We start from the raw sequence: 56,519 nt of genomic DNA, 5'->3' as shown, positions 1-56,519 counted from the left end.
AATCCCTGCGGACACGATACTCGGACTTTTCGAGGTTTACTACTTAAGAGCGATTTGGTACACTTGCCAAAGTCTCAACAACAACTTGAAGAGAGTCTTATAAAAAGAAACAAATAAAATGAAAACAACTCTTATAATTAGGAACAAAAGTAGTATATGAAGAATACTTTATTGGAAGACTCAAAAGCTCACAAATATAATCTCTACACTTCAAAAGAAATTAGTAAGAAATTAGTCTAGGGCTACGGTTGGAGAATGGAGATATCCTTGATGCACACCAAAAAATAAATTAAGTTAGAATATTATGTCAAATTTGGAAGACTTAAATATGAAATTGGTCATTATAAGTTGACTTTTTTTTTCAAGTCTTATTTATTTAAACTTATGTTTTTTAATTTGTAGTCTCTATCATCGGTCAAAGTTACAAAACTTGTTAGCAATGACTCATTGTGCACCATGTGACCAACAAAAATCATCACCAATGCCCCTGTCATTGTAAAAAAAAAAACATTCTATCGACGCAACCTAAACAATAGTAGTGTCATGTTTATAGTGACATTGTATGGACTAAAAATGAAAATAGAAAACTTACATGAATTAAAAAAGATACTTACAGAAATTAAAAGTGAAAAAAAAACTTATAGAGATCAAAATAAAAAAAAAAGAACTCACACAAACAAAAAATGAAAAAATGGACTAAAAGAAAAAAAAGTGACATATTTGTAGACAAAAATAAATATTTAAGTCTTAAATATCACGTATGATTTGGAATATAAAAAAATGAATTAATTAAAATATTTATTCATGACAAAGTTCATAATTGATTAAAAATATAATGATATTGGACCAGGTTGGAACTACCTAAAGAATAACCTAGAACTTGTCCTCAAAATACATTCGATATATTTTCTTACACCTAAATCCATAAAAAGATCCTTGAATTGAACACCTAAATCGGTGAATTGACATCTTATAATTACATTAAAGAGATATAAAAAAGTGACTTAACTTGCGTTTTTCACACAAGTCTTAAAAGGAACAATTCAACTAACAATATATAAAAATAATTAACTCATTTTGAATGTATTTTTAGTTATTAGGATTAATCTCATGTAAATTCTATTAAATAGAAAATGAGATGTTTATAAGTTTTAGTATTTAACAAAAAAAGTTAAAAAACGTGTTTTAAAAAATATAGTGTTGCTTAGTTTTATTTTTTTCTTTTAAAAAGTTTTAGGATTATCCTTATAAATTGTTATTGCTAACACCAAACAAGTTGTTTGTCTAAGTAAAACTGACCTGGAATCTTTTAAGCAAGTTAATGGATTCAATTTTTCTTGATAAAAAAAATATATGCTTAAAAGAAAAGATCCTAATAACATAAAAACGTTGATGAAAACTGTATTTTTTCAAAACATAAATGGTATTGTGAATGATAGGATAACATTAATAATGATTATAATTGAGATGAAGATGCAAAGATGAATTATCTGCTATACTTAGAATTAACATTTCCCTCGTACATGTAATCCAAATGTGAAACTCTTCAATGAAGACAAGTGGACTCAAAATGAAGCACATTACTCATAGTCTAATGATCAATATGTGGCATCTAATTGAATTAGCAAGTTAAAATATTTGTTTGATTGCTCAAACATTGCAACACATTAGTAGTAGTATAATAGAAGACAGGTACGTGGTATAATAGTACAGAATGAGGCATCAAGGCAGAGGCTACGACACCTCTCTCTCTGACATATGAAAATACAAATATTGTTGTTAACATCAAAATACAAAGACAAAGGTGCATGCATGCTAATTATAACCATATATTTCATTCTTCACACAAATTTTTCTCGTGCATATTTAACATCGAAAAGTCAGACGCTTTGACCAAGGTGAAGGTGGGAACCGCAATGAAAGGATAAAAATTGACCGATCAAAAGTCAAAATGCAACAAACTTTTATTAGTCTTTTTTGTTTGTTGTAGGTTTGGATGATTTCAAGGACTGGCTTGTCTCCAACCTGAGTTGGAATAATGGTATTTCAATGAACATATATACAGGCATTACTAGTAGTCTAATAGTACAAATAAAATATTGTTGTTGACATCAATATACAAAGACATTATATATGTGACATATAGTAGGTGGTAATGTCGTATGCTTATTATAATCATACATTGCATTCTTAGCACTAAAATAAATTTTTCTTGTGCATTTAACATCGAAAAGTATGACGGTTTGACCCAGGGGAAGGTGTGAACGTACGGCAATGAAAGGACAAAAAGTAATCTCAAAAGTCAAAATGCATTAATGCAAAACATTACTATCAGTCTTTTTTTTGTTTTGTTGTAGTTGCCAGTTGGCTTGGATGATTTCAAGAACTGCCTTGTATCCAACCTGAGATGCAATAATGCTACAATAACAATGAACAAACCAATATCTGGCTTCTAAAACAACAGCAAATTAACAAATGTCTAAATCAAATGCAAATTTTACAAGGCAAGGAATTAATCAGAAATTAAGCAACCAAGCATAATTATTCACGTTAATAATTCCATAACATAAGGTACTATGATCTCTATATAAACCTCCAGATTCATTCATTTCAATGCATAACAATTCACATTTCTCTCTTTAACACAATATACCAACTAAGCCTTTTCTTACAAAACTGATCATTGCTGATAATTAAGAAATGGCTTTCACTGGCCAAAAGCAACACATGTTAGCCCTATTCCTTTTCCTTGCAGTTGGGATTTCCCAAGTGATGCCCCGCAAGCTGCATCAAACAGCCTTGCGAGAAAGACATGAAAATTGGATGGCAGAATATGGAAAAATGTATAAGGATGCTGCAGAGAAGGAAAAACGTTTCCAGATATTCAAGGACAATGTGGAGTTCATTGAATCATTCAATGCTGCTGGCAACAAACCTTACAAGCTTGGCGTTAATCACCTTGCTGATCTCACACTTGAGGAATTCAAGGATTCACGTAATGGATTGAAGAGGACCTACGAGTTTAGCACAACAACATTTAAGTTAAATGGATTTAAGTATGAAAACGTGACCGATATTCCTGAAGCTATAGACTGGAGGGTAAAAGGAGCTGTGACTCCAATCAAAGACCAAGGTGATCAATGTGGTAAGACAAATAACACCATATAAGTACTTCATTATGCTCCATCTTCTTCATTATTTCCTTCATCTCGTTTTACTTTTTGTTTGGATAACACAAAAAAATCAATTATAGCCTCAAAAATCATGGTCATGAAAAAATAGAAATCATTATTTACTAGCTCTACCAAGAAAGCATAATTAATTATTTCTCACTATGTATGAAATTTAAGCACACTATTAATTGTCACTTTTCAAATATATGAAATTATTACTAGGATCATATAGTTATATATTGTTTTAAAAAAATCCAAATTTTTAATGCCTAAAACCACATTTAAGCTTTACTGTTATTATTTTGCATGTGCCTCAATTTGAAAAGATATATGGGTTAATCAGTTAGTTTTGTTTGAAAAATTATAGGGAGTTGCTGGGCATTTTCAACTATAGCTGCAACTGAGGGTATCCACCAAATAAGTACAGGAAACCTAGTGTCCCTTTCAGAGCAAGAGTTAGTGGATTGTGATAGTGTGGATGATGGATGTGAAGGAGGTTTCATGGAAGATGGGTTTGAATTCATTATTAAAAACGGTGGAATCACTAGTGAGACTAACTACCCGTACAAGGGAGTTGATGGAACTTGTAACACAACCATAGCAGCCTCCCCAGTGGCTCAGATTAAGGGGTATGAGATAGTTCCTTCCTATAGTGAGGAAGCACTCAAGAAAGCTGTGGCCAACCAACCTGTGTCAGTTTCCATTCATGCAACTAATGCGACATTCATGTTTTACTCCAGTGGAATTTACAATGGAGAATGTGGAACTGATCTAGACCATGGTGTTACTGCAGTGGGTTATGGCACAGAAAATGGAACTGACTATTGGATAGTGAAGAATTCATGGGGCACACAATGGGGTGAGAAAGGATACATAAGGATGCATCGAGGTATAGCTGCTAAGCACGGTATATGTGGAATTGCATTGGATTCATCTTATCCAACAGCTTAAAGAGTTCAATTATGCAAATCGTGTTTCATGTTTTCTTTATAGCTTGTAAACGTGCAACAAAGTGAGTTAGAGTACATGTGTTGCTACTACTACTCACACAATAATACCTACTTAACACTCGTTGCTCTCTATATCTTTTTTTGTCAGTTTAAATACCTTTTTGTCCTTATAAGATGACATTACTAATGTAATTATAGGATGATAATCGAATATTTCTTATTTGAATGAGATATTTTCTGACATTTCCTCGTACATGTAATCCAAATGTGACTCTTTAATGAAGGACAAAAGTACATTCAAAATACAGCACATTACTAATAGTCTAATGAGACAATATGTGGCATCTAATTGAATTAGCAAGTTAAAATATTTGTTTGATTGCTCAAATCACTGCTACAAAAAACTGTTGAAGATATACTTTTGTAACTGCATAATATTTTATTTTTCAATTTTTAAAATAGGATTTAGTAAATAAGTTGATTTCCTATATTTTAAGAGTAAGTCAGTTTTAATGGATTAGCCTAGTCAATAAGTGGTTTCTCTTATCTTTAAGGAGCAAGTTAGTTTTAATATTCTGTTTTGTTAATATCTTGTTATCTAATTAGTTTGTCTTTTGCTATTTATTGTATCGCTGCTGAGAACAATTCGAATTAGAATAGAATAATTCTATTTCCTCTGCATACGTATTGTCTCTCTTCTCTCCTCTATTTTTTATAATTTCCTCCACAAAACCAACAATTGGTATCGAGAGCCTTATTCTTACGAGACCTCTACCATGGAAGGTGAAGCAAGTTTTTCCCACATAACTCTTCCAATCTTTGATGGAGAGAATTATGATCTCTGGGAAGTGAAAATGCAATCCTACATGGAGTCTTTGGATTTATGGGATGCTGTGGAAGAGGATTATGAAATATATCCGCTGCCTGAAAATCCCACCACGGCCCAAATTAAAAATCACAAGGAAAGAAAGATGAAGAAGGCAAAGGCGAGGTCATGTTTGTTCACTGGTGTTTCACAAATGATATTCATCAGAATCATGACTCTTAAATCACCCAAAGCAATTTGGGATTATCTGAAAGAGGAATACGCTGGAGATGATAGAATACGAAGCATGCAAGTGCTAAATTTAAGGAGGGAATTTGAGCTTCAAAGGATGAAAGAGTCAGAGACAATCAAAGAATACTCAAACAAATTGTTAGGTATTGCTAACAAGATAAAGTTGTTAGGAAGTGATTTTACTGATTCGAGAATTGTAGAGAAAATTTTGGTAACGGTGCCGGAGAGGTATGAAGCATCTATAACTTCATTAGAGAACACAAAGGATCTGTCGAAAATCACATTGGCAGAAGTACTACATGCCCTGCAAGCTCAAGAGCAGCGAAGGTTGATGAGGCAAGATCGTGTTGTCGAAGGTGCTTTGCCCGCCAAACATCATGAAGTTGATGAAAGCAAAAAGGATTTTTTCAAGAAGATTCAACCAGCAAGCAGCGAAAACAGTGCAAACAACCAAGGTAAGGATAAAAAGAAAAATTATCCACCTTGTCAGCATTGTGGCAAAAAAGGTCATGCACCTTTCAGATGTTGGAGGAGATCAGATGCAAAATGTAACAAGTGCAACTAGATAGGACATGAAGCGGTGATCTGCACCAACAAAAATCACCATGATGACGGAGCTCGGATTGCTAATCAAGAAGAAGAGGATCAACTGTTTGTGGCCACATGCTTCTTGAGTAGTGAATCAAGTGAAAGTTGGTTGATTGATAGTGGTTGTACGAACCACATGACATATGATAAGACTTTATTCAAGGATTTGAAGCCAACTAATGTCTCAAAGGTCAGAATTGGGAATGGTGGCTATATTCCTGTAAAAGGAAAATGAACTGTTGCAATTTCAACGTGTTCAGGTATCAAATTAATATCAGATGTTCTTTATGTACCTAACATTGACCAAAACTTGCTAAGTGTAGGTCAGTTGATTAAAAAGGGATTTAAAGTGTCCTTTGAACATCAACATTGCTTTATCTATGACAATTTTGGCCGGGAAGTTCTAAGGGTTAAAATGAAAGGTAAAAGCTTCTCATTTGATCCAGCAGAGGAGGAGCATACAACCTATTTCACTCAAGTCACACCCATGGAATTCAAGCACAAGAGACTTGATCATTGTCATCTTGAAAGAATGCTAAACATGAAAAAAAGGAAATATGCAAAAGAAAATTTGAAGAAGTTTCAAATGGAGGAATGCAAATCTGTTAGCACACCAATGAATCAAAAGGTGAAGTTCAACAAGGAGGAAGATGTTGATAACATTGATGAAGGATATTATGGGAGCTTGATTGAATGTCTAATGTACACTTCAACAAGGTCAAACATTCTATTTTCTAAAAAGAACAAAACTGGAATTTTTGTTGACAATCAAGTAGCCATTGCTATTGCAAACAATCCCGTGTGTCATGGGAAGATTAAACATTTCAACATCCAGGTTTATTATTTGATAAAGATGCAACAAAGTAGAGAAGTGAACTTAATTTACTGCAAGTCTAAAGATCAATTGGCTGACATGCTTACAAAATCACTACCTATCAACAAACTTGAACTCAAAGAATTGGAGTTTGCAGTTCCAAAAGCAAGGAGGAGTGTTGAAGATATACTTTTGTAACTGCATAATATTTTATTTTTCAATTTTTAAAATAGGATTTAGTAAATAAGTTGATTTCCTATATTTTAGGAGTAAGTCAGTTTTAATGGATTAGCCTAGTCAATAAGTGGTTTCTCTTATCTTTAAGGAGCAAGTTAGTTTTAATATTCTGTTTTGCTAATATCTTGTTATCTAATTAGTTTATCTTTTGCTATTTATTGTATCGCTGTTGAGAACAATTCAAATTAGAATAGAATAATTTTATTTCCTCTGCATACGTATTGTCTCTCTTCTCTCCTCTATTTTTTATAATTTTCTCCACAAAACCAACAAAAACGCGTTCAACGTCGGTGTTTATCGGAGTTCAACGACGGTGCAAGGCCGTCTTTGAATGAGACGTCGTCGTAGGCCTCCGGCAAGTCTACGATGATCTCCTTCCACCGTTTTAGAAACACACGATTCCTGCGACGGGGATGACTGGAGGCCCGTAGTTGTAGGTTTGCCTTCGAAGACGTTGCCGGCATGAGGAACGACGTTGAAAGGTAAGCTTTTAAGGTCGGGTATGGCGGCACCGACGTAGCGTGTAACAACCAATGCTTGAAAGGTAAGGTCTTCTACGTCGTTGCTGCTGAAAGCAATGACGTCGAAAGGAACCTTGTTTCCGGGGAGGAACGTCGTTGAATCCATGGCCTCGACGTCGTGTCTAGGAGAGGAATGTCGTGGAATGCTGGCTACTACGCCGTTTCGCCGGGAGACCGCCGTTGACTGCATGGGAAGCTACGTTGTTGCTGGGTGTGGGAATTAGGGCTGAGCACGGGTCGATTTGGATCCAAAATAGCTCATCCGACCAAAAACGATCACATCATTCTTCGGCCCAAGTCCGACCGTTGAAGCCTTCGGTTATGTCGGGTCGGTGACATCGGGTAGAACTTCCATGAGTCATGACAGAAGCTCCTCCACTTCTTAGTAAGAAATAAAAGAGAACATAAATCTGATGCCATGAAAGAGAAATGTCGAAACAAAGAAGAAAAGGAATGATGAGAACGTACAAGGAGAGAAAAAGCCTTTGTTTGGGTTTCGAAAAGCTTTATGAATTAAAAATATTATTTGAAATTGGAAAGCTAAAAATTGCAACTTTCAATGTACTTGAGTACACCTATTCCTGTGCTATTTGCTTTTCATCGAAAGCGTAGCGTAGTCTTTTAACTTTATGAATTAATTGTTATATAATAATAAAATAATAAGCAAATGAAAAAACATGAAGATTGTTACTCATCAAAACATACGTCGGGTCAGTTCGACCCGTGCTCAGCACTAATTTCAAATTTCTAACACACCCCTATTGTGAAAAGGCACTAATTTCATATAATGAAGGAGTTTTGTATAAGCAAAAATGCATTCAATTTCTGGGCCTAAGCAATTAGATTTACTTATTTATAGAGTATGGATGGCAGATGGCTTCTTCATTGTTAGCTTTGACTAAAATTTATTGTTTCCAACTGTGTCTAAATCTTCAAGGGGTTCAAAGTATAATTCACATGCTTTTCTTTTGCTACCAATGCATATAAATGCTCTAACCACACATTTTCATTAAAACATATGAAGGGACGGTGTGGCCTATGTATTAAGGTAAATTTCATTTCTTGACATCAGCATTGTAAATTGTAAATATAATTATAACGAAAATATATTCAAAATTTTCTCCTTCTAAATTTAATCATAACAAAATTAATATTAATATTAAATTTATATTTTAGTTATAGTTTGTAGTTGTTATGTATTTTACACGTTTAATAATATTAAATTTCATTTCAAGAAAAAGTATAACACTAAAATTTTCTGCAGTAGTGCAGATCTGTCAATCTATGTTTTATAGCCTGAAATAAGCTCATGTTGTGACACCCTCTACCCCTCACATATATACTAATAAGAAATAAAAAAAATTCAAATATTAATTAAAAGTATTTTTAAAACATTTTTTTTAAACAAGTCTTTCAAAGGGGAAAGAGGCTCACATTCACTTTCTTCTACATCATATTCAAACTTGTCCAAATAAATAATAAAGTATTCTCGACTCAAACAAAGTCGTCTAAGCTTCATACAATTAATATAGAACCTATATCCTAATGTCACATCCTATCAGAGCGTTGTGTTCCCGTGTCCTCTAGCATGAGGTTCTTCATAGTCATCCACCTATTCATCTGCTCCCCCGAACACAAGTTCAAGATCATCACAGGATCCAAACACAACAACACACAGGGAGTGAGTTATCACATTCCTAGCTAATAGAGAAACAAGACAATTAAATATACATATTATATAAATGAGATACCACTTGCTTAAACATAGCTCACGTAACTTCACCACTTCGTCATTCAAAATTCACTTTTCAATCATCAATCACATTACACAAGAATCTCACACTTCAATCACGTTACTATGGAAATGTCTTCAGAATTACACCTCCCTTGTGTTTCACCAAAGAAGATGCAGGTTAGACTCGGTCTCAATGTCTCTATTTGTTTAACACTATACATCATGCACTTGTTTCTGTTACTTAGAACTTGTTCATTATTCTGTTGGTTGCAGACTTTGTAGCAGACGCAATGGACTTGACCTTGTCTAGAATGTGAAGCTTATAGCCAAGATCCTGGCTTTAATAAAAGTTTATTATATCATAAGAGAAATTGTATTATGTCAGGTAAAATTTACATAGATGCAGACTTTTATAGCTAAACTCGAATCTACTATGATCGTGGGATATGCATGAGCCAGCAAGTCGTTACTACTCTTGCTAAACAAGATATACTTAAACTTGAAATTTTCAAAATCTAATAAAAGTTACTACTCTTGCTAAACAAGATAATCCTGTCCTAAAATGCGCCCGCCATGGTTACCAAATCACACAAAGTGAAAACTTCGTACTCTTTTCTTAACTGTCACTCCCCATCCTCTTTCTAAATCCCCTATTAATTGACCACTTCCTTCGTACTCTCTCCACATCCTCTAACACACACTCTTTCCCAAACCCAATTCAACAGCACCCACCACCTGCTCATATCTACTTAAACTGCATAAATTAAGCAACCACATTCATATAGATGAAAAATGCTACACATATCTTGGATGAAAAATGCATAAATTATTGAATGCTAATATACACCAATTAAGATAGATATTAGTATTCATGAAATACTGGCAAGCAAACACCATTAAAAAGAAGATTCCATAAGTAAGCATATATGGCCAATAAACAAAGCATACATTTACGTAAATGTCCTAGAATTTTTCTCAAGGTGAATATTCTGTGGAAAAAATCATATCATTGTGACACCCTCTACCCCTCACATATATATTAATAAAGGAATGAAAATTCAAATATTAATTAAAAGTATTTTTAAATACAAGCTTTTCAAATGGGTAAAAGGCTCACATTCACTTTCTTCTACATCATATTCAAACTTGTCCAAATAAATAATAAAGTCATCTCGACTCAAAGAAAGTCATATAAGTCTCATACAATTAATATAGAACCTATATCCTAATGTCACATCCTATCAGAGCGTGGTGTTCCCGTGTCCTCTAGCATGAGGTTCTTCATAGTCATCCACCTATTCATCTGCTCCCCCGAACACAAAGTTCAAGATCATCACAGGATCCAAACACAAACAGCAAACCGGGAGTGAGTTATCACATTGCTAACTACTAGAGAGAAACAACACAACATATAGTAGCCAAATACAATTTACTTAGCATATCTCACATTATTTCATCACTTTGTCATTCATCAATCACACCTTTCAATCATCAATCATTATACACAGGAATCACACACTCCGATCAAGACATAATAACACATCAATTTAATAATAAACAATTAGCAAGCGTATGCGACAGTTATGCTAAGACTCAAGCCTATATGCAATGTGGTACCATGTCAGTGAAAAACCACCCTAGGGCGCTTAGGAGTACATAGCAAGACACACCACACAATGGGTTTGTCAGGTCACTCTCACTAAGTAAGATCATAGAGAGACCAGTCAGGGTCACGATGTTTTGCGAGAATGCTCCAACCATATGGGATCAGCATAGGCTTAAAGGAGCACTCAAACCCGATGACCCCCAAGGCCTACACTCCGAAGAGTCCGTCAGGGCCTCTCCCTCCTGATTCAGGTCCAACCCCTAAAATCATATTAGCACACAGACACTGCTAGTGAATTATACAATACCCACGACCTCACACTCGTGTCTTAAACACGTACAACATATTGCGCTACAATTTAACACTGGTTCCTAAATAGGAACCTACACTTTCTCTTTAACACTGGTTCCTAAATAGAAAACCTACACTTTCTCTTTAACACTGCGCATTTACACTTTTCTCAAGATAACACTGGTCGGGTTATTGTACAATTCATAACTTACAACACAAGTAATTTCACATCAAGTGTTAACTACATACTTATCCACAACTAAAACTCATTCACAATTTCACATCTCATAGTGTCACAATCCACCATCACATGTTTTCACGTATCTCACAAATTAACACATGTTCAACTTTACACTTATACTCAATCTCAATAACAATATTATAATCTCAAAGCACATGTTATTCCACAATTCATCACATACTCACAATTTGAATCATCATTTCATATCCTCAATATAGCAATTTATACAAAAGACTATCACAACATGAGAACTAAAACCCCTCAAATAATATTACACACTTATATCAAAATCATAGGTCAAAATATATAAATATCAAGAGCACAATTTATCAAACAATTTTCATTAGGACGTCAATATTTTATTTATAATCATAAAGGAAAATTTGTAATTTAATAAACATCTCAAAATAAAACCCCAATTTAATCCTCTAAGGATCCCTACACATGTTCTCAGTAACCCCCAATTGTGAATAACTCATCCCTTACCTTTAAGCGGGCTCACGTGTCTTCAGCCAGCGATAGCAACATCTCTAGCGGTTCCCGGAAATTCTTTCAATTATTCATCCAACTGCTCCGATAGAATTCCCAAACGTCAGAGAGACGGAGAAGAGATTGAAACCTCCACTTGTACTGTCTTCATACGATTCCTTTTTCTCCCACCACGAATATTATCTCGCAAATCCCAACGGTGGAAGCGTGCGGAATTGAATTTCGAACAACATATCCAAATTTCAAAATAATCCAACGGTTAACAAAACCGGGATCGTAGTTTTACCAAGACAGCTCTGGGTTTCTGCGGGAAAGAAAAAGGCTACAATGCGAAGGGTGTTTCTCTCAGTTAGGACATGATATCGAAATTACCAACGGTGAGAATGCTCGGAATTGTGTTGCGAACATGATACTCAAATTTCACGACGATCCAACGGTGAACAGGTTCGAGATCGTCATTTTTCTGAGACTGGTTTGTTGGGCTGCGGGAAAAAGAAAGGGTTTTGAGAGGAGAAGGGGAAAAACGAAAATGAGGCCAAAAGGAGGCAGCTGACTTAACATAACTATTTATACCTAGGGTACTCAGCCTATTATTTGCTCTATATTTATTTATTTTTTACTAAAAAGCTTTTTAAATTTATTTACGAAAAGTTGGGATGTTACAATCATCATTAACCTCAATCTAGTATTGAAACTCCTCCGCATACCAACATGCAATATTCTCAACTAAAACTGCATCAGAGACATGATAAGGCACCCACCTTGTTCCCAATGACAGGAGAATTGTCAGCAAACCATGTATCCTGCCTCTCAGATTGGTAGTGAGCAAAACATGAATTTATGAACAATCCATTTTGAGGTGATCTTGAAAAGCCTTTAATAGCATTCAGCATTTGATTCCTAAATCCTGCATTAGATACAGGGAAATGACTTGTTACAGTAATTTACTGAAGACATATTTGTACTTCTTGTGCTCCTATAGACTTGATAATTCTTGAAATCACCACATTTTCTTTTGCTTTATAATTCTTGAATTAGCAAGTTAAAATATTTGTTTGATTGCTCAAATATTGGAACACATTAGTAGTAGTATATATAGTAATACAGCATGAGGCATCAAGGCAGAGGCAACAAATTATATCATTTGTGATTTGTTTAACTATTTTTTTATTTTTTATTTTTATTATTTTTACCTAATCTAATATATTATTATACTAATATTTTTAAAAAAAAATATATATAACAATTTAATATGTTAAAAAAATTTAATCTACCTTTCATTTATTAAAAGATATATTTAGAAAATATTTATCTAAATTTTTATTGGATTATTGTTGGGATGTTACATGAAGCAGGGTGTTTTATATAGTGTGTGGTATATTTTTTTGTGTGTTTTATTATAACAATAATGAGAATTGGACTAAATGGTTTGGACTTGGTATGTAGTTTTTGTATTGAATACCTTCTGTTTGTTTGAATTTTGGGTTAAAATTATATTTTTTTATAGGGACAATTTGTTTTTATATACATTAAGAAATAAAAAAATCTGGTGGATGCAGTTACCCCCACACTAGATAAGGTGCATATGCTAGTGGGCTCAGGTGTGACACAAGTAGTCTAGACTATATCATTATCCATCTGTATTACTATTGGTCCCTATCATAATTATTCTAAGTTCCTACCCATGTGTTCAAACACTCCATCTGTATTACAAAAACTTTAAAATTCTTGGAAAAAAATCATTTTACCCATGTGTTCAAACACTCCATCCTTCCTCCTTCCTCCCTTCCTCTTACCTGAGTCCTTCTCCTCACCTCTTGTTAAATATGCAATGGAAATGCGATTCTGTTATGATCTTTGTTAAGATACACAATTGAATCCCATTTACATTTTATATTTTGGAAACAAAATATAAATACTCAATGGAACACATGATTTCATTTTATACCTTTTTTTATAAAAAAAAGCACACAAGGGAATCATAGTTTTCGCACTCCCTATTATGCAACAGAAACGTAATTTCATAGTGTATTTCAAGGATAGATAATTTTGAAACCACTTGGTTACCCTGTTTACAGAACACAAATTGATAGTCACATGTGTCAATAGAGAGAATATGTTCAATCTTTCCTTAGGACACATGCATAATTTATGGAATAAGCATATCTTAGTTATACATATAAGATTCACTATAAGGGAGTTGATGGGACTAGTAACACAACCATAGCAGCTTCCTGAGTGGCTCAAATTAAGCGGTATGAGAAAGTTCCTTCCAATAGTGAGGAGGCACTCCAGAAAGCTGTGGCTAAGCAACGTGTGTCAGTTTCCATTGATGCAAATAATGGACATTTCATGTTTTATGCGGGTGGGATTTACACAGGTGAATGTGGAACTGACCTAGACCATGGTGTTACTGCAATTGGTTATGGCACAACTAATGAAACTGACTATGGGATAGTGAAGAATTCATGGGGCACAGGTTGGGGTGAGAAAGGATACATAAGGATGCAGCGAGGTATAACTGCTAAGCAATGCAAGCATGGTTTGTGCAGAATTGCCTTGGATTCATCTTATCCAATGACTTAAATAGTTCAATTATGCAAATTGTGTTTCATGTTTGCTCTATAGTTTGAAAGTTTGTTAAATTGTTATCACTCCTCACACAATAACAATATCCACCTAACACTCTCCACTCTATTTTTTATTTATTTATTTATTATTTTACTTATCCTCTAATCACTTTATCAATCAATTCAATCCTATTAATAATTTTTTTTGTGTTATCTTCTCTTATCTTTTATAAGTGTTTATATTTATAGATAAAAATATTTGCAATGCAGTGTGATTCAATTTTGGTGATTGAACGTATTGATAAATATATTACTAGTTGGTATCGTCATTCCAACTTTTATTATCAGAATAAAGAAATGAAAATATTTAATAAATAATATAAGTATTATATATTATTATATGTAACTAATAAACATTATAATACAAATAAATTAAGTAATTGCGATTTGATTTGATTTCATAAATACTGACTGTGAATTGTACCGAACTGCTCAGTTGAACAGCACATGATACATCGTCTTCAACGATTGATAATGAAAGACATTAAGTTAGTATCAACAAGATTTAGCATAATTGATAGATAGTTGAGTTCTTAATAATATTGTTAAGGGTTTAATTTTTGACCATATATACCTCCGTCCCTAAAATTATAAGACTTTTTTACTTAATTCACAACCTTCAAGAAAGTTAGTCAATTTAGTTAGTAACATTAAATTCTTTATAGATTTATAATATTTTTTTAAAATTACCCTTCAAATTCTTTATACCAATTCTTTATAGATTTATAATATTATTGTATGATAGTCTATTTTTTTTCTATCCTTACAAGAGAGAGAGAGAGAGAGAGAGAGAGAGAGAGAGAATTCATTTAATACATAAAGCATTTAGTATAAAATAATCAAGGGTCTTTTAGACAAAAAATAATTAACATAAAAGACAACTTCAAAAGAGTCTTACAAAAAGAAAACAAGTCTTATATTTAGGGACAAAATTAGTATATGAAGAATACTTTATTGGAAGACTCAAAGCTCACTTCAATTATCTCTACATTTGAAAAGAAATTAGTCTCGGACTATGGTTGGAGAAGGGAGATATCCTCAGCTCACACCAAAAAAGAAATTAAGTTAGAATATTATGTCAAATTTGGGAAGCTTAAGTATGAAATTGGTCATTATAAGTTTATCCTTTTTTATTTTTTGTCTTTGCATAATTTTTATTTTTCAAGTCTTAGTTCCTTTAAATTTATGTTTTTTTATTTGTAGTCTCTATCAAGAGTCATAGTTACAAAATTTGTTAACAATGACATCATTGTGCACCATGTGAGCAAAAAATGTCATCATCAATGCCCTATCATAAAAAAAAGTCATTCTATCGATGCAACGTCAACAGTAATAGTAGTGTCACGCTTATAGTGATATTATAGAGACTAAAAATAATAAAAAAATTATAGGGACTAAAATAAGAAACTTGTGGAAACTAAAAGTGGAAAAAAAAACTTACAGAGATCAAAATTAAAAAAAAAAGAATCACACAACTGAAAAATGAAAAAAATGGAGTAAAAGAAAAAAAAAGAAAAGTGACATATTTATAGACAAAAATAAATATTTAAGCCTTAAATATCATGTATGATTTAATATAAAAGGAATATAAAATAAAAAATGAATTAATTAAAAAAAAAATTTATGACAAAATTCATAATTGATTAAAAATATAACGATATTAGACCAGGTTGGGACAACCTAAAGAATAACCTAGAACTTGTCCTCAAAATTCATTTGATATATTTTCTTACACCTAAACCCATAAAAAACCCTTGAATTGAACACCTTAATCGGTGAACTGACATCTTATAATTACATTAAAGAAATATAAAAAAGTGACTTACCTTATATTTTGCACACGTCTTAAAAGCAATAATTCAACTAACAATAAATAAAAACAATTAACTCATTTTCAATGTATTTTTAGTTATTAGGATTAATCTCATGTAAACTCTATTAAATAGAGAATGAGATGTTTATAAGTTTTAGTATTTAACAAATAAAGGTGAAAAAAGTGTTTTAAGAAATATACTGTTGCTTAGTTTTATTTTTTTATTTTAAAAAGTTTTAGGATTATCCTTATAAATTATTATTTCTAACACCAAACAAGTTGTTTATCTAAATAAATTTGATCTGAAATCTTTTAAGCAAGATAACGGGTTTAAATTTTCTTGATAAAAAAATATACTTGAAAGAAAAGATCCTAATAACATAACATTGATGACAACTGTGTTTTTTCAAAATATATTTGGTATTATAAATGATAGAATGACATTAATAATGATTATAATCGACATGAAGATGCAACGATAAAGTATCTGTTATACTTAACACTAACATTTCCCTCGTACATGTAATCCAAATGTGAGACTCTTTGATATTATGAAGGACAAAAGTAGACTCAAAATACAACACATTACTAATAGTCTAATGATACAATATGTTGCATCTAATTGAATTAGCAAGTTAAAATATTTGTTTGATTGCTCAAATATTGCAACACATTAATTAGTAGTAGTATAATAGAAGACAGATAGTATAATAGTACAGGATGAGGCATCAAGGCAGAGGCAACGACACCTCTCTCTCAGATAAATACTTATACTAAATTAAGTGCCAAATTTTATAATATCAGCTAGCTGTGCATCTTTTCTTCTTCTTTTGTTTTGTTTCTCTTTTCTTATTATCAATTAAGTCTTCTAAAAATTAGTCAAATGTCAATATTTAACCTTCAAATAAATATATTTGGAACAAAATTCCCACGCTTGGTTAGCCCCTCTTTTGATTTCTAAGACAGAAGCAAGAGATATATATATTCTACACAGCAAACTTACATAGTTGGGGTCGTCCGATAGAAAACAAAACTTCATTCTGATTCTGGTTAAAAAAATTCTCACTCCTATATATACCATTCGAAACATTGCATTCAGAGCACACCAATTACCTAATTTCCAAACACAAAACTCAATATACAAACTATTAATCAAGATTGATACATTGTTGAGAAAAGACATGGGTTCCATGGGCAAAAAGCAGCACATTTTAGCTCTTGTGCTCCTTCTCTCAATCTGCACTTCCCAAGTAATGTCCCGCAACCTCCATGAGGCATCCATGTCCGAAAGACATGAGCAGTGGATGAAGAAATATGGGAAGGTATATAAGGATGCTGCAGAGAAGCAAAAACGTTTACTGATATTCAAGGATAATGTTGAATTCATTGAATCCTTCAATGCTGCCGGGAACAAACCTTACAAGCTTAGCATCAATCACCTAGCTGACCAAACCAATGAGGAATTTGTGGCTTCCCATAATGGATACAAATACAAGGGATCACATTCACAAACACCATTCAAGTATGGAAACGTTACTGATATTCCTACTGCAGTGGATTGGAGGCAAAATGGAGCTGTTACTGCAGTCAAGGACCAAGGCCAATGTGGTAATCAAGTAACAGAGAACTTTTATTTATTTTTTTATCAGTAGGAATCAAAGACAGGTACCAGGGAGTTTACAATAACTCACGTACCTTGCTCAATCATCTGAGCTAGACCACCTGGATTAACACAAAGAAAATGAACCATAAATTAAAGTGATACTATTTTCTTTTGTATATATCATTGTCATGATGGCATTAATTAATATTGGTTAATTTGTAAATGAATTAAACAGGTAGCTGCTGGGCATTTTCAACAGTTGCTGCAACAGAAGGTATCTACCAGATAAGTACAGGTATGCTAATGTCCCTTTCAGAGCAAGAGTTAGTGGATTGCGACAGCGTGGATCATGGTTGTGATGGAGGTCTCATGGAAGATGGGTTTGAATTCATTATTAAAAATGGTGGAATCAGCAGTGAGGCAAACTACCCTTACACAGCAGTTGATGGAACTTGTGATGCAAGCAAAGAGGCTTCTCCAGCAGCTCAAATAAAGGGCTATGAAACAGTACCTGCTAACAGTGAGGAGGCACTGCAGCAAGCAGTTGCAAACCAACCAGTATCGGTTTCCATTGATGCTGGAGGATCTGGTTTCCAATTCTACTCAAGTGGGGTTTTCACAGGACAATGTGGGACTCAGCTAGACCATGGTGTTACTGTTGTTGGTTATGGTACCACAGATGATGGTACTCATGAGTATTGGATAGTGAAGAACTCATGGGGCACACAATGGGGTGAAGAAGGATACATAAGAATGCAACGAGGCATAGATGCCCAAGAAGGCCTTTGTGGCATTGCCATGGATGCCTCGTACCCAACTGCTTAGAAATTAAGCCTTTTAACGATAATTTGTGTTTCAAATTTACTTTATTTTGCATTCTCATCGGTGCATGTAATATTTTCGATTTTTCAAACACTAATTTAGTTGATATATTATTACATCTACGCATGATCTGAGCTTTGCCTTGGTGTCTCTTTTCCTTCAATTTTATCTTTATGCTTGTACAAGCAGTACTTACTGCCTTTGTAGACATATCTAGAGGGTTTGTCTAATCGATCTCAAGTAGAAAATGAGATTAAACGTCATTTTAAATGATCAATAGAATGTTGACAATAACCAATTACAAGTTATGTTATTAGTAGAAATTATTAAACCTCTGCTACATACCCTGAACCTATAAGTGGAATCACTTTCCAACCAAATACTATTCCACTGATGTTGTCTAGCTATATCAATGGCTTTGACTACTGCCATCAGTTCAGCAGTGAAGGTGAAAAGACTCCCAAGTGAAACCCAAACCCTCCAAGGAAGCTCCCTTGATCATCTTTGAACAAGCCTGCACTTGCTGCAACACCCGGAGAGCCCTGCGCAGCTCCATCCGTATTGACCTTGATCCAACCAGAAGCTGGAGCCATTCATGAGACTTGTTTAATGTTAGCAGCTTTACCAGCATGTCTCAGAATATGAAAAAATTTAAGAATACCAAACTCATGCATATTCAATCGCAATCATTTCTTTGGAGAAATTTCTAGAAAGCGCAACGGCCATAGATACATTAAGCTGAATTGCTATTTTGGAAGCCACACCATTCTCAAAACGAATTTGGTTTCTGCTATGCCAAAGAAACCAAATCACATTAATAATCCCTGCAGCTACTACATATCCAAGACCTGAGAGCTTAAGTCTTGCTTACAAGCAGACAATAAGCTAATAGGCAATGACAAGTCTAAGCTAACCTTCAATGCACTACTCAGCCATTGCCAAACCTCAACAACATACTGACATGAAAAAAGCGATCTCTAAGAAAATGAGCCCAAGTCTCATGAGAAGTGTACATCATACAACAAAGATTAAGCATGACAGCCTTATTTATATCTTTGAGTGGCCTAATTCCCAATCCACCTGAAGAAATGGGAGCACAAACTTCTTTCCAAGAAACACTAACAAGTTTCTTTATTTGGCATGTTTGAAAAATAAAAGCTAAGTCAGTTTTTTTATATCCCTTTTACAACAACAACAACAACAACAACACCGCCTTATCCCACTAGGTGGGGTCGGCTACATGGATCAACTTCCGCCATAATGTTCTATCAAGTACCATACTTCTATCCAAATCATTAAGTTCGAGATCCTTCTTGATAACCTCTCTTATAGTCTTTTTGGGTCTTCCTCTGCCTCGAATTGTTTGCCTTCTCTCCATCTGGTCTACTCTCCTCACTACAGAGTCTACCGGTCTTCTCTCTACATGCCCAAACCACCTAAGTCTATTTTCCACCATCTTCTCTACAATAGGCGCTACTCCAACCCTCTCTCTAATAGCTTCGTTTCTAATTTTATCCTGTCGAGTCTTACCACACATCCACCGCAACATCCTCATCTCCGCTACACCTACTTTAGTCTCATGTTGGCTCTTGACCACCCAACATTCTGTTCTGTACAAAATCGCCGGTCTTACCGCAATCTGATAAAACTTTCCCTTTAGCTTGATCGGTACCTTTGCATCACATAACACCCCCGATGCTTTTCTTCATTTCATTCATCCTGCTTGAATGCGATGATTCACATCCCCTTCAATTTCTCCATCATCCTGTATTACAGACCCAAGATATTTAAACCGTGTGACTTGAGGGATAATATGGACTAAGGTATTCATGACTTCTCTCATTTTACTGACTCAGACCCAATTCAAAAGGAACTTTGATGTGTTTAGATGTAAGAAAATAGAGCTTCCGTCGAGGTCTATCGTATCATTTGAAACACTTGCTTAGAGATTTGGTGCATAGTATGCAACGAGCAGACCACACCAGTTGCACTTGCAGCATACACCATGTCAATGATGAACCTCTACGCAAATTCATGGAGAGATTTGCTACAGTTTCAGTTAAAATCCGAGATCTATATCTTGGTTTAGCCCTACATTCTATGATAACTGCCTTGAAGTCAGGATAATTTGCAGACAGCTTATGAAAGAAACGACCTGGAAGCATGAACGAGTTGCGGGCTAAGGCTGTTGGATATATTCAAATAGAGGAGTTATCCGAGTTTTGCAACAAGATGAGATCGGGAGAATAGAAGAAAAGTCAAGTAGGAAAGATCATTTCAGGCCCAACCAAGACAAGAAATTAAGAAATCACAGAAGGGGCCTAAGTATGGATATTATACAGTTTATACTCCTTCGAATGAAAATCGGGCAAGGGTGTTGGAAAAGGCATTTAATGTTGAGTTGTTGTCATCACCACCTCCATCCAGACCGCCGGTTGGGCAGATCACAGACAAAACAATGACTGTAGCATCATAATTATGGTCACATCACAGAGGAATGCTGGACTCGAAATGACAAAATTGAAGAGTTAATCCAAAGAGGCGCACTCAACCAATATATCCAATGCAGCAATGCTTGTTATGGTGGAAAATGGATCATAACAATAACCCTCTATCACCTGCCTTGTTGGATAAAAGTCATAAAACTCTTAACCTTGAATATTAAAATAGTATGTGAACAAGGTAGTAAGAACAAATTATACAAATATAAATTTGACTAGCAAAAATATTAGTTTAAATTACTCCGTAGGTTTTTAAACTTTTTTTTTTAATTAGGTCTCTGATCACATATATTCAAATTATCATTTTGTAGCAGTTTTAAGCCATATAAAAGTAACTCCATACACTGATTAATTGACAACAAAACATCAATTGTGTAAAACTTTTTCTTGCATGGAAGCACATTTGTGAAACATAATTAGAGATTGAATATTTAAATTTGCATGCATCAACAATTGGAAAACTAAGGAAATGCTAAACAATATCACATATAGTACAGGATTTTAATCTAGAAGTTGGGTACCAGGCATCCATGGCAATGCCCCATAGGCCTTCTTGGGCATTTATGCCTCCTTCCAATGTATCCATTTTCACCCCATTGTGTGTCCCTTGAAACTGTGACCCCCTCTATCCCTCACATAATAAGAAATCAGAATTAATTAAAAGTTTTCAAAACACATTTAAATACAAGCCTTTCAAAAGGGTAAAAGGCTCACATTCACTTTTCTAACATCTTAATAAAAAAATTTCAAATAAATAATAAATTATCTCGGCTCAAAACAAGGTCACCCAAGACTTCATGCAATTAATATAGCAACCTATACCCTAATGTTACATCCTATCAGAGTATTGTGTTATCGTGTCCTCTAGCATGAGGTTCTTTGTAGTCATCCACCTAATCATCTGCTCCCACGAATACAAAATTCGAGATCATCAGAGGATCCAAACACAAATAGCACACGGGGAGTGAGTTATCACATTCCTAACTAATAGAGAGAAACAAGACAACATGTAGGTATAAATATCATATAAACAAAATACAACTTACTTAAGCATAGCTCACGTTATTTCACCAATTTGTCACACATCATATCACAACACCACACGTCTCATTCGTTTCCACAACATTCACGTACTCAATGATCAAAACACAATATCACTAAATCAATCAATACACAAGCGTTATGCAACATATACACTAAGACTCAATCATATATGCAATATGGTACCATGTCAGTGAAAAACCTCATTGGACGCCTAAGAGTACATGACAAGACAAACCACACACTAGTAAGTCAGGTCACTCTCACTAGGTAAAATCATAGGGAGACTAATCAGAGTCACGTTGTTTTGCGAGAATGCTTAACCATGTGAGATCGGCACAGGCTTAAAGGAGCATTCAAACCTGGTGTATTTACCCTCAAGGCCTATACTTCGAAGAGTCCGTCAGGGCCTCTCCTGTTAGACAAGTGGCCTCAGATATCTTAAGAAGGGGGGGTTGAATTAAGATATTACAAACTATTTCCCCAATTAAAATTCTATTTCACTTTCTATTCAAGTTACAAATTCCCTTAATAATGAACTTCTTAAATATTGATTCAAATAGAACAATTTGAATATAAATATAAAACAATAATAAATAAAGGAGTTTAAGGGAAGAGAAAGTGCAAACTCAGATTTATACTAGTTCGACCACACCCTTGTGCCTACGTCCAGTCCCCAACAACCCGCTTGAGAGTTCCACTATCTTGTAAAATCCTTTTACAAGTTCTAAACACACAAGGACAATCCTTCCTTTGTGTTTAGAATTCTTTTACAACAAGAGACCCTCGGTCTCTTAATCCCTTAGAGAATTAGAAAGAGAAGAAGAATGAATCTCTCTTGAAAGAGATAGATTTTACAATCTGAGCACTCAAATGATTCCTTAATGAATTGCAATTGAATTGGCCAATGAATTCTTAGGAGGATAAAATGATTTTGCTTTTTGAGAGAATAAACACTTGTTGTTCTGAAAACTCTTAACAAATTCGTGTTCTAAGTCACATATATATAGACCATTGGTGCTCATGTAAAAGCCTTTTGAGAAGTTGTGACTCTTAGAAATATTTTTTTGAAAATCTTGTCTGGTAATCGATTACAGGATTTGTGTAATCGATTACAGCTTTCAAAATTTGAATTAAAACGTTCATTAACTGCTGGTAATCGATTACCAATATTGTGTAATCGATTACACAGTCTAAAATTTGAATTAAAACGTTCATTAACTGCTAGTAATCGATTACCAATATTGTGTAATCGATTACACAGTCTAAAATTTGAATTCAAATATTTAGTAGCTGTTGTAAAGCATTTTTGGCCACTGGTAATCGATTACCAGAGAGTAAATCTCTTGAAAAACACTTTTTAACTTAAATTACTTGGCCAAACCTTTTGCTATATCAATTAAGAATTCCCTTCCTAAAATACTAGTGATCATCTTGATGTTGTGGCTTGTATTCTTGAATCTTTGTCTTGAATTTAAACTTGAAAATCCCATTTGCTTCATTTGCAGCAAATCATCATGATCATCATCAAAACACCAAAGGCATTTGCTTCTATATCTCCCTCTTGATTCAGGTCCAACCCAAAAAACATTTTATCACACAAACTCTATCTATGAACTGTATAAAACACACGACTCCTCAATTGTTCTCAAAATAGTTTTATCTCATCGCGCTTGTGATTAAGCTTGTCGGGTCCCTACATTGGTTCTCATCACAATACGCGTCGCGCATTAACTCGTCGCCCTTAAAGGGTCTTATTATTAACTCATTGTCCTTAAAGGGTCTTATAGTTGTGTGATTGCACAATTCATAGCTCATAACTCAATGCACACAACGTCTCAATGCACACAACATCTCAATGGACATATATATTACAAGTCAATACATACTCAATTTATCACATACACTCGGTCTCAATCACAATGGTATAATCCCAATTTAACATGTTATATCACACCTCATGAATCATATACACCTTACCTATGAACTATACAATACACACGACTCTTTAATTATTTTCAAAATAATTTTATCTCATCGCGCTTGTGATTAAACTCGTTGGGTCCGCACAGTGGATCCCATCACAATACTTGTCGCACAAAAACCCTTCGCTCTTAAAGGATCTTACAATTGTGTGATTGCACAGTTCATAACTCACAACTCAATACACACATCTCAATACACATGTATTTCGTCATTCATCACAGGTTCAATTTATCACATACTCACAATTTGAATCACCATTTCATAATCTCAATATAACAATTTATACAAAAGGTTTGTCACAATATGGGGAGTATAGTCCCTCAAATAATTTCACACAATTATATAAAAATCAATTAATCCAAATCATAGGTATAAAAAAATGAAAACACCAATAACATTCAATTTTATTAACCAATTCGCATCAGGACATCAATATTGTATTTAAAATCATAAAGGAAAAAATTATAATTCAATAAACATCCCAAAATAAACCCAAATTTAATCCTCTAAGGATCCCTACACATGTTCATTTTAATCTCAATTGCGATAAACTTATCCCTTACCTCTAAGCGGGCTCACGTGTGTATTCTGACAATGATAGCGGCATCTCTAGCAATTTCCTGTGATTCCTCAAGCTTTTCCTTTGATAGGATTTCCAAATGTTAAAGAAAAGGATAAGAAATTGAAGCCTTCATTCCACTGTCTACGTGCGATGAGCATTTCTCTCTCCACAAAAGTTAGTTTGCAAATCTCAACAGTGAAGGTGTGTGGAAATGAATCTCGAACCACATATAAAAATTTCACAATAATCCAACTGTTAACTAGTTTTGAATCTTAGTTTTACTGAGATAATTTTGGGTTTTTGCGGGAAAAGAAAAAGCTAAGATGCAAAGGGATTTTATCTCAGCTCAGACATTTTTTCTTAATTCCCAACGGTGATAGTGTTCGGAAATGAGTTCTGAACCTGATGCTCAAATTTCACGAAGATTCAATGATGAATGAATTTGAGATTGTCATTTTACCGAGACAAGTTTGAGTGTATGTGGAAAAAAGAGAAGGTTTTGGGAGAAAAAAAAGAGAGAAAACGAAATTAAGAGAAAGAGAAGATATAAAATTTATCATCAGTCTGAAAACCATATTATTTTATAGAAGTTATCGTTAGTCTGAAAACGAAATTGAAAAAAAGAGAAAGCATAGAAATTACTCTATTTATTTATTTTAATTTTATAAAAAATAACTTGATTTTATTTCCTATCAAATGAACAAATCAAATATCTTTCATTTTTCTTTTTCCTTTAAATTATTATTTTAATACACTTATTTCTACTTTTTTTTTAAATTATAAACTATCACAATTTTCTGAAAGTCTATTTTTTCTACTAAAAAAAATCTTTTTAATTTATTTACGAAAAATGAGATGTTACATTCACTATTCAATACTCATGAGTACCATCATCAGTATTACCATAACCAACAATTGGAGTCTTTTCACCTTCACTGCTGAACTGATGGCAGTAGTAAAAGCCATTGATATAGCAGGACGACATAAGTGGAATAGTATTTGGTTGGAAAGTGATTCCACTTACAGGTTCAGGGTATGTAGCAGAGGTTTAATAATTTCTACTAATAACATAACTTGTAATTGGTTATTGTCAACATTCTATTGATCATTTAAAATGACGTTTAATCTCATTTTCTACTTGAGATCGATTAGACAAACCCTCTAGATATGTCTACAAAGGCAGTAAGTACTGCTTGTACAAGCATAAAGATAAAATTGAAGGAAAAGAGACACCAAGGCAAAGCTCAGATCATGCGTAGATGTAATAATATATCAAGTAAATTAGTGTTTGAAAAATCGAAAATATTACATGCACCGATGAGAATGCAAAATAAAGTAAATTTGAAACACAAATTATCGTTAGAAGGCTTAATTTCTAAGCAGTTGGGTACGAGGCATCCATGGCAATGCCACAAAGGCCTTCTTGGGCATCTATGCCTCGTTGCATTCTTATGTATCCTTCTTCACCCCATTGTGTGCCCCATGAGTTCTTCACTATCCAATACTCATGAGTACCATCATCTGTGGTACCATAACCAACAACAGTAACACCATGGTCTAGCTGAGTCCCACATTGTCCTGTGAAAACCCCACTTGAGTAGAATTGGAAACCAGATCCTCCATCATCAATGGAAACCGACACTGGTTGGTTTGCAACTGCTTGCTGCAGTGCCTCCTCACTGTTAGCAGGTACTGTTTCATAGCCCTTTATTTGAGCTGCTGGAGAAGCCTCTTTGCTTGCATCACAAGTTCCATCAACTGCTGTGTAAGGGTAGTTTGCCTCACTGCTGATTCCACCATTTTTAATAATGAATTCAAACCCATCTTCCATGAGACCTCCATCACAACCATGATCCACGCTGTCGCAATCCACTAACTCTTGCTCTGAAAGGGACATTAGCATACCTGTACTTATCTGGTAGATACCTTCTGTTGCAGCAACTGTTGAAAATGCCCAGCAGCTACCTGTTTAATTCATTTACAAATTAACCAATATTAATTAATGCCATCATGACAATGATATATACAAAAGAAAATAGTATCACTTTAATTTATGGTTCATTTTCTTTGTGTTAATCCAGGTGGTCTAGCTCAGATGATTGAGCAAGGTACGTGAGTTATTGTAAACTCCCTGGTACCTGTCTTTGATTCCTACTGATAAAAAAATAAATAAAAGTTCTCTGTTACTTGATTACCACATTGGCCTTGGTCCTTGACTGCAGTAACAGCTCCATTTTGCCTCCAATCCACTGCAGTAGGAATATCAGTAACGTTTCCATACTTGAATGGTGTTTGTGAATGTGATCCCTTGTATTTGTATCCATTATGGGAAGCCACAAATTCCTCATTGGTTTGGTCAGCTAGGTGATTGATGCTAAGCTTGTAAGGTTTGTTCCCGGCAGCATTGAAGGATTCAATGAATTCAACATTATCCTTGAATATCAGTAAACGTTTTTGCTTCTCTGCAGCATCCTTATATACCTTCCCATATTTCTTCATCCACTGCTCATGTCTTTCGGACATGGATGCCTCATGGAGGTTGCGGGACATTACTTGGGAAGTGCAGATTGAGAGAAGGAGCACAAGAGCTAAAATGTGCTGCTTTTTGCCCATGGAACCCATGTCTTTTCTCAACAATGTATCAATCTTGATTAATAGTTTGTATATTGAGTTTTGTGTTTGGAAATTAGGTAATTGGTGTGCTCTGAATGCAATGTTTCGAATGGTATATATAGGAGTGAGAATTTTTTTAACCAGAATCAGAATGAAGTTTTGTTTTCTATCGGACGACCCCAACTATGTAAGTTTGCTGTGTAGAATATATATATCTCTTGCTTCTGTCTTAGAAATCAAAAGAGGGGCTAACCAAGCGTGGGAATTTTGTTCCAAATATATTTATTTGAAGGTTAAATATTGACATTTGACTAATTTTTAGAAGACTTAATTGATAATAAGAAAAGAGAAACAAAACAAAAGAAGAAGAAAAGATGCACAGCTAGCTGATATTATAAAATTTGGCACTTAATTTAGTATAAGTATTTATCTGAGAGAGAGGTGTCGTTGCCTCTGCCTTGATGCCTCATCCTGTACTATTATACTATCTGTCTTCTATTATACTACTACTAATTAATGTGTTGCAATATTTGAACAATCAAACAAATATTTTAGCTTGCTAATTCAATTAGATGCCACATATTGTATCATTAGACTATTAGTAATGTGTTGTATTTTGAGTCTACTTTTGTCCTTCATAATATTAAAGAGTCTCACATTTGAATTACATGTACGAGGGAAATGTTAGTGCTAAGTATAACAGATACTTCATCGTTGCATCTTCATGTCGATTATAATCATTATTAATGTCATTCTATCATTCATAATACCAAATATATTTTGAAAAAACACAGTTGTCATCAATGTTATGTTATTAGGATCTTTTCTTTCAAGTATATTTTTTATCAAGAAAATTTAAACCCGTTATCTTGCTTAAAAGATTTCAGATCAAATTTACTTAGATAAACAACTTGTTTGGTGTTAGAAATAATAATTTATAAGGATAATCCTAAAACTTTTTAAAATAAAAAAATAAAACTAAGCAACACTATATTTCTTAAAACACTTTTTTCAACTTTTTTTGTTAAATACTAAAACTTAGAAGCATCTCATTCTCTATTTAATAGAGTTTACATGAGATTAATCCTAATAACTAAAAATACATTTAAAATGAGTTAATTGTTTTTATTTATTGTTAGTTGAATTATTGCTTTTAAGACGTGTGCAAAATGTAAGGTAAGTCACTTTTCTATATCTCTTTAATGTAATTATAAGATGTCAGTTCACTGATCAAGGTGTTCAATTCAAGGGTTTTTTATGGGTTTAGGTGTAAGAAAATATATCAAATGAATTTTGAGGACAAGTTCTAGGTTATTCTTTAGGTTGTCCCAACCTGGTCTAATATCGTTATATTTTCAATCAATTATAAATTTTGTCATAAATAAATCTTTTAATTAATTCATTTTTTATTTTATATTCCTTTTATATTAAATCATACATGATATTTAAGGCTTAAATATTTATTTTTGTCTATAAATATGTCACTTTTCTTTTTTTTTCTTTTACTCCATTTTTCAGTTGTGTGAGTTCTTTTTTTTTTAATTTTGATCTTTGTAAGTTTTTTTTTCCACTTTTAGTTTCCACAAGTTACTTATTTTAGTCCTTATAATTTTTTTTTATTTTTAGTCCCTATAATATCACTATAAGCGTGACACTACTATTACTGTTGACGTTGCATCGATAGAATGGCTTCTTTTTATGATAGGGCATTGATGATGACATTTTTTGCTCACATGGTGCACAATGATGTCATTGTTAACAAATTTTGTAACTATGACTCTTGATAGAGACTACAAATAAAAAAATATAAATTTAAAGGAACTAAGACTTGAAAAATAAAAATTATGCAAAGACAAAAAATAAAAAAGGATAAACTTATAATGACCAATTTCATACTTAAGCTTCCCAAATTTGACATAATATCCTAACTTAATTTCTTTTTTGGTGTGAGCTGAGGATATTTCCCTTCTCCAACCATGGTCCGAGACTAATTTCTTTTCAAATGTAGAGATAATTGAAGTGAGCTTTGAGTCTTCCAATAAAGTATTCTTCATATACTACTTTTGTCCCTAAATATAAGACTTGTTTTCTTTTTGTAAGACTCTTTTGAAGTTGTCTTTTATGTTAATTATTTTTTGTCTAAAAGACCCTTGATTATTTTATACTAAATGCTTTATACTAAATGCTTTATGTATTAAATTAATTATCCCATAGTTAGTTTCATTAGTTGTGCCATAACCAATTGCAGTAACACCATGGTCTAGGTCAGTTCCACATTCTCCTGTGTAAATCCCACCAGCATAAAACATGAAATGTCCATTATTTGCATCAATGGAAACTGACACAGGTTGCTTAGCCACAGCTTTCTGGAGTGCCTCCTCACTATAGGAAGGAACTGTCTCATACCGCTTAATTTGAGCCACTCAGGAAGCTGCTATGGTTGTGTTACTAGTCCCATCAACTCCCTTATAGTGAATCTTATATGTATAACTAAGATATGCTTATTCCATAAATTATGCATGTGTCCCAAGGAAAGATTGAACATATTCTCTCTATTGACACATGTGACTATCAATTTGTGTTCTGTAAACAGGGTAACCAAGTGGTTTCAAAATTATCTATCCTTGAAATACATGCACTATGGAATTGCGTTTCTGTTGCATAATAGGGAGTGCGAAAACTATGCACAACGGAAAACTATGATTCCGTTGTGTGCTTTTTTTTATATAAAAAAAGGTATAAAATGAAATCATGTGTTCCATTGAGTATTTATATTTTGTTTCCAAAATACAAAATGTAAATGGGATTCAATTGTGTATCTTAACAAAGATCATAACAGAATCGTATTTCCATTGCATATTTAACAAGAGGTGAGAAGAAGGACTCAGGTAAGAGGAAGGGAGGAAGGAGGAAGAGTGGAGTGTTTGAACACATGGGTAAAATGATTTTTTTTCAAGAATTTTAAAGTTTTTGTAGGAACTTAGAACAATTATGATAGGGACCAATAGTAATACTGATGGATAATGATATAGTCTAGACTACTTCTGTCACACCTGAGTCCCCTAGCATATGCACCTTATCTAGTGTGGGGGTAACTGCATCCACCAGATTTTTTTTTATTTCTTAATGTATATAAAAACAAATTGTCCCTATAAAAAAATATAATTTTAACACAAAATTCAAACAAACAGAAGGTATTCAATACAAAAACTACATACCAAGTCCAAACCATTTAGTCCAATTCTCATTATTGTTATAATAAAACACACAAAAAAATATACCACACACTATATAGAACACCCTGCTTCATGTAACATCCCAACAATAATCCAATAAAAATTTAGATAAAGATTGTCTAAATATATCTTTTAATAAATGAAAGGTAGATTAAATTTTTTTAACATAATAAATTGTTATATATATATATATATTTAAAAAAAATATTAGTATAATAATATATTAGATTAGGTAAAAATAAAAAAAAAATTAGTTAAACAAATCACAAATGATATAATTTGTTGCCTCTGCCTTGATGCCTCATGCTGTATTACTATATATACTACTACTAATGTGTTCCAATATTTGAGCAATCAAACAAATATTCTAACTTGCTAATTCAATTAGATGTCACATATTGTCTCATTAGACTATTAGTAATGTGCTGTATTTTGAATGTACTTTTGTCCTTCATTAAAGAGTCACATTTGGATTACATCTACGAGGAAATGTCAAAAAATATCTCATTCAAATAAGAAATATTTGATTATCATCCTATAATTACATTAGTAATGTCACCTTATAAGGACAAAAAGGTATTTAAACTGACAAAAAAAGATATAGAGAGCAACGAGTGTTAAGTAGGTATTATTGTGTGAGTAGTAGTAGCAACACATGTACTCTAACTCACTTTGTTACACGTTTACAAGCTATAAAGAAAACATGAAATACGATTTGCATAATTGAACTCTTTAAGCTGTTGGATAAGATGAATCCAATGCAATTCCACATATACCGTGCTTAGCAGCTATACCTCGATGCATCCTTATGTATCCTTTCTCACCCCATTGTGTGCCCCATGAATTCTTCACTATCCAATAGTCAGTTCCATTTTCTGTGCCATAACCCACTGCAGTAACACCATGGTCTAGATCAGTTCCACATTCTCCATTGTAAATTCCACTGGAGTAAAACATGAATGTCGCATTAGTTGCATGAATGGAAACTGACACAGGTTGGTTGGCCACAGCTTTCTGGAGTGCTTCCTCACTATAGGAAGGAACTATCTCATACCCCTTAATCTGAGCCACTGGGGAGGCTGCTATGGTTGTGTTACAAGTTCCATCAACTCCCTTGTACGGGTAGTTAGTCTCACTAGTGATTCCACCGTTTTTAATAATGAATTCAAACCCATCTTCCATGAAACCTCCTTCACATCCATCATCCACACTATCACAATCCACTAACTCTTGCTCTGAAAGGGACACTAGGTTTCCTGTACTTATTTGGTGGATACCCTCAGTTGCAGCTATAGTTGAAAATGCCCAGCAACTCCCTATAATTTTTCAAACAAAACTAACTGATTAACCCATATATCTTTTCAAATTAAGGCACATGCAAAATAATAACAGTAAAGCTTAAATGTGGTTTTAGGCATTAAAAATTTGGATTTTTTTAAAACAATATATAACTATATGATCCTAGTAATAATTTCATATATTTGAAAAGTGACAATTAATAGTGTGCTTAAATTTCATACATAGTGAGAAATAATTAATTATGATTTCTTGGTAGAGCTAGTAAATAATGATTTCTATTTTTTCATGACCATGATTTTTTAGGCTATAATTGATTTTTTTGTGTTATCCAAACAAAAAGTAAAACGAGATGAAGGAAATAATGAAGAAGATGGAGCATAATGAAGTACTTATATGGTGTTATTTGTCTTACCACATTGATCACCTTGGTCTTTGATTGGAGTAACAGCTCCTTTTACCCTCCAGTCTATAGCTTCAGGAATATCGGTCACGTTTTCATACTTAAATCCATTTAACTTAAATGTTGTTGTGCTAAACTCGTAGGTCCTCTTCAATCCATTACGTGAATCCTTGAATTCCTCAAGTGTGAGATCAGCAAGGTGATTAACGCCAAGCTTATAAGGTTTGTTGCCAGCAGCATTGAATGATTGAATGAACTCCACATTGTCCTTGAATATCTGGAAACGTTTTTCCTTCTCTGCAGCATCCTTATATATTTTTCCATATTCTGCCATCCAATTTTCATGTCTTTCTCGCAAGGCTGTTTGATGCAGCTTGCGGGGCATCACTTGGGAAATCCCAACTGCAAGGAAAAGGAATAGGGCTAACATGTGTTGCTTTTGGCCAGTGAAAGCCATTTCTTAATTATCAGCAATGATCAGTTTTGTAAGAAAAGGCTTAGTTGGTATATTGTGTTAAAGAGAGAAATGTGAATTGGTATGCATTGAAATGAATGAATCTGGAGGTTTATATAGAGATCATAGTACCTTATGTTATGGAATTATTAACGTGAATAATTATGCTTGGTTGCTTGATTTCTGATTAATTCCTTGCCTTGTAAAATTTGCATTTGATTTAGACATTTGTTAATTTGCTGTTGTTTTAGAAGCCAGATATTGGTTTGTTCATTGTTATTGTAGCATTATTGCATCTCAGGTTGGATACAAGGCAGTTCTTGAAATCATCCAAGCCAACTGGCAACTACGTACAACAAAACAAAAAAAGACTGATAGTAATGTTTTTTTTGCATTAATGCATTTTGACTTTTGAGATTACTTTTTGTCCTTTCATTGCCGTACGTTCACACCTTCCCCTAGGTCAAACCGTCTTACTTTTCGATGTTAAATGCACAAGAAAAATTTATTTTAGTGCTAAGAATGCAATATATGATTATAATAAGCATACGACATTACCACCTACTATAAGTCATATATATAATGTCTTTGTATATTGATGTCAACAATATTAGTAATGCCTGTATATATGTTCATTGAAATACCATTATTCCAAATCAGGTTGGAGACAAGCAAGTCCTTGAAATCTTCCAAACCTACAACAAACAAAAAAGACTAATAAAAGCGTGTTGCATTCTGACTTTTGATCGGTCACTTTTTATCCTTTCATTGCCGTTCCCACCTTCACCTTGGTCAAAGCGTCTGATTTTTCGATGTTAAATATGCACAAGAAAAATTTTAGTGTTAAGAATGAAATATATGATTATGATTAGCATGCATGCACCTATGTTTTTGTATTTTGATGTCAACAATAACCAGCAGGCATATATATATGTGAACACTGGCAAAATAAGTTAGAATATCTCATTTAATTTGCAAAACAAAAAGTTTGATGAAAATATCATATTCTATATACATAATCAATGTTATCCCATAATTGCACGTCTAAATTTCAAAGAATTTTAATTTTATACAAAGAATATTCATATTTTCTGTATGTGTATTTTTTAGCTTGTGTGTTATACGGAATAAATGCATATTTTAAATAATTAAAATTTAAAATATTATTTAAATATTAATGATGGGTAACAAAAATTTAAAATGAATTAGTGATTATTAAAGGATTAATTTTATAAAATTTGTATTCTTTTTCATTAATTTAATAATTTTTCTTGGTCTGTGCAAAAAAATTACGATGACAATTATCATGGGACGAAGAAAATAATTTAATTTTGGCCTATGAATTCTAAAAAAATTAAATAAATAATATTTTGTTAATTTATAAAGACTAAATTTTGATTGTTTAAATAACACCAAGCACTTCTTGTGATTAGGTTGTTCCCTTCTTGTGCTTTTATAATATTTTGTTTTTTTAAAATAAAAACGAATATGCAGATAAATCAACGCTTTTTATTTTCCATTCTTTTATTAGGTACAACATGTATCCTTCACCAGATTTACTACTGCAGTATTGCTTGAGCTAGAATCACTTTAGACAATTAAGTTCTTCAAAGTATTTAATATAGTTGTCAATGTTCGAATATGAAATCACTAATTAAATTAACATAATTTTTTATAGTTAATTCACACACTTGATAATAATATTTTTGAATTTAATGTTGTTAGATATATTTTAGTTTAAATAATATTTGTGTTTTTATAATGCATTTAGCATAAATAATGTATATATGCATTCACAACAGTAAAAAGAGTTTTTGCATATATTGCGATTATTTAATCACAAACCGTAATGTAATATAATTTTTTTTATTATAATAATCATAAATTTCGTATAATAGTGATTTTCTTTTAATTAGTTAATAGTACAATTTTTTTTACTGATATATATTTCAAATTAAACTTATATCACTTAATTTAACAACTACCAATATCACTTTATTATTTAAGAGTTAACTAAATTTTTAATTCTTAAATTTCTCAAAATTTTATTTTTAGTCTCTAAATTTTTATTTAACTAATTAAAATCTCTTAACTATTTTTTCCGTAAGATTTTTAGTCCTAAATTTTTGTTTATCAAGTCAATATGTCCCTTAACTGTTTTTATTAAGATTTTTACTCCTTCAATTTTTGAAAAAAAAATCAATATTTAGTACTTGAAATCTCATTAATTAAAAAATTAATAAGTTCAAACTTTTATTCAAGAATTGAAAATTAAAATTTTAAAAAGTTTAGAAATCTTAACTAGTCAAACAAATATTTATAAACTAAAATCTAAATAAAAAATAAGTTAAAAGACTTTGACGAATCGATCAAACAAAATTTAGGGACTAAAAATATAATTAATCTATTATTTAATAATTAATTTTGTGTTTCACAATGGTAATTGATTTGGTAAAAAAAAAAAACCTTAAGATATAAGGCCGTCTTCATCAAAGGTGTCTATTACACTTTTCTTATTAAGCACCGATGCTTGATAAGATTTTGTCAATAATGGAGTTGATGTTTACAGTATTGAGCAGCAGGTGCTTAAATAAGCACCAACTTTTTTCTTCTTTTTGTCTTAGTTATATTTTAATAATACTGAGACAAACAAGAAACTAATAAAAATTAGTATGATAAAATGGAGCACGTACGGTTATTTGTGTGTCTCCTTTTGGTTCTTATAAAAATAACAATCAGTTAATTTTAACCGTTAAATTATAACTAAAAAATGATTGGTGAGATGAAAACTTAAATTTTTCATACATCATTTACCCAGCTGAGAGATTACAACTACATAAAAGAAGACTTTGTATATTGATTAAAAAAAAATTACATTTGTTATACGGCCAATCTCTGTATGCATTTATAGAAAGTCATATTTTTTAAATCACTTAACTAATCTTAAGCAAAGTTATCAATCTTGACTCGTGAACTTAATACGTAGGCTCGTAAGAGTTAACTTCATATAAAAATAATAGTAAAATATCTATAAATAACATCAATTAAACATTTTAACAATATAATAAAGCAAAATAGTAAATCATAAATTTCACAATAATTAAATAATAAAGTCTAGTAATGCATCATTACTAGATAATAACGTCCAGATGTTATAGTAGTAATAGGAGATCATTTCTATTGAGAGTTTGATGTTATTAGAGAACAAAAGTTTAATACTATTAAATTTGAGAATTTTTGTATTTGAGAATAACACACTAAATTATGAAGGTATATTGAATACTAAACAGACAAACAAACAACCCAAATGACTTATATTTTGGTCTAATTTTTTTAACTTGTTAACTCGGTGGTAAACTAAGAGAGTCTATCTAGTTTACTTAGAGTTTATAGAGTCCACCAAGATAAAAAAGAGTATGCTCAAGAGTCAACTCACACATAATAAGTGGACTCATAAACTCATGAGGATTGACGAGTTAACTCGAGAGTTTGATAACCATGATTTTAAGTACTAACTTTTAGATCGATTTTTTAAGAAACTGATCTTAAAAGTTAATTTTTATATCAATTTTTTAAGTGATCGATCTAAAAAGTAATCATTTAAATCAATAAAAAACATAATGTATTAAAAATTAGGATTTTAATCTCAATTATTAATTTTTTTTTAATTATAATCTAACGATTAAAATCAATAATTCTCATTTATTATTTTAAATTTCTTTCTCGTTATTTTTTTATTTGTTGTTTAAAAAAAAATATATTATACTTTAACTTAAAATCTTAAGATATTATATGTATGAGTATATTTTTATTTAATGTGTGACTTCACTTTTACACTTTTTAATCCAACAATATTAATTAACAGACTAAACAAAAATAAATTAAGGAACATAGAACACTACTTATAAAACTTATTTTACATTAATTATTTGGTAGAATTTATTCGTTTACACACAAACATCATATCTAAGATAAGGAAACAAGCAACTTATTAGGAACACTACGTACGTAGGTGCATATACTTGCCAGAAAACAAAATGATGATTAGAGATACATTCCAACGTGCATATACTAAATTACACGGTTAAAGGTTTATATATGATGGATTCATAGCAGCATTCAAACAGTTGGATAAGAAGCATTGGTAGCAATTCCACATAAACCTTCCTTGGCACGTATATCTCTCTTCATTCTTATATACCCTTTCTCACCCCATTTAGTGCCCCATGAATTTTTCACCAGCCAATACTTGGCACCACCACGAGCTTTTCCATAACCAATCACAGTAACAGCATGGTTTGGAGCAGTTCCGCACTTTCCTGTAAAAATCCCACTCGAGTAAAATTGTAAAGCTCCAGCATCAATATAAACTGATACTGGTTGATTTGCCACAGCTTTTAGGAGTGCCTTTTCGCTATTAGAAGGAACATTTTCATACCCTTTAATCTGAGCCACCCCTTGAGTTTCCTTCTTAACCATACAAGTCTTGTTATTTGCTTTGTAGGGGTAGCTTATTTCACTTGCTAATCCTCCATTCTTGGCCACAAATTCAAAGGCTTCTTCTTTATAACCAAAATTGCACCCTTCGCTCTTACCTTTAACACAATCTACCAGTTCTTGCTCCGAGAGAGACACCAATTTACCTGTTGTGATTTGGTGGATACCCTCGATCGCCGCCACAGTTGAAAATGCCCAGCAACTGCCTGTTTTCACAAACAAAACACGTTGACATTATTAGCAGAGTTTTTAATGAAAAGAAAAAGGAAGAAGAAAGATTGTGAGTTTGATCTTCTTTATTAAAAAAATTAACATTTTAATGATTAATATTAATATTTTCAGATAAAAAAATAATGAAACACATCAAATATTATGAAAGCATGGAAAGAAGCATCTTATAGTTATTAATTGGTTTATATATATAGTTATATATTATAGAGAGAGATATATATATATATAGTATGAAACATTATTTGGTTGTATTATATATATATATATGGGATCTAGAAGTTAAACGATTAGGAGAAAGGGAAAAGGGAGAGGAAAAGTTACACATTTGAATATTTCTAAGAAAATTAATAAAATTATTTGTTGATTAAAAAAAAATACATATACCGCAATTGCCTTGGTCCTTGATTGGAGTGACTGCACCTCTTTTTCTCCAGTCCATGGTAGCAGGAATCTTAGTTATACTCTCATACCTAAAAGATGTTTCTGTTGCTGTCTCCACCCCACTTACCTTTTTCTGAACATTAATTAGTGAAGCCTTAAATTCTTCATTATGAAGGTCAGCAAATTGATTAATGCTTAGGTTGAAAGGTTTGTCCCCAGCAGCATTGAAAGACTCAATGAACTGCACATTGTTTTTGAATATTTGGAAACGTTTTTCCTTCTCAGCAGCATCCGTGTAAAGCTTACCATACTGTGCCATCCACTTCTCATGTCTCTCGGAAGTGCAGACCTCAGACAACCTGCGAGACATGACGTGGAATGTCCACACAGTGAGAATAAGGAACAAAATTAAATAGTGGTTTTGGCTAAATGATCTCATCTTGTAATCAGAGCTATTTGGTTTAGAGAAGCTTTTTTGATGTGTTTGGTTTAGTTTGCAGCAAAGGAAGTGGCAAATACAAGTAATTTATAGTGGTGCATGAGGGGCTCTCTTCAACAGTTGTTTCTCGTAGTGCATCAAATAGTACTAGTTAGCTGTTAGCACAACTTGAGGCCTTATCTTTCACTTTCTACTCGTTCTCGACCGCACTGAACCACGTGTGCTATGCTAATTTGTTGACTCGCTTATTCAACATATTACTTTCAAAGATAGATCCTTTTCCAGTCCAATTGATTAGAATTAGACCACCACACACGCATTTCCCTGTACACACAATGTGTCGCAAATCGCAATAATTTTAGGTATAAAAAAAATGTGAGTTCTATCTAATTTTATTATTTATTTTCTTTCTTTTCCATTTTCTTTCAACTCAAACGAACTCATCAGTATAACAAATATCTTACCATAATTCATATGTTAAGAAAACGAGGGTTAATGACAATCTTTGCTTACGCCAGCCCTCAATGATGCCAGTTATGTATGGAAATGGGGCGGTAGTAATCATGTTTTATGCCTCTATTGTTTGTGAAATTATTAGGTAATATGGAATAATTATGATTTATATTAATTTTTATTATATATATATATATATATATATATTAGGCATGACAACGGGGCTCGAATCCGTGGGGTCTGTCCCGATTTTGACGAATAAAACTCGAGTTGACCGGGGTCGAAGTCGGGATCAGATTTTCTCCGATAATCAAAGTCAGATTTGGGCTTGGGGGTGAGATTAATAATAGCCGCTTCGAATCCGTCCTGCTAATAATTAATTTACAAAATGCATTTAAACATGAAATTATTATATTGAATTTTATGTTGTCATGTACAATTTAAAAATATGTTATGGGTGTTGTTTAAAATTTCATTTTTTATTTTATGAAAAATTATATTTTTTTAATAAAATTTTATAAACATATCGGGGACGGGGATGGGGTAAGCAAAACCCGCCCCCGATCCGCCTCGTTGCCATGGCTAATATATATATATATATTTATTTATATATAATGGATAGAAATTGATTGAAACCATAATTATATATCATAGTCTGTTTTTGCGTGTTAGGGGTAGAATGATATTATGTAGCCTATTTTTGCATTTTTTTTATCATAATGCAAATTATTTAATATAACTTTTCAGGGATTAAGAGCGATATTAGGTGATTTAGGCTTTCTCACTTGATGAATCATGATTAAAGTGAGTTAGTAGATGGGGTAATAATCATATTCATGTTAAAAAGAGAAAAATCTATTAGGATTGCATTAAGAGTACTTCTAGCAAGTGGAGCCCCCAACACGTTCCATAACTCATCACCAACACCATTTCACCACTTTGAGCGTTTGTTTTTTGAACATTTCATGTTTCTTGCTTTGCAGTTAATTTAAGTCAAATTTATATTTATGTCTCATCATTGAACAATATCTAATTTGATTCACTAATTGCTTAAAAATTATATATATATATATATATATATATATATATATATATATATATATATATATATATATATAAACTCTGAGTACATGTAAAGTTGTCAAGAATTCGATATTCGATCTTACCATTTAATTTAGTACTTGGACAAATTAGTACGCTTGCCAAGAAATCCATACTAAGATAAAATTAAGATGATATTAGGTACAAAATAAATATAATTATATTATAATATGCCTAGTAAACATTATTTTATTCAAAACAAATATTCATTTGTTTTCTTATGTATATAGATAGGTAGATGTATGAAAAATATTTTTTTAAAAAAATCAAATTGTGACGAAGTTGTCTCTTGTTTGTTATAACTTTGCACTGCATTTTTTAGAGATGAGTATGTTGGAATTTTCTATTTCAATAATTAATGTGGATTAATATTATAAGATAACTATATTAGTTATTTATTATTAGTGGATTTTATTTTATGTGATTAAATTAAGTGAGCATGTTACACAACTAACTCAGAGGATATGGACTTAAATGAGCAGATGTTAGTGTTGACCCATTAGGGGATAATAGAAACCCTATTAGGTTAATACGCTATAAGAAGACTATGATCTCTAATATACCGAGCCGACACATATAAAATGTATCAAGTGAGAGTGTTTCTCATTTATAATTGTCCTTTCTAATAATATATAAAAGTGTTTTTATTTTATACACTTAATATATATATAATGATAAATTTTTTTACTAAGAATTTTCATGACATACACCTATAAATTTGGACCATATATACAATTATACACAAGGGTCAAGACTAGAGATTGTATGACCACGAGAGGAGGTTATGTGCATTTATTTAATTTTAATCTTGATCATCTATGAATAATCTAAAAGTTTATTTTCATTGTTTTGTTTTTCTAAAATAACTTGCGTTTTAGCTTATACACGAACATGTGCATACACAAACATGAAGAGAGAGATAATGTTGGTGTTGTTCAGATTTGTTCATCCCACACATATAACATTACTCTCACAAAAAACTAAGAAATTCATTTTTACAAGTAAGAAATTTTAAATATTGAACATGATGTTAGGAGTTTACAACACTCATAATTTATTTAATTAGCTGAGTTAAATTTTTAGTTTTGGCTTTATAATTAGAGATGACTTTCTTTACTTATTACACACGTGCACACACATATATACTATATATATTATTGGGAAAAAATTTATAAACTTATTATGTTTTATGAGAAATTTAAATTACTTTATTTGGGACAAGTAATATGAAGAAGAGACACAAAAAGATGAATTATTATTATTATATAAAATGAAAATCATATTATTGAATACTACGTACTAATTAATAAAGATAGCAGATCATCTCTTCCTTTAAAGCACCTAAAAAAATCTTTCCTTGGGAATATATTCTAATATTTGATGCAATTAAAGTGGCCAATGGGCTTAAAGAACACAGCATATATATGTGGATAAGAAACTGGCCATACCTGACAGTATGTGGCCACAATGTTATACTCTGATGTTAAAGGGGTGTTCGATCTACACATGAAAAGATAGCTTTTTCTGCTATTTTCACGTTTGAAATAATTCCGGAAGACTACAGAGATCGAGTGTAATATACCAGTCAATTAATGGTTGTTACGCAAGTGCGTTGTTATTCCAGAACGGATTGATTGTCGCTTCTGGGAGAAACACAAGTGCGTTATTCCAAAATGGAATCTTGCAATTTTTAACTAATGGAGAGAGAACAAAAAACCGTGCGTGGTCAAACATGGAAAAGCTGGCTTTTTGAATTAATACATTGAGGTCTTCTGGGTGGTCCTTAATTCTGTATGTGTTCATGGCAGCTTCTAAGATGATCCAGAGAAAAACACAGAGAGAACCAGAAAGAGACATAGAGAAGGAGAAAATATGGTAAAGAGGAAAAGTGAAAGGAAGAGGCCAAGAGGGCAACTGCATGTAGTGTATAACATTCAGCCTAATTAGCGTCGGTTTCAATGTTAAGCGTAAACATTTCTATGTTGTGTATGCCTCATATTTCATGGAAATTAAAGACAATATTGTATATTGGGTCACCTGTTTGTTGGATTAATATACTAATATTGTAATTATCAAACGAGAATAGTTTAAATATTTGATGTTATGTTATCCTATTTGTTCTATTAATAATAATATAATTTATGTTTAGTATATAAATATCAACCTATGTAATTACTGCTCATACTCGTGCCTGCCCCATTGCGTCACTATATATGCTCCAACCTATCATCCTTATTAAAGTCAGTTCATCTACATGTTTGTTTGATGTTAAAAAAATATATATTTCAATTTTATTCTAAATTTTAAATAAGAAATAATAATTTAAACATTTCATGAAAAAGAAAATTTGACAGCATTATTAAATAATTATGATTATAATTCAATAATTATAGAATAAATAAAAATTTCTCACCAAGGCTAAATTTCAAATTGAGGATTTATATATATCAAACTAACATTAGCATAGTAATTTTAGAATATATATATACACTTATTAATATATTTACAAGTTATTTCAAAACATGAATAAAAATCAATGTGACCCATGTAATCCCACTGGTAATTAATTATTAAAAGAGAGACAATAATATTAAACCAGCACAAGGAGTGCCAAAGCTTACAATAACCAAATATACTCCATTATTATTGAATAACATAAAGAGAGCAGAATTATGTCTTACAATTTTAAAGCCCTTAAAATATTTTTTCCTAGGTCGTGTATCTGATATTAACAATGTTGGATATATGAAAACTAATTAAAATGGCGAATGGGCTTAAAGGACACAACATATATGCGGAGAAGAAGCTCGACATATCATACAGTTATATATGTGTGGCAACAATGTTCTACTCTTGATGGTAATGGAGTATTCTACATGGACGAAAATATAGCTTTTTCTACAAATTTCATGTTTCAAATGATTCCATGGGGACCACAGATTCATCCATTTCATTGTAATACCAGTCAACCAATAATTGTTATGCTAACTAGCTTTTATGGGTGAAACGCAATTGCTTTATAATTATTTCACACGGAATCTTGTATTTTTTGACTAATGGATATAAGTGCCTTTGAATACAAGGAAAATTAAGGAAAAGAACAAAATGCGCATGGTCAAACATGGAAAAGCTGTCTTTTTGAATACACTAAATCATATAGTGCCCTACCTTGTTTTTTTCATGATTTTATTATTGTTTTAATCAACTAGATCGATGTTATTTGTCATCTCCTGCTTCTATAAACGTCTTATGTCATTCTATATTTTTCTCAATTTCTGTCTGAAAATATAGAAATTGTAGGAATTGTGTCTAATCACTCTAACAAGAATATATATACATTTTATATCCTGTGTATGTATAGCATTGAATACAATAGAAATGTATCTGAGGCTAAATATCTAATTAACCACTTTTTTTTCTTAACTTTGTATTAGTAGGAAGTATCTATCATAAAAAATAGTGATCGATTATTAATTTTTGGTCCATGAGCGTGAATGCTGATAAAATAAATATTTTTTTGATATGATTTATTTTGTACTCAATGTGAGAATTTAAAATTTGGATAATTTCGTTAAGATGTATAAATTGTTAACACTTATGTCAATTTGTTGGTACACTATATGTAACCACTAACAAAAATAAATGCAGTTTTAGTCTCTAATGTTAACCAAACAATATGACATTTCTCCAACATAGATATCATCTAATTGCAGTATAAAAAAAAATAGAGAATAAAACATTTGTAAGTAATTCATGTACATATATATATGATTCTTTTCTAAACCCAAAAGAGCTGAGGCAGTGATATAAAATTTGGTTGAGTTTCCATGAATAGAGATTATTTATTTAACGGGATTACTTATATGTAAAATTTCTGATCCAGGATTAGATGATATTGATGATCTATGACCCAGGAAAAAAAATAATTCTTTCCGAGCCACTTCTATCATTAAAGTGCATTTTAATTTCAGTTTTTTCTTTTCTTTTCTTTGCACTCGTGGGAAAATGTAAGAATTTTCAAAGAGAATGGAAGAGAAAGATAATGGAGATTAAGTTAATAAAAAAAATTACTTAAGAACTTTTTGTATATATTAAATTTCAATTATTTACCTGTTGAATTAATAGTATATATTATGTCAACTACCATACACACAAAATTTTAAATAACACAGACATTTGCAATTAAATAATGTCATAATTGACATTTACTTACATTTTAGAAAAATACTATATATCAATTTAATTTATTTACTAAAATATTAGATAGGTTAATTTAAATTTTAATTTATAAAAAATGCTGATTTGATTTATTCAATAAGAAATTTTTAATTTAGTAGTGAGATTAATATTATTAAGTGAAATAAATCTGCGGAGAGTTATTATATGATTAATTTGATCTCCCATCTTATTAAATTAAAAATTATAATTAAATAGTTCTTATAATTCTAAATAATATAAATTAATCCTTTAATATTTACATTGTTCAATCTTCCTATTAAATATATTTCTAACATATGTGTGTGTTTAAGACTTATAACATAGTTTTTCTAATATTAGAAAAGGGACTCAAATATATTTTTAATCTTTTATGTTATCTTCATTTGGTCCTCTATATTTTAAAGCATTGAATTTAATTTTTATGTTTTTAAAATGAGTCAAAATAGTTATTTTAAAACAATTATCATTTTAATTTTGAAACATGATTTTAAACTCTTTTTTAACTAATTTGATGTGAGAAACATGTCTCGCTAGATTCACTAATTTACATGAAAATTATAAAATATACCTGATGTTTGAATAAAAAAAAATCCATAAACATAAAAGTGAATCTAATGAGCTATTAAAAATTTGAAAATATTAATATTAATTTCTTTTATAGTTGCTTGTGATGTACACTTGTTTTTCATGTAATTTTTATCATGGTTACAGCTGAATTCTATAATTTTTATGTAAGTAAATTTAATGACACATATTTCTTGTATCAAATTAATAAAATAAGAGTTTAAAATCGCATCTCAAAATTAAAAATGATCATTGTTTCAAAATGACCATTTTATTTCATTTTAAAAATTAAAGTGAACCTTTTAAAATATAAAAGCACCAAAAAGATCAAAACCTAAACTAGTAAAAGTATATTTTAGCTTTAAAAAGTGGTTTGTATTTTAGTTTCTTTGGATTGATCCATAAGATTGTTTTTCAGGTAACCCTTATCAACAATATAACCTTTATTTTTCTTAAATTACAACAAAGAAAATCCTTTAAAATTAACATTGTTAAATCTCTCTGTTATATATATTGCTAACAATATATTTTATGTGATAATCTTTAATTCTCCCCCTTTAATTTCTCTAATTTTTTTTTTTACTTTCTTTTAAAAAATATATAGCATTTGCCTCCAATTTTCCAGACTCTAAAATTAAACCTTTTTTTAGCTGCACATCGTGTATCTGTAATGTCACACTCGCAGACACTTTAATTAGTGCATCAAGACAAATAGCATAATCATACCTCACGTGCGCCACGATTGGTAAGTCAACTAGTTAGTATACTATTGTTGTTTCTTATGGCTGATTCGTTTCCCATCTTCTAATTAATATATTAATGCTCCCGCCTTTTTGGACCATCTAGAATGTACGGCAGCCAGACATCTTAGCTAATGTTGTCTTTCAAAAACAAAATTGGGGCTTACTGCATATGGGCAATTATCGCTGACATCAGCCCTAATGACACCTATTGCATGTAGCTATAGGTTAAAATGTGAAGTTTATTTACTCATTACAACATACCAATTTATCTAATTAATTGTCAAACGATCGCTTTATGTTAATCATCAGTATAGAAATGGTGGGAAAAAAATAAAAATTACCAATCAATTTACAATATATATATATATATATATATATATATATATATATATTAAAGCTCTTATTTTAAGCTAAAGGAATGTTGAGTCACATATAACCTTAACATATTATGTGTCAAATCCCATGCTAATTCACAATTGTGTGAGATCATGTAGGATTAGAAGATTCTCAATCCTATATGTATGCAATGTCTTGGGTGTTACGAATCTATATATAATTACAGAGTGATATTAGGTCATCCCAGTAACTTTATGATCCTTCCTGGAGTCAAAAGTAGCAATAACAATAATTATCTTAATTGTTGATACGAAAGTTGTTAAACTCATAAGTTAATTAATAAAATCTTGAGCTTATAATTCTTGATAGAAAAATTGAGTTAATTTATTATTTTGGATAAACTCACATAAATTCTTGAGTCAAGAAGCAATGAGTTTAAATCAAATGTTTGTCCTCTATTGACTCCAAAATGTTTTTTTTAGTAGCTTGACCCTGGCAGTGTTATTAATTATTTTACTATGGGTCAAATGATTTGAAGAAAAATCAACTTCTTTTCTAAATTAGATAATTATGTCTTATAATTAAATAATAACAGGAAGTCTTTTTATGAACTTATATTTATGTTGAATTATTATTGTATTAAAATCATATAATGTTATGCATATCTGTCATTAATAGGACAAGGCTCTTGCTTGTTCCCCTTGGATCTATCTCACCCTGCATACCCTGCATATAAGAAGCACTAGAGTCGGTCCAGCAGTGAAAAGTTGATATAAATGCATAAAAACTTAGGTTTGGTTTTTATTGGTTTCAGTGTATATAAAAAAATAGTCGTGCATACATATGTGATACACGTGTCGAATAATGTAGATTAATAATTTTTATCAAGTAACTTCCCAATCATCCCATGTATAGCAGAATGAAAAATATTTACAGAGAGGAGAAAAAAATGAAACTTAAGTTAAAGAAAAATGAAAGAAAAGAATTGTAATTTATGTCTCGATTGAAGAGGCAAGTGCTTAGTTTACAATCCAACCACTAATTTTCATTTTATTTTTTATATTCTAATTGAATTTAGCGTTATTAAAAATGTAATATGAATCCATTTAATTACAATGCCTATCCTGACATACAGCTAGCTATAACGTTCATAATGATGGAGTTTGGCATAGACAACAATTAAGTGGTTATTTTTCAGCAAATGCCAATGTTTTAAATCATTCAACGTGAAACTGGGAGTACAGGATATGTAGGGCAATCATCGAATAGTTAAAGTAGCTTTTCTATGGGAATCAACAGTGCACTATTTGGAAACGGAATTTTATAATTTTTGACTAATGGGTGCTACGTACGTCTTTGAATGTTGAAAGGTTCGTGTAATTGATGGAAATTTTATACACATGCAGAGAAAATGGCATAATTAGTCTCCATCTTGTCGAATCCCACAACTCATACAATCACCTTTTCATTTTCTTTTCACACGAACTCCTAGGTGATAAATATATTATCAGTAATGAGTCAATAATGAGTATAACAATAGTCTCTAACAACACTCTTTTTGAACGCTTCCTTTACTACGGGTTGATATTTATTAAAATTATATTTAATTTAACTTCTAATTTGAGAAAAAAAAAAAACTCATTAAGTGAGAAGTAACACCCCGCCAAAAATTTTATTTCTTAATAAATTCTAATCAATAGAAAATATAAGGTATTACATCTCCTTTTAATAAATATTCCGTCTCGTAAGGAATTACACTCTTGTTTTTGCTTTAAAAAAAACTCCACATTGTTTTTGTATATTGGTAATAAACTTTTTCGTAATGTTATTTTTTAAAATCTATTATATTAAATTATTATAGCATGCCATAGATCGATTGGTAGTAAAAGACCTGTATGCACACTCCTACTTGCTAACTTTTACGAGTAAATATTTTTATTCGACTTAAATTTATAAAATAGACAATTTCCTTTATTAATATAGATTTGCGCTAAATACACGTGGAATTGGCATCTTGAACAATGTTTTTTTTTTTTTTTACTGAATCTTCAACAATGTAATACGCTTGATGCTAATTGAATTTCAAGGGACAACTTTTCTTCAAATTTCATGTTTCAAATAATTCCATAGGGGACTACTGAGTATTGATTGATCGCATATCATTCAACTAAAATGTTTACCAGATATTTTTCTGGGCTCGATAATGCAACTGCATTATTTGTGTCTGCGGAATATTGTTATTTTGACTAATAGATATGCCTTTGAAAAAAGCAGACCGATCCACAAAATAAAGAACAAAATCCAAGCCATTTCGAGGACGTGTAAACAATTCTCAACTAATAATTTAAGTGTAAAACAGTCTTAACTAATCATCTAATAACAAATTATTATGTGAATTACTTTAAGATAATTATTTTAAAATTTAACAATAAACTTAGTATTTATTATGAATTATGATTAAATGATTATGTTTATAAATATTTTTTTCTAAAATTAATATTAATATATATTTAATGTTCATTTTGAATTTTAAAAAACAAATATTTATGCCTAGACCTATATATTAATGAATCAAAATGATATAAAAAAGCAATTGGGACGACAAACTAGATATTATATTTAAGGTTCCGTTTGGTTGAGTAGAAAGAATGGGAAGGGAAGAGAAGATTTTGAATTTTGAAATAAATAACAGAAAAAATGAAAAAAAAATATTATTTTTTGTTTATGAAAGTAAATTTTCTCTTTTTTATATTTTTATTTTCACTTCAACCAAATAAAATAATTGATTGTTATCCTTAAACTCTGCATGCTTTAGAGAGAAAAACTGAAGTAATTAAACGTTTAGGGCATGCATAACAGCTGTATTAAGTGATTATTTTAATTATAATTAAGGTTAAATAAATTTATAATCCCTATAATTTTCCTAAATGTGTAATTAAGTTTTTGAAGATTTATTTTTTTAAAAAAAATCCTTATAATTTTAAAATTTATAATTAAATATTTAAAAGAATAAAAGTTAATCCAGTTAATTTTTTGTTAACTATCATTTTTCATCTGTTGTCTAGACAACTAATAATAAAATATTTATGTTATCTCACGGTTGTTGTGTCATAAATTATTTGATTATGAAACATATTTAAATAAAGTAACAAATTGATTTTTTATTATCAAGGTTTACCAACAAACTTATTAAAATAAATTAATATATTTATAAGAATCATAATTTTTTTGTCATGGGTACTCATAAATCATAGGTAATCTTAATCCACTAATTAAAGTAAAAACAAATCTCATTTATAATGTGTAATTATAGCTGATCTAAAAATATTTTGCACACGATAATTAAATATGAAATGAATAGTAAATTATTTTAACTCAAAGAAGTTTTATATAATTTCCTTAAAAACTTATCCCTTATACGTAAAAAGTGATGATATGATATTGAAGCTTTGCTACATATAAAACCGATTTGACTGTTGAAATTCATTTTGTTCATAATGGAGCTGGACCAGTTTTAAGTGCTCCCAATATGCTCCTGACGTCCATGATGCTGAAGGAGGACTTGTGTGAAAGTGGACAGAACACACGACCCACATCATTGAATATTAATAATGTAACGTAGTATTATTTTTTTAATGCTGGTACCTCCTGAAATATATCACACTCACACTATGTTTATATTGTATATCAATAATATTGACTAATAAATAAAGAGAAAGTATATATTAAAACTAATGAGAGAGGGTGTGTACTGATATAGGCCAATAACAAGAAAATAGCCCATGGAATGTAATTTACGCACCCAATTTGCAAGACGCAATATGAACAATCCAACATAGTTATTATTAATAGGTACATGTACTATGTTAAACAAAATTAATTAAAAAATTAGTTAAAAACTAAAAGTTAGTCAAAAATTAAACAATTGTCTGATAAACACTTCAACTGAAAAATTAATTTATTAAATCGTGTTTAATGAAACTATAGGTTGAAATAACTAAAAAATATAAAATCAAATAAATACAATATTTATAATATAATTTATATAAGTTTTAATTTTATTTTAATGATAAAAATATATTGAGGTATTATAATTTTTTTTAATTAATTTTAAACTCATGATATTTTTATTTATAGACAAATTATTTTCACTATATTTATATTTTCAATTATTATATTTTTTATGTTATATATTCTACTAATAATTTTTTTAATAACTTAAAATATCTTTAATAAAATAAAATAAAAAAGTAGCCATTGTAATTTTATGTTAATTAACATAATAGTTAACATAAAACATATAATATAAAATTATTCACAAAATAGTAGAAAATTAAAGTCAAATAAAGCTAAAATTTATTATTTTCAATTTCGTAAAGTATAATATTAAAATAATAAATTAAATATTATAAAAAATACAATGGTTAAAATAAATAGTATGATTTCAGTAGGAAAAAAATAATTTATTATGAAAATGTGTAGTAAAAAAGAGTGAGAAAAATTGATATTTTATTTAAAAAGGGTGATAAAGAAATTTAATAAATATTTTAAAGATAAAAATATATAAAAATTTAGAAATTAAAATTTAGCGTTTTAAATTCATGCAGTAAAATGTTAGACAACTGTTTATTAATTGGCAGTTAATTTTTAGCTTATATTGTAGCTGATTAGTTGTTAGATTTGCCATCGCATTTCTATTGTATTCAACGCTGTATAGAATATGAATCATGAATGTATACAATTGTGTAGACTGATTAGACACCCAACTCCTACAATTTCCATAAATTCAAAGGTAAAAATTCAGAAGTAGAATATGGAATAATTTATGTAGCTTATGAAATACATGTATAGCGAAGATGATAAGTAACATTCAGCTGAATAAAAAAATTGCATAAAAAAACAGGATGATATTTTTTTATGCTTGATCAAAATAGGATGACATAGTTGAGTTTAACACTATTTATAGTACGTATATTCTTTATTTGACGTCGATATGTTGTTTTTTTATTTTGATAGACATGTATATACATCAGTAAAAAGTTACAAGATACCGTTCTGAAATAAATAATGCACTTGCATATTTTGGCCAGAAAAGCTAGCGTAACTATTACTAGTTGACTGGATGCCATTAATCTGTAGTCCAGTATTGAATTATTGAAACATGAAAAATTAACAGAACAAGCTATCTTTTCATCTATAGAATGCTCCATTAATCAGGAGTATAACATTGTAGCCACATATTATTGACTGATGCGGCGAGTTTCCATCTTATCCGTATATATGATGTGTCTCCACAAGCCAACTTTAATTGCATTAAACATTAATAGATTACCTGAAGAAACAAATTAATTTTTAGGTGATTTTTTTAAAGGAAAACATAATTCTGCTCTCTTTTTTATTATTATTATTATTATTATTATTATTATTATTATTTAATTTGCATATCACTTCGTCTATGATAATGGTCTTTACGTTTAGGATCGATTATTCAAACTCTAATTTTTTGTCCTTTCTCTTTTCTACTTTGCTCAAAGAAAATAATTCTTACACCCTGATTAGATTATGTACACATGCGCGCCACGTTTCCATATGCACACATGCATAAATTATATATGATTAATTAATGACTAGCGCCACGTTTCCATACACACACATGCACTAGGCGTCATTCGGGCTTTCGTAAGCAAAAATTGTCATAAACCCTATTGTGTGTTTTTCTTATAAAAATAATTAATCATCGTACACCTCAACATTAATAGACACAAGATATTGGGATAAGATATGAATATAAAGATAAAAAGAAAATAGATGAAAATAAAATGGGAGAGAAAGTAAATACTGTATATGATAATATATAACTTCTTTTTTCAAGATAAGAATGGCGAGGTAAGATTCATTTTTTGTTGGTTTACATTAGTAGCACATTCTGGCTAGAGGGACATTGTGGTCGCCAACGTCTGAATCAAGTGGACTGGAAAAGCATGGAACACGTTTTCAAGTGGTGGTAATTAAGAATCTGATTAGGAAACCAAAGTTAATGTTGTGCTAATAACTATTTCATGCACTATGAAACACCATGTTAATTAAAACACCACTATAAATTAGTTGTAGTTGCCACTTCCTTTGCTGCAAACTAAACCAATTTGCTTTGTCTATGTAACAAACACTTCAACAAAGCTACTCTAAATCCAATTTACAAGATGAATTCCTTTAGCCAAAACCACTATTTAATTTTGTTCCTTGTTCTCGCTGTGTGGACATCCCACGTAATGTCTCGCAGGTTGTCTGAGGCCTGCACATCAGAGAGACATGAGAAGTGGATGGCACAGTATGGTAGGGTTTACAAGGATGCTGCTGAGAAGGAGAAACGTTTCCAAGTATTCAAAAACAATGTGCACTTCATTGAGTCTTTCAATGCTGCTGGGGACAAACCTTTCAACCTTAGCATTAACCAATTTGCGGACCTTAATGATGAAGAATTTAAGGCTTTACTAATTAATGTTCAGAAAAAGGCAAGTTGGGTGGAGACATCAACAGAAACATCGTTTAGGTATGAGAGTGTAACTAAGATTCCTGCTACCATTGACTGGAGGAAAAGAGGTGCTGTCACTCCAATCAAGGACCAAGGCAGATGCGGTATTCCTCTTCTCATTTTATTTATCGCTTATGGAATATTTTTGTTTCAAAATATTTGTCGCTTTAGAATATGAAAAAAATATTTTTTTTCTTCTGATACAATTAGACTTAAATTATTTTTTTTATTCTGATATATGACCAATTCTTGTATGGTTTTCAATAAACTTTTTAAACTTTTTTTTTCCTGCTAAAATTTAATTAGATAACACTTTGGGAAGTAATTTGGGTAGCTCTTGAGGGATTATAAACAAAACAAAACTTTATCCAAGATTAAGGATATAAAACAAAATTGTTGAAACCAAAATTGATCATTTAGAAATACAAAATATATTTAAGTCATGCTTTTCATAAATAAATTCACTAGTATGTTCTGTCAAAAAACATTCACTAGTATGTGTATAATGTAATTAATTATTTAGTTAGATAAGGTTATATTATCACAAAACTTAATATAATTATTTATTTTCTCAAGATGTGTGCATTACTTTAAATAACAAATAAAATGAGAGGGAAATGGAGGGTAAACCAAATATCTCATTATGACAAAAACATTGTGATTCTTCTTTCCATGCTCAATAATATTCCATTGTTTCATTAGAATCTAACTATGCTAAAATATCAACTCTCTTTTTTGTTTGTGAAAACAGGTAGTTGTTGGGCATTTTCAGCCGTGGCTGCGACCGAGGGTATCCACCAAATTACAACGGGTAAGTTGGTGCCTCTCTCTGAGCAAGAACTGGTTGATTGTGTTAAAGGTGAGAGCGAAGGATGCATTGGTGGTTATGTGGATGATGCCTTTGAATTTATTGCCAAGAAAGGAGGAATAGCAAGTGAAACACACTACCCCTACAAAGGAGTTAACAAGACTTGTAAGGTTAAGAAGGAAACTCATGGTGTAGCTGAGATTAAAGGGTATGAGAAAGTTCCTTCCAATAATGAAAAGGCACTTCTAAAAGCTGTGGCAAATCAACCAGTGTCAGTTTACATCGATGCTGGAACACATGCTTTCAAATATTACTCAAGTGGGATTTTTAATGCAAGAAATTGTGGAACTGATCCAAATCATGCTGTTGCGGTAGTTGGTTATGGAAAAGCTCTTGATGGTTCTAAGTATTGGCTTGTAAAGAATTCATGGGGCACCGAATGGGGTGAGAGAGGGTATATAAGGATCAAGCGAGATATACGTGCCAAGGAAGGTTTATGTGGAATAGCTAAGTATCCCTATTATCCAACTGCTTGAGTACTGCTATCAATCAATATATAATAAGATGCTTCTGTTTGATCTTAATTAAGATGCATGTGTAAACGTTTAATTTCTACTAAATATATAATAATGAAAAAAGTTATTATTTCACCTAGCTCATAATATTCTGTTTTCTTTTATTGTTGTTTATTAGTATATTTATAAATGTTATTGTTTTACAAAGTGAATATTATCCTTTAAAAAACATTTTAGGTTTAAATCTTGTATATGAAAAAAGAAATTATCGCTAACTAGTCTCTACCATATTTATTAAGGTAGACATTCTAAAAAATGTTGAAGGACATATGTCGTAGTAGTACTTATGCTAGAGGACGGGGATATAAAGAAAACGTGGTATGCTTTCCATTTTTAAAATGCACTAATTCATCAAAAAGTTGGAAGGGATACAGAGTCTAACGTCTAATGCATGGACTCCGCAAATTCGTGGTCTTTATTGACATGGAATTTAATATTATGATTTTTTATGTAATATTCATTTTTTATGGAGATGATTTTGTTCAGGATGGATATGTAAGACAATTATATATGAACAGTAATTTTTTTTTTCTTTCTAATACTTAATACAACTAATGCAAGATTCGAATTTGATACTAGTCGTTATATTTAAACAATTAATCTTTGTATCATGAAAAATAATCTATATAATAATAAATAATATAACATGTGAAATCATTCCATTTTAACTTACAGAACGAGTCATAATTAGTAATTTTTATTTTTTTTAAAAGGTAAAAGAGTAGTTGGAAAATCAACGCTCTCCAATGGAAGTATCTCCTAACACTTTCATAATACTATAAAACTTCACTTTTTTCTTCACTTTGTATCATGGTTCCTCTTCAAGACTTGACCATCCAAATAGCAAATGTTACTCATAAAAGTTAAATATGAGTTATTTTTTATGATAAAAATATATTGAAAATATCTTTAAAAATATTTATTTAGCAGTTATTTTTTATTTAAATGTTAGGAATTGATATTTTCATTATTTATGACTTAAAGATATGAAAAGAAGGGATTAAAAGAGAAAAAGATCCAAAAAAATATCAAAAATATGAATAAGGATGGTTTTTAGCATGAGGTCTAAGCCCACTCCAACAACTATAAAAAGAGAGTCAAGTCAAGGAGAAAAGACACCACCCCATACCACCCCGGAGACTCGGAACTCTCTAATGAATACATCCTAAATCTGAGCATCTCAAATAGAAAAAATCCTTCTTTTTATATCTTTTTTCCATCCCTTCTCCTCCATCAATTTTTATACCTCTTTTCAAGTGTAAGACCCTTTGTAGCTATAAGAGACTAAACCCTTATAGTTAGGGTCTGACAGACCTAAAAAGCCAAAAAAAATGTATTGTATACTTCATATTTATCAATACAAACAGGTGTTTTCTTTCCTATTATCCTTTCTTATTTTAATTTCATGTATAATTCATTCTTACACCATCTTTAATTTAAGAGTTACGTGCTCGACAGAGGATAATCCTTAATAGAAAAATAAGGAAGGTTTTGCATGCATCAATTTTAGGGATTAGTCACTCAACAAAGGATAATTTCTAATAGAACTAAAAGGAAGAGATATCTTAATAAAATCATTGCTAGACATAGAGTGATTGCATTATGCCCATACATCAAAGCAAACATCTAGAATTAGAACTTCATGCATTTTATTTATTGAGTCGTTGCAAAGACATATGAGAGATAGATAGGTAAGATAGGTTTGTCATTGTGAGATATTAGGGGTAAGTATTTTAACAGATGTGGGTAGGAAAAATTCACCAAATTGATAGAGAAAAATCTAAAATAATACATCTTAGGCAAATAAGGCAGGCTAGGTCCCAACATTATCACATTCTGAATTTATCTGTCTTTATCTTCATCTTAATCTTTTAATTTTCTTATCTTATCTTTTTTATCTTCTATTTTTTTTATCTTTTTCATCTTTTAATTTAAATATTTTATCTTTTATCTTTTCTTTTAAATCTTTACCTTATCTTCTATCTTTCTTTATCTATTATTTTAAATTCTTTATCTCTTGCTTGTAAATTGGGTTTGCATCAATCTAAGTACAAACAAAGTCCCTGTGGATTCAACACTCGGACTTCCAAGTACTTTACTACTTGTGACAAATTTGATGCACTTGCTAACGAGTTAACAGTTACCTCTATTTTTCTGTCCTTACAACACCAAGTGTCTCCCCTTATACACTTTGCATCCCTACTTTGAATCAACATATTGGTACCCTTGTGATGTCATCTCCCCCATAGAAATCATATTGACAACAACATAAGGTACAAATCTCACATTTAAGAAAGTTCAAATAGCACGATCATGGAGCTTCATCCTCACACTCTCTATGCCTTCAACCTTCATTTTTCCACCATTCCCTAACTTGAAATGGCTGAATTCTCCATCGATTTTCAAAGTATCAAACATCTTTCGATCTCTGAAATGTGCTTTGAGGCAGCAAAATCCATCACTCATTTTGTTTTAGCAACCTCATCGTTTGTTGCCAAAAACACATCATCTTCATCTTCAACACTTTTTACTACATTAGCTTGGGAGTTGGTGCCATCTTTGTTCATATCTCTTAATTTTTTCAAGTTCTCCTTCATTTGTTTGCACCTCACTTGCATATGACCATTCTCACCACAATAGTAACATTGTATGTTACTCATATCTCATTGCGGACGCGATTGCAATTTTGATCTTCCTCTTGGCCCATCATGTCTCCTTGAATGATTTCTCCCCCGCTCAGACTCCACTATAACTATTGCATTGTGTTCATTATCAACATTTTCAGTTCTCATCATTATCTCATTTTCTCTAAGAGCGACAGTCACCTTATCCAAATTCAAAGTTGATCTTCCCACAAGCAACGTTTGAACCAAAGCTTTGAAGAACCTTGGTAGTGAGGCCAAAAACAACAGGGACTGCTTCTCATCAGAGATTTTATCATCTGTATTCAACAATTGACTTACTAGTTGATTGAACTTG

The 56,519-nt window shown here is 31.3% G+C and overlaps 7 protein-coding genes across 7 annotated transcripts; 4 read left to right on the top strand and 3 right to left on the bottom strand.

Moving 5' to 3' along the window:
- The first annotated feature begins 2,632 nt into the window (after positions 1-2,632).
- On the top strand, positions 2,633-4,312 carry LOC114417077 (zingipain-2-like). The gene is made up of 2 exons (XM_028382179.1): positions 2,633-3,145; positions 3,541-4,312. Exons 1-2 carry the CDS (start codon positions 2,701-2,703, stop codon positions 4,122-4,124), a joined length of 1,029 nt encoding a protein of 342 aa, XP_028237980.1. The 5' UTR covers positions 2,633-2,700; the 3' UTR covers positions 4,125-4,312.
- An 848-nt stretch (positions 4,313-5,160) lies between these two features.
- On the top strand, positions 5,161-6,003 carry LOC114416326. The gene is made up of 2 exons (XM_028381193.1): positions 5,161-5,635; positions 5,750-6,003. Exons 1-2 carry the CDS (start codon positions 5,161-5,163, stop codon positions 6,001-6,003), a joined length of 729 nt encoding a protein of 242 aa, XP_028236994.1.
- Positions 6,004-17,278: 11,275 nt separating this feature from the next.
- LOC114414221 (zingipain-2-like) lies at positions 17,279-18,576 on the top strand. Its single transcript, XM_028378526.1, has 2 exons — positions 17,279-17,753; positions 17,984-18,576. Exons 1-2 carry the CDS (start codon positions 17,327-17,329, stop codon positions 18,571-18,573), a joined length of 1,017 nt encoding a protein of 338 aa, XP_028234327.1. The 5' UTR covers positions 17,279-17,326; the 3' UTR covers positions 18,574-18,576.
- Positions 18,577-25,912: 7,336 nt separating this feature from the next.
- Positions 25,913-27,330, bottom strand: LOC114414220 (zingipain-2-like). Its single transcript, XM_028378525.1, has 2 exons — positions 26,856-27,330; positions 25,913-26,625 (listed from the first exon to the last, which is right to left on the bottom strand). The coding sequence occupies exons 1-2, from the start codon at positions 27,280-27,282 to the stop codon at positions 26,036-26,038; spliced, it is 1,017 nt and encodes a 338-aa protein (XP_028234326.1). The 5' UTR covers positions 27,283-27,330; the 3' UTR covers positions 25,913-26,035.
- A 3,780-nt stretch (positions 27,331-31,110) lies between these two features.
- LOC114414219 (zingipain-2-like) lies at positions 31,111-32,733 on the bottom strand. Its single transcript, XM_028378524.1, has 2 exons — positions 32,221-32,733; positions 31,111-31,825 (listed from the first exon to the last, which is right to left on the bottom strand). Exons 1-2 carry the CDS (start codon positions 32,663-32,665, stop codon positions 31,242-31,244), a joined length of 1,029 nt encoding a protein of 342 aa, XP_028234325.1. The 5' UTR covers positions 32,666-32,733; the 3' UTR covers positions 31,111-31,241.
- A 3,816-nt stretch (positions 32,734-36,549) lies between these two features.
- On the bottom strand, positions 36,550-38,263 carry LOC114417076 (senescence-specific cysteine protease SAG39-like). Its single transcript, XM_028382178.1, has 2 exons — positions 37,775-38,263; positions 36,550-37,365 (listed from the first exon to the last, which is right to left on the bottom strand). Exons 1-2 carry the CDS (start codon positions 38,208-38,210, stop codon positions 36,782-36,784), a joined length of 1,020 nt encoding a protein of 339 aa, XP_028237979.1. The 5' UTR covers positions 38,211-38,263; the 3' UTR covers positions 36,550-36,781.
- Positions 38,264-51,772: 13,509 nt separating this feature from the next.
- On the top strand, positions 51,773-53,575 carry LOC114414218 (senescence-specific cysteine protease SAG39-like). Its single transcript, XM_028378523.1, has 2 exons — positions 51,773-52,261; positions 52,909-53,575. Exons 1-2 carry the CDS (start codon positions 51,826-51,828, stop codon positions 53,499-53,501), a joined length of 1,029 nt encoding a protein of 342 aa, XP_028234324.1. The 5' UTR covers positions 51,773-51,825; the 3' UTR covers positions 53,502-53,575.
- Positions 53,576-56,519: the final 2,944 nt, after the last annotated feature.

Source organism: Glycine soja, chromosome 6 (assembly GCF_004193775.1).
Source record: "Glycine soja cultivar W05 chromosome 6, ASM419377v2, whole genome shotgun sequence".
In the NCBI taxonomy this organism is placed as follows: domain Eukaryota; kingdom Viridiplantae; phylum Streptophyta; class Magnoliopsida; order Fabales; family Fabaceae; genus Glycine; species Glycine soja.
This window is presented reverse-complemented; position numbering and strand designations above follow the sequence as displayed.

Excerpts from the sequence above, each read along its gene's own strand:
- LOC114417077 (XM_028382179.1), top strand. The coding sequence starts at position 2,701 with ATGGCTTTCACTGGCCAAAAGCAACACATGTTAGCCCTATTCCTTTTC. Across the intron at positions 3,146-3,540 it reads AGACCAAGGTGATCAATGTG|GGAGTTGCTGGGCATTTTCA; the intron begins GTAAGACAAATA and ends GAAAAATTATAG.
- LOC114416326 (XM_028381193.1), top strand. The coding sequence starts at position 5,161 with ATGACTCTTAAATCACCCAAAGCAATTTGGGATTATCTGAAAGAGGAA. Across the intron at positions 5,636-5,749 it reads AAACAGTGCAAACAACCAAG|GACATGAAGCGGTGATCTGC; the intron begins GTAAGGATAAAA and ends GCAACTAGATAG.
- LOC114414221 (XM_028378526.1), top strand. The coding sequence starts at position 17,327 with ATGGGTTCCATGGGCAAAAAGCAGCACATTTTAGCTCTTGTGCTCCTT. Across the intron at positions 17,754-17,983 it reads CAAGGACCAAGGCCAATGTG|GTAGCTGCTGGGCATTTTCA; the intron begins GTAATCAAGTAA and ends TGAATTAAACAG.
- LOC114414220 (XM_028378525.1), bottom strand. The coding sequence starts at position 27,282 with ATGGGTTCCATGGGCAAAAAGCAGCACATTTTAGCTCTTGTGCTCCTT. Across the intron at positions 26,626-26,855 it reads CAAGGACCAAGGCCAATGTG|GTAGCTGCTGGGCATTTTCA; the intron begins GTAATCAAGTAA and ends TGAATTAAACAG.
- LOC114414219 (XM_028378524.1), bottom strand. The coding sequence starts at position 32,665 with ATGGCTTTCACTGGCCAAAAGCAACACATGTTAGCCCTATTCCTTTTC. Across the intron at positions 31,826-32,220 it reads AGACCAAGGTGATCAATGTG|GGAGTTGCTGGGCATTTTCA; the intron begins GTAAGACAAATA and ends GAAAAATTATAG.
- LOC114417076 (XM_028382178.1), bottom strand. The coding sequence starts at position 38,210 with ATGAGATCATTTAGCCAAAACCACTATTTAATTTTGTTCCTTATTCTC. Across the intron at positions 37,366-37,774 it reads CAAGGACCAAGGCAATTGCG|GCAGTTGCTGGGCATTTTCA; the intron begins GTATATGTATTT and ends TTGTGAAAACAG.
- LOC114414218 (XM_028378523.1), top strand. The coding sequence starts at position 51,826 with ATGAATTCCTTTAGCCAAAACCACTATTTAATTTTGTTCCTTGTTCTC. Across the intron at positions 52,262-52,908 it reads CAAGGACCAAGGCAGATGCG|GTAGTTGTTGGGCATTTTCA; the intron begins GTATTCCTCTTC and ends TTGTGAAAACAG.